We start from the raw sequence: 72,089 nt of genomic DNA, 5'->3' as shown, positions 1-72,089 counted from the left end.
TGCTATTCCACTGTATGCAACTCCATTATACATCACTCCACTGTATGCTATTCCTCTCTACCCCAATCCAGTCAACACCACTCCAGTGTAAGTCACTCCGCTGTACACTACTCCACTGTACACTCCTCCACTCTATGCTATTCCACTCCATGACACTCCACTGTGCACCACTCTGCTCAACGACACTCCACTGTATGCAATTCCACTCTACTCCACCTCACTGTATGCCACTCCAGTCAATACCATTCCACTATACGCCACTGTACTGCCTCTTCACTGTACGTTATTCTACTCTATTATATTCGCCATGCCACTATACTCTATTCCACTGTATGCGATTCCACTGTGAGCTACTTCAGTCTACCCCCTCCACGTTATGCCTGTCCACTCTAAACCACTTCACTATACCCCATTCCACTGTATTCTATTCCACTGTATGAACCTACACTTACCACCTCAATATATGCTGTTCCACTCTACCTCACTCCAGTGTATACAACTCCATTCTAAACCAATCCACTATACCCACTGCACTGTTAGCTCCCCCACCATACACCAATCTCCTCTATGCTATTTCATTCTGCCCCACTCTACTGTCCATCACGCCATTGTACGCCATTGAATGCCACTGCAAACTATGCCATTTGACTGTATGTGACTTCATTCTACACTATTCCACTATATGCTGCCACACTGTATGCCACTCCAATCTATGCTGTTCCACTGCATGCCACTCCACTCTATCGCACTCTATTGTACATCATTACAGTGTATGCCTCTACAATCTACGCCACTCCACTGTAAGATACTCCACTCTATGCTATTCTACTATACACCACTGCACTATATGCCACTCCCATCTATGCTCTTCCACTGCATGCCCTTCCACTCTACCTCACTCTACTGTGCATCACTCCAGTGTATGTGTTGAGTAAATATCAACAAATAGAAGTTGTAGAAATGAGTTTAATGGTACAAATGAAGCACTCCCTGCATACAGCTCCAGTCTCAGAGAAGATCGCCAGTAACTGACACAATACAGTTAGGGCATACAGTACAATAGCAAACAACTGGAGATGGTCTCGAGTGATGCACAATTAAACAATAATAACACTCGAGGCCAAACTGAATAAAAACAATAGCACGAGTCGGCGCGAGTCCATGTGGTTAATGCACGAGGGGAAACCTCGCACCAAGCATGTACTCGCGCTGACTCGCGCACAACACAACACACCTTCCCCCCTTATGAGGAAAGAGGAGAAGAAAAAAAAACAGTAAATTACAATTTTTTGGTAATAAAAGCAACAAAATCAGACAACCACTTCGGTTTCTTAGTGACTCTTTTAGGTAAGGAAGAAACACCATACTGGACAGTAACATCTTGATTGATGACACTGCTATCTGGACAGGAAATAACAGTGGAGGCAGAATCCTGGTTGGTTAGACAATTACTAGAACAGCATGGTAAAACATCTGCAGTACAGGAACCCTCATCCAAAAAAGAAAAATCAGGATGTTCAGGAATAACTTCTTTACAGTAAACATCCTTGTCAGCCTTGAGGACAGCAATTCTGCCCAGATTCCAAACCTTATTATTGGATAATCTCACAGAGTTTTTCAAGACTTCTGAAACTTCAAAAGGACCCATAAAAGAACTTTCTCCTTTATTGACCTTCCATGGTTTCTTGACTTTCACCATCATGCCCACTTCCACCTTGGGATCTTTTTTTGAACCACATTTCTCATCAAAGTATTTTTTGTTTGAACAATGAGTGCGAATAAGGTTCTCCTTGACCACACTCAAATCCACATTGGAAGGAGTGGATTTTACCAACCACGAAGGATTCACCTTTGTCCTAGGAACTCTTCCTCTCATGATCTCAAAAGGAGAATACCCAGTCATAGAGTTCGTGGTTGTCCTGTACATCCATACCTTCCTAAAAATCTCTACTTCCCATGTTTTGTCATCACTACTAGTGATTTGTATGGCCCCTTTAAGAACCCTATTGAATCTCTCTATAACCCCATTCCCACTAGGATTATATAAAGAAGTGGTAGAGTGAACGATGCCAAGTCTTGAGAAATAATCATTAGCTTTCTTGGAGATAAATTGTACTCCATTATCTGATATTATCTTAACAGGTAACCCTTCTTCAATAAAAACTTTATCTAGGAAACACAAGACCGAATCAGTATCTATCTTCTGGACAATTTTGATGATGGGCCATTTTGAGAAAATGTCAATAGCCGCTATAACATACTTGGATTCCCTGCCAATGGGACCCATAATGTCTATGGCAATGGTTTCCCAGGGATTATCAGGAATATTGTGTGTACCCATATTGGGTTTCAAGGTAACTAAGGACTTATCAGAATTGGCACATACCACACAATTTCCAACCAACCTTTCAATAAACATGTCCATCCCTGGCCACCAAAATAAATGTTTAACTTGTTGCTTGGTTCTAACCATGCCACTATGACCTTCATGACCCTGTAAAACTATAATTTTCCTTACACCCACCGGTGGTACAATGCGTTCACCTCTTTTAATGATGTTCCCGCAACATGAAAGTTCTGACCTTACTTCCCAGAAGCTTCTCAAATCTGCACTCAAACACTTCTTTTCAGGCCAAGTACCAACGATATAACTGGCAACATTTCTTAAAATGTCATCACCCTCAAATTTCTCCTTCCACAAGGTCTGATCAATAGAAATGGGACCCTCATCATGTATCATGGCAATCTGGAAATTGTCCCATTCATTATGTAAATCCTCTTGAATAGGTAAGGGCATCCTAGACAAAAAATCTGCAGAAACATTCTCTCTTCCTGGTAAATATTGTATATTATAAATGAAATCCTGCAAACGCATGGACATGCGTGCAATACGGGCTGAAGCTCTTAACATGCCTTCTGTAGTAAGTAGCCGTACTAACGGTTTATGATCACTTCTAAGAGTGCATTCCTTACCCCAAACAAACACTCTGAAATGTTCCAAAGCCCAAATTCACGCTAAAGTCTCCCTTTCTATTGTGGAATACTTTTCCTCAGCAGGAGTAAGTGCCCTTGAAGCATGCGCAATGATAACCTCTTTTCCCTCTTTATTCTTTTGCGAAAATACAGCACCTAGGCCTTTTGCGCTAGCATCGGTAGTAATAATATTTTCCAGAGAAGGATCAAAGCAGGATAAAGCACTTGCAGAGCAGATTGCATTCTTCACATCACTGAACTCTTTCTCACACTCACTAGTCCATTCAAAGACAACTCTATTTTTAATTAACTGTCTGATATTATATGTTCTGCACGAGAAATCAGGTACATACCTTGCATAGAACTCAACTAACCCTAAAAAGGACCTTACATCATCTTTAGATAAAGGGTGAGGAGCTGATTTAATCGCTTCTAAAAGTGGAGATTTAGGCTTGATACCCTCTGCACATAATTCATGGCCTAAGTAATTTACAGAATGTACACCAAATTTGCATTTCTCATGCTTAATGGTAAGGCCATGTACATTAAGTGCATTCAAAACTTCCTCTAAAGCCATAATATGTTTGTCTTTGTCATCACTGAACACCAAAATGTCGTCTTGAAAACAGATGGCATTTTTACAATCTTTCAGAATATCTTGCATGACCCTCTGGAAGATTGCAGCTGCGGACGCCAGTCCAAAAGGCATCCTGTTGAATCTGAAACACCCAAATGGTGTAATAAATGCCGTCAAATCCTTACTCTTTTCATTTAACTCTATCTGGTGATACGCAGCAGATAGGTCAATTGTAGAAAAAATATTAGACCCCCCAACCACAGACAACATTTCAGAGATGCGGGGAAGGGGAAATTGATCTACAACAATATTATTGTTAAGGTGGCGAAGGTCAATGCATAATCTCACCTTGCCATTAGCTCGCCTAGCGACCACTATGGGCGAAACCCATTCAGAGGACTCTATTCTATCTATTATGCCTCCTTCCACTAAAGCATTTAATTCACTCCTAACCTCCTCTCTGACAGCAAAGGGAATATTACGAGCCTTATGTATTTTAGGACAAGCATTGTCCTTTAACCGGATTTCATGTTTAAAGCTGGTTAACTTCCCAATGTCTTTGGAAAAAACATTTGGAAATTTACTTAACATCAAAGAAGAGATACCATTTTGCTCATCAATCAACATCACTGGAGTAGGACTATTAGGGTCTAATACAATGTCAAGTTTGCCAAAGTCAAACCAGCTAAGGACTGAGGGACCCTTCTTTGAAACATACAATTTTGCAATACATTTTCTATTCTTAAATCTGAAAACTAACGTTCTGAAACCTAAGATATCTATCCTTCCACCAGAATATCCTTCAGGATTAATATCACTCTCTTCTAAGTGACTGCCAAGTCTAGGTTCAAACAATTTTTTCCAGACAGATTCACACACTATAGAATAAGGTGATCCAGAATCTGCATACATGTTAATCTTTACACCTCCAATAACCATGTCGCACAATGGCTTTTTCTTAATGGAATGATCATTTACATTTAAAACAATGGAATCTTTTATGTTCAAAACAAATAAACAGTCATTGGAGTCATCTGTAACATCATCTTCATCACTATTCTCATTCAACTCAATGCACTTGACCTTTTGGTTAACATTACCTCTTCTGCAAGCAGAAGTGAAATGTCCTTTTAACCCACAATTAGAACACTTTTGCCTCAAACCTGGGCAAGTTTTATCATTTGCTAAATGCGATTTGCTGTTACATCTAAAACATTTCAAATTACTCTTTGCAACTTCAGAATTAGCTTTAGAAGAAAACATTTGCTTCTTTTTTAGAACATCCCTATTTTTGCTGTCATATTTTTGATTAATTTTTGCAACAACATCTTTACTGACAGAACTTTCCTTCCCTTTAACTTGTAGTGCGCTTCTACAGGAAAGTTCAGCCTTTCTGACAATGGATAACACAAAATCTAAATTCTCATCACCATTAATCCAAAGTCTCTCCTGTATAGTTTCATTTTTAGAGTGCATGACTACCTGATCTCTAATAAGATCTTCTTGTAGGTTACCAAATTTACAATCTAATGCTAATGTTTTTAGAGAAGAGACAAAGTTGTCTACAGTCTCCTCAGCTAATTGCCTTCTTTGAAAAAACTTAAACCTCGAAATTCCTATGCATACTGTGGGAGAACAGTACTTATCAAAATCGAATACTGCCTTATCAAATACATTCATGTCACCACTTGCTTGTGAGGTAGGAAGTTGATTGAAGGCTTTAAGTCCTTCAGGTCCCAAAGAGTGTAAAAAAATACCTTTTTTTTCTGGGGCTTTCATTTTGCCATTTGCATCTAGAGTCTCAATATAATTTAAGAAATAAGCTTTCCATTCAATCCAAGGCATACAAGGAGAACTACCAGCTGACCAATAGCTTTGTGGAGGTGAAAGTGTATAGCCTTGAGCACACATGGTAACAGAAACAGGTAGATAAATAAGATACTTAAGACTGAATACTAATAGCAAACAGAATATCAGAGAAAGAAAAAAAATAGTCTCAGTAAAAATAAAGCAATATTTAGGTGTTGCAGAGAAAACAAAACAGTCAGAAAGTGTTCATTTATCACCATCCATTTTTGGGTAAACACGATCCATTTCTCTGCCCTTCAAGTTTTCAAACACCATAACTTTCTCTGTTCTTGAGGTTATTTCTTCGTTATTTGAATAAATCTCTCAGTTTTCCAGTAGAGGGAGAGAAAAAACGAAGTCACCTTGTCAGTTTCACTCAAAACGGGCAAACCAATGGAGAGCGGCGTCACTGATTTTCAACGAAAAAGTAGCAATAGGTTTCGTGTAATCCAATCAGCTAAAGTGCACCAAATGCAAGCGTTTGCTCCGCCCAAACGACAGCCAATGCGTGTACTGGAGAGATTAACCAGCGCGATCAAGGAATGAAGACGCGCACCTTCACACGCGAGTGAAATGAAGTCGGCTTTTAAGCTGAAGACGCGCACTTCCACACGCGAGTGAAATGAAGTCGGCTTTTAAGCTGGAAATCCAACTCCTCAAATCGCCAGGAAACTCAGCTCTTCAGAAACGCTGAGCACAGTTTTTCATGTAAGTTGGAGCGTAATTGAAAGCGTTTTAATGCTTTAATAATTTTTTTAAAATCATGAAAAATGCGAAAAAGAGTATTAAAATGGACAGGAAGTGCTTCCTTCTAGAACAGGTTCAGTGCTCCGTCCCTCGTCGCCAAGTTTGTTGAGTAAATATCAACAAATAGAAGTTGTAGAAATGAGTTTAATGGTACAAATGAAGCACTCCCTGCATACAGCTCCGGTCTCAGAGAAGATCGCCAGTAACTGACACAATACAGTTAGGGCATACAGTACAATAGCAAACAACTGGAGATGGTCTCGAGTGATGCACAATTAAACAATAATAACACTCGAGACCAAACTGAATAAAAACAATAGCACGAGTCGGCGCGAGTCCATGTGGTTAATGCACGAGGGGAAACCTCGCACCAAGCATGTACTCGCGCTGACTCGCGCACAACACAACAGTATGCCACTACAATCTACGCCATTCCACTGTATGCTACTTCACTCTACGATATTCCAATTTATGCTATTTCACTGAATGCCACTCCAATGTACGCTATTTAACTGTATGGCATTTCACAGTACTCTAGTCCACTGTACTGCAGTCCACTGCTCGCTGCTCCATCCTACACCATTCCACTCTTCGCCACTCCCATCTAGGACACTCCACTATACGCCACTCTACTATATGCTACTCCTCTCCATGCTAGTCCACTCAGATGTGTGCGACTTATAGTACATTGAAGGTTGTGAATGAATTATAAATTTAGGTTGTAACTGGTGATACGTCAATTACAAATATAAGTTGTAACTATAACAGCAGAATTTCTAATGTTAGTGTATTTTAAGCTTGTTTATCTAGAAAAAATAAATAAAGTTTTCCTAACTGTAACCTAAGTTTAAACTTTAGACGTCAACTGGAGTGTGGTACAGTATAGTGGGCAGGACTGTCATAAAATGTACAATAAAAGAGTATGGTGTCATAGAGAGAAGTAGAGTGGAGTAGAGTGTAATGTGGTACAGTGGAGTGACGTACAGTGGAATAGCATACAGGGTACAGTCGAGTGGTGTAGAATGGAGTGCCGTAGAGCGGAATGGTGTACAGTGCAATGCGGTACATTGGAGTGCCATATAGTGGATTGGCATAGAGTGGAATGGTGTATTGTATAATAGAGTGCAGTGGAGTAACGAATGGTGGAGTGGCATTGATTGTAGTGTGGTAGAGTGTAGTGGTGTACATGTGTATGTGCAGTTCTCGCAATACGTAAGTCCGACGTAGGTGTTTGCAGGAGAGAGATGGCGAGGTGGAGGAGGGCAGCCCAGAGACCCCACAGTAAAGGTAAGTGTGTTTTTTTCTTAACTAATTCTTTTTAAAATATTTTTTATTGGGGGTGGAATCAGGAAGCGGAGCAGAGTTCCACTGAGTTTTCTCCCAACTCCGTGGAACTCCGCGTAGTGACATTACGCCAGCTCCGCCTGAGGTTAATAGAGTTGAGTTGCATAGAGTGGAGTAGTGTACAGTTGTGTGCTCGAGAGCTTGCTAGTGTAGAGTGTAATGATGTGGAGTGCAGTTGCATGCAGTGGAATTGCATAGAATGGAGTGGCATACACTGGAGTGGAATACAGTGGAATATTGTACACTGGAGTGGAGTGGCGTAGAGTGGAGTCTTGTAGAGTAGAATACTGTGTAGTGGAGTGTTGTAGACTGGAGTAAGTTAGTGTGGAGTGGGGTAGACTGTGGTGGCGTACAGTTTAATAGAGTACTGTGGAGTGCTGTAGAGTGGAATGTTTTACAGTAAAGTGGCAAACAGTGGAATAGCTTACAAAGGGGTGGCATACAGTGAAGCATCATATAGTGCATTGGTGTACAGTAGAACAACGTTGAGTGTTACTGGCTTACAATGTAGTGATGTATAGTGGAGTGGCATAAATTGGAATAGCATACAGTAGAGTGGCGTAGAATGGAGTGTTGTACAGTGGAATAAGATAGAGTGTAGTAGGGTAGAGTGAACTGGCGTGGAGTGGCATAGGATGGAGTGATGTACAGGGTAATAGCATACAGTAAATTGTCAATTAGTGGAGAAGCATAAAATGGAGTGGCATACAGTGCAGTGGCGCAGACTGGAGTGGCATATATTTGAGTGGCATTGAGTGTAGTAGCACAGAGTGGAGTTGCGTGAAGTAGGGTAGAGTAGAAAGGCTGTATATTAAGTCTAGGCGTTACGCAGAGCTTGTGGAGTTCCCAATAACTCTGCGCCGCGTAACAGAGTTTTTTCCTATGCTCGTGTTCATTAACGTCAAGTTCACGAGCAAGGAAAATCCACGTCTCGTCGAGATTTTTCCTAGTTCGCGATCCTCAACATCAAGTTGGTGACCGCGAGTGTGGAAAATCAACCGCCCGGCGAGATTTCTCAAGGTAGGCAGTAAGATTTCTCATTGCGAGTGGACGCTTATGCATGACTGCTCGCATTGAGAAACTGTCTGCTTGCGTTGAGAAAGCTGCCACTCTAATTAAAATCTACTTGTGTGGCAGAAAGGAAGCAGCGCCCACTTGCGCTGTCCATGGTGCCTTTCACGATGATTGCACAGTGCAGACAAGCACCTTGCACTGAAAATCACAGCGAACAGCATTTATCCAACGCACTCCGCCGCCTGCGGAGCTCCATAAAGCACAGCAGAATTTTTTGCACTTTCCGTATTTCCGCATAACCGAACTCTGCTCAGGCTTAGCTAACATGCCTCTGATTGCCTGCACTTGCAGCCACCCTGCTACAAATGTCCTTTGGCTCAGTGCAGCATATTTGTACCCATTTTATTCAATAGGAAATCTTTTTTCACATATTTTGACTTTTTAAAAAAAAATTGTGGCTATTTGCAATTTTAAGTAAATTCACAATTTTTGTCACAAACAAATGCCTTGTTTGCGGCTCGCAAAATGGTGACTATAAGATCGCACATTTCATTGAACATGTGATTTTATTACATCAAACCATGGTTTTGGGTGGATTTGGTCATGTTTTACCTCTACGTGTGCCAAGCACCTTTCAATTCCATGGAGACCCCTGCTCCCACGGCAGTGAAAATCTTTTCTTTAAACATTTTTGGGCCATGCTGTGTAGTTAACTGCACGCATGGCATTGAAGGCTGTGTTTTAATATCACCAAACCAGCTAGGCTGAATCAGTCTAGAACCAAGTTCAGGAACAGCTCTACATTAAGGCCATGGAGGCAGGTGTCTTACCACACCAATCAATACAAGAGGGCGAAAAACTGTACCATTTTGCAACACATGGACTTGCTGGGAAAATATAATTTTGCCACGGGCTTTAAAATACTGCCATTGGAGATTTTTTTTTTTTTTTTAGTATTTTATTGAACAAAAGCAGAGACAGTGATCAGCAGGTATTCCCATTGGAGATTTTTAGCACAGAAATGCCCTTCTCTCTTTTTTTTCTTTGAAATGACTCTCTATTACTTTCCATCTCTGCATTCTTCCTCTCTCTCTGAACACAGCCTCCTCTGTCTTATCTGTGTTTGTCTTCATCACTATTAAAGAATTTCTAAAAATTACACACACATGGTTCGAAAGTTCACGATGAACTCATTTACAGCTCATTTATTAATTCCACCAACCATTTGCATGAACACATTTCCCCCATACCACTGATCATACCAATTCCTACTAATTTAGTCCACCACCACAAAGGATATGAAGTAAATGCATGCACTTATTTCCTTGAGCTCAGAAGATTAATCTCAATAAACACTGGACTGACCACTAAACTTGTGCTCCCAGAGCAGCTTGCTGCCCGGCGTAAAGGGCTTCAATGCTTCATCAGGGGTAGTAAACGCTATATAAATGCAATTACAATACAAGTCATAGTAAAAAGATTAGAGATAATACTTGAGAGTATGAATCCACAAAATTTAGTAGAGCGGCAACATTATTGACACTCTTCTAGTTCATCAGGAGATCTGGCGCAAAAGCAGACTACATTACTGTATCCCACAAGAATTTTAACGACATATACATGCAGCCCAACAGTGATTCAGAGCTCTGGACTTAGTTTCTTGAAAATGTAACAATTATAATTAGTTTGGCCAATGGCCAGTAAGATGTGGTTACATGCCCAAGAGAACACAGTGGGTGGGCAGACAGTACTCACATGCTACAGCTACAGCTTCCAAACACCGGTATTGGCTCAGACCTTAAGCTCAGCTTATGAAAATATTGCTCTACCACAGTGAATGTATGAGCTGCAATTCTCATTAGGCTAATTTGAAATACTATAAAAAAAACCTATACTTTGTAGAATAAAATTTGTCTTAGAAAGGAATAATATCAGCACAAATGATGTTTGTGGATTTAGAATAAATAAAGGTTATGGGGATTAGAGACATTATGACTAAACCCCTTCAGTATATACATTAGTATGAGTTATTGACCAGTAGCGGCTGGTGTCAGGGCATAGTGGGGTGGGGGGAAGGGAGGGATGACGGATGGACGACGATGATAATGCAATACAATTTTAATAAAGGACCTGACACTCTTCTGATCACCTCTGGCTTCTGCCCACTGCAAGATAGGCTGCATGCTCCCATGGAGCCAATCCAGATGCTGCACAGGATTGTCCTGAGCAGCCTGGATTTGAGAAGGGGGGTCTGTGCCTGCAGTCTCCAACCCAGCAACTCAGCTCAGATTGGAGGCCTCTCAGTGCACATGTCAGTTTGGCCGTTCTAAGACAGCAGGCCAAACCGACATGCGAACTGACAGCAGTGTGCACCACTCCTCCTGCAGCATGCCACTGATTAGGTCCCGCACCAAGAATCTGCCCTGGCAAGTAAAATAAAATGATCATAAACCCGTTTTATATTTCTAAGTTTTGAGGCTGCAGCCTGGGTTGGTAGCAGAGGAGCCGCCACAGGTATTGACAGTGAATTTATTATTGTTCACTCATAGCAATATTTGTTATCTCACTTAATCAGCCCAGCATCATAATTTGAGGTTGGACGAAATATGCAGATGATTTCCTGCCAGGAAATGTGGATGCCTCAAAGTGAATACTATGCAAAGATTAATCACATAAAACAATTTCTAGCTGCAAAAAGAGTTTTTTTTAATCATATGTTCTATGTCTGTCTCACAGAAGCAAAGCAACCTTCCTCTGTATGTTTGTTGGATTTTTATTGCATTGTGCATTCAATCTAAAATATTTAGACTAGGTGCAGAAATGTCAGAAATTAAGTATGTGAAGGATTCATTTACAGCAATAGCCCGTGTCATGGTTGTGTCTTTCTGACAGGCGTAAGTGAAGGCATTTTTTCTCCATAAACGGATGTTTAGTACTAAAAATGATTTTTGTGAATCAAGCCCCTAATCTGCAAACGTGATGGCAGTACGGTGAAAATGAAAAGCAAAGTGTGTACTGGGGTTGCTGACTATGACTCTTGTTAAGTAGTATTAGTTCATAACTTTGTAGCCCTAGCATTTTCCTGATAACCAAGGATGTACCACACGTTTCACATGTTCAACCATCTGCTTTATAATTTGCAGATGGTGAAAATCTTTCTAGTTTACAGGTGAAAATCTTCCTAGCTACAACAGATTAAAATCTACTAAATAAAAACAAAGCACACAAAATGTAAAGCAGTGGTAGATACTGTGAAAATTAACTAATCTCTTTACTCTCAGTTGCTGATTGCTGTAATCGGGAGCTAAACATATACTAATCAGGTGAAATTTATAGTAAAAACGTATTAATGCACAAACTGCTTTTGTCAGTACCACGAAAAAATCCATACATCTTTAAAATGTAATTTCAACAGGATGGAAATATTGTTTTTTTTCTTTGTCATGAAAATGTTTTGTTTCATTATTTGTGCAAATTCATGTCAATACATCTATTTCAAGGGGGTGCAAATCCTTCAGAAAAATACTAACTAACCTTACTTCTATTTTGAAGGTATAATGACTTGAATCTTACAGTGCCTCTTGACGAGACATTTATATAATATAATATAATGTGCAATACTATTCAGTAGAGCTCTTTCTTGTTAGGAAGAGGCACTCCTAAAAACCCACAGTGTGAACACGGGGTGATCCATAAACTGAAGACAAGTTTCAACACATAGGCCCCCATTAGGATGGCGGGCGGACTTTGCCCGCCCGCCATCCCATCGTGGAAAGAGACCGCCCGCCATAAGGGCGAGGGTCCCGCGGGGAAAATTAGGATGCGCCCGCAACAGTGGTGGGCGCATCCTGTATTTTTAACATTGTGGGAGGGGTGCTGAAAGCACCGCCCTCCGCAATGGTAAAAATACCTGTTGTGCATTTTTAAAGCACAAAGTGACAGGCACTGCGTGGTGCCTGCCACGTTGTTTTTTTAAATGCTGGGGGGTACCATAGGTACCCCCATGTGCACCCCCCACACCCCCGGAGTCCCTGGGGGCCCCCAAAGCAGCCTCCGCATGCCTTTCTGTGGCGGCAATGCCGCCACGGAAAGGCATTGGAAAATGCCCATTGTAATATGGGTGGCAGTGTCTGAAGACACTGCCACCTTAGAGAACCCTTTTCCACCCAATCGCAAGGCGACCGGGGCGGAAAGCGGGGGACGGTCTTTCCGTTCGCTGCGGACCCCCCAGCCGTACTAATATGGCAGGGGGTCATTCTGGCACAGATGGCGGGCGGATCGCCCCGCCACCGCCGGCCTGGCGGGACGATCCGCCCGCCTTCCTAATGGGGGCCATAACTATGATAGCAGAATAAAAGATATTATTTTCAAAGACCAAGGGAGACCCAAAGGAATATCACTAGGGACCTTGGGCAGTTACGTATTTCAAAAGACAGTGGTCCCTAGTAGTTCAGGGATTAGGCAGAATTGATGGACATACACTCAATAGTCAGTATGACCTTTGTCCAGCAGGACAGGTTTTTATTTTAAGAGATATGGAAAACATAAAAGGATTTTTTACAAGGTGGGTACAACCAGTAACCAAGACAAAACAGGGGGGTAAACTTGACGCAACAAAGGCGGTCTGTGCTAGTATCTCAGTGAACAGACAATGGTAAAGTACAAAGCATCATTGTGAACAATTTTCTATTTGTAGGGTACATATGATGCTACTATGTCGACGGCGTTTCGATGCCTACACACAGATACATGGCATCATCTTCAGGACAAAGAATTAATTTGTTTGTCTTGAAAGCATAACAGTTTTTTGTGGCCTATAAGCATGCATACAGTTATATTGGGGAAACAAAAAAAGGGAGACAAAACATAAACATTGGTCAATAACAAAAAGACTAGGCATGTATATAAATCTGACCAGTGATCATCTGTGGCATTGTGAACTGTTTGTGGCAGTTATTCATCTTTTAGGAATAGTAATTTTGTGAATTGTAACGTGGTGGCGTGACAGGCTTTTGTTTCCATGCAACCTATTGTGAATTGTTTATGATAGTGGGGACAACACTTAAAATCCGACGCAGTGACGGAACTGTGGGGGGCGACGCATGAGATTAAAAAACATTCAATGAGCTCAGAGTTGGACCATGCAAAGTTTAAAAACGGGTGGCGAGCGGTGTAAGCGGCGAAGTGTTGGTAACCGGCGCTTACGTGTAAAGAGTTTTACATGCGGTTCAGAGGCGAAAGGAGTTTGTGAATTATCGTTTAGCTCTACGTGATCAATTTTAAAAGGAAAGTAGCGCGAGCATACAGATCGTGATTTACCAATATTGTGGTCCACAAAGTAATCTGTTAAGCAGTACCTATGCTTTTGGAATCAAAGCAAGTAGGGAAAATGAAGGGTTTAGGAGCACAATAGTATCCTGCCAAAAAAGCGGGAAAATAAAAGAGTGAGTATAAACATATTGATGGACTGGTGAGAAGGTGATGAAAAGCTCATAAAATAAAATAATTACCAAACCAGGGCAAGGGAGCCTCTAAATACGAGACCGGACCAATCGTGTCTCACTGAGAAGGAAGAAAGTAGATTTATATGAGTTATGGTCCTCGTGGGGTATGGAAATGCCGATTAGAGCATTCTGCAGGTACTTACTTCCTGGTTTGGCTGCTCCTTGTCTATGCAGGATACAGAATGGCGGGAATCGCTGTCGTCGTCGTGCCTGAGGGCTAGATACAGGGGAATTCGGAAATGAAAGAGGGACTAGTCGTGGTGAGTACGGCGGCCATGCTGGAAAGGTGTGGGAGTGTTTAGAGATAGGTAAAGGACTAATCGCAGTGAAACTGGCGGCCATGCTGGAATGGTGTGGGAGTGAGGAGAAGGGGTTATATATAAAACCATGTGCAATAAACATTTACATATTTACATGAATTGTTTAAGAAACATCGCGAAACCTAGGAGGAAGTCAGGTATGTATTACAGGGTGACTGATCACAGGAGAGATGTCCAATCTTCGAGACGATTGAGGCCTGTATGGATACTGTTGGTGCGCAGTATCCAGTGAAGTTCCTCCTTGTTCAGTAACTGAGTTACGTCCGCTCCTCTGGGTGGTGGTTTTACCATGGTGATGATTGTCCATGTCAGATCATTTTCAGTGTGTCCTTTTTCTTTGAAATGTTCGACAAGAGGGGCATTTGGAGTATGGCACCGGATCCTACTACGGTGTTGTCCGATGCGTAGCTTGACCTTCTGGCTGGTTTGTCCAACATATATCATTTTGCAGGGGCAAAAAATGGCATACACCACATTGATGGAGTTACAATTAGTGAAGTGTTTTCTTTCAAAGGAAATAGTGCCAAAAGTAAATGTTTTTCCCTCAATAGTGAAGTCACACACTATGCAACTGCCACATTTTGCATGACCCGTTAGGGCAGGTAAACCCCATGCATCATTGATGGTTGTTTTCAAATTAGGCTGAGGTAGGGAAGCTCTTACCAAATGATCTTTTACATTTTTTGCTCTCTTGAATGCAAAGATAGGGTGCTCAAGATTCAGTAGTCCGGCATTTAATACAGGCCAGTGTTTCAAGATGCTTTTCTTTATGGCATTAGAGGCTGGGGTAAAAGTGGTCCCCTACTGCACGCCGCCATCAAGCCTAGATGCACTGTACTGGTCCGGTCCTTTAGATAGTTGTTAAACCAGTCCAGGGCCTTCCCCTGAACCCTCATCTCCCAGAGCCGATGTATTAAGATGTCATGGGAGATGGTGTCCAAAGCGGCCGACAGGTTTAAAAGAACCACAATGGCTGACTCCTTTTTATCTAAGGCATACCTGATGTTGTCTACCATTTCAACTACCGCCGTTTCGGTACTGTGTGTCGCTCGGAACCCAGATTGAGAAGAGTCAAGAAGTTTGTGACTTTCTAGATGGCTGGTGAGTTGTTTATTTACCAGGACTTTCCCGAAATAAGGCAGCAGTGAAATGGGATGGTTGTTACCTGGTTCACTAGCATCTAGGGTGGGCTTCTTAAAAATGGGCCTGACTTGCACTTTCTTCAGCTGTCTGGTATAACTGCTTGGTCCAAAAAGAGATTAAACATCTCTGTTAGAGGGGTTAGAGGGCGTGGCTAGCAGCCAACGAGAATGGCCGCTGCCTGACGGAGCTCTCGTTCCCCACAGTCCAATCCTGCCCGATCCGACGCCATCCATTACTAAAATCCAGCTAACAAGCAAAGTTATTCCATCCTTACCTCACCCCACGGAGGAAATCGGCTGATTCACTGGTTTTGTAATGCTGTCCGGAGCGGTAATGGCGGCACCCTGAGTACTGGTGGAGGAGGTGTGGCCTGGGAGATGCGGACGTGCCTAGAGCCGGTGAAGATCACCTAGAACCCAGGGGAGCCCCATACAAGGAAGCGTACAGGTGCCTGGAAGTGTACAGAGGCGCTGCCCACTGAGCAGCCGCCCGTGCAGTGTAGTGCTGTGGTGGGGCAGCAGCCGTGGAGACCTCAGAAGACGGCTCAGGCTTTCCGTAGTGCGGTACTGCTGGGGATATCCTAGCGGGCGCAGGGGAGTGAGAGCCCAACTGCCAGTGGTTCCGGGAGGGAAATAAGGCTCAGCTTATGGGCCTGGCCGACCCGGCAGCAGGCCAAGCACGGGAAGGAGGGGCGCAGAGGCCAAACAATTGCGGTAGGTGGCACCTCGCCGCAAATTGAGGCCCCGGCTTTGCGGCCTATTGTGGCTCTCGGACTGGGGGGAGCACCCGGCAGCGTGAGAGCAGCAAGTGAGGGAGCACCTTGGACATTGTGCATGGAGCATCCAGGCTGCTATAGTGGCCCAGAGTAATGCCTCACAGCTACAATGAGCACCGCTGAACGCTACTAGAGGGACACGACCTTTGCCCTGGGTGCCGGCATTGTGGAGCTACCAGGCCTGCACAGTGGCATGAGAAGGGACCTGCCCGAGAGCGGAGACAAGGGGTGCTTGAGATTAGAGGTACACAGCCCTCACAGCTCCCTATACCTGAATCGCGCTGATGACGGGAATCACTGCTGCCTCCTCAGAGGCGACAGCTCCAGTACTGCCTCTATGACACCACTGCTGCCTGAGTAGGCGTTTCCTACGTTGTCAAAGGCAGGTGGATACTATGGAGACAGCAACTGGGGCTCGGGGGCGCTACGTACCCGGGCTACGTGGACGAGACAAAGGTACTGTAGGCTCCGGCCCTGTGGGGAGTTCTGCAATAGAGTGCCAAGCAGGGAGTGCAGAAACGCTTCCTAAGGACAACTGGTGCTAGTAAGTATGAGATAAGGTTAAACGCTGCGACGAGCGCAGGAGCTCAGCCTGTGTGGTTTGTTTGCTGGGGTTAAGGACGCCGGACGGAGACTCCAAGAGTGACACCCACAATCAAAACCCCTCTCGCCAGTGATATACGTCTCGTCCGCGGACGCGGTCCAGTGTTCCCACCTAGCTGGTCATCTAAGAATACTCAGCCATGGCATCAGTAGGAAAAGGACCTAAAGCAATTGCCCAAAAGCAACTGGCTAAATTCGCATGGTCCAGAACGGGTGAAAAAGGTGAATCGCCGCAACCGGACAAGGATGGAGGGGCAGCAGTATCTAAGCAAGGAACAGAGCCAACTTTGCATGATGTAATGGCGGCTATTAATGGAGTGCGTGCTTCCGTGGACTCGGTTACAGTGGAGGTCTCTCTCATCAGGGCGGACTCCCGGAAGATGGACGAGAAGGTCAAAGATCTCAAGATAGTCACTAGTGCCCTACAGTCGGACACCTCGGATCGTCAGGCTCAGATGCGTGATATGCAGAAGAAGCAAGAGAGGATGGCGCAGCAGCTCAATGACTACGAAGGCCGGGCCGCCGTAACAACATCTGCATCTTAGGAGTTCCGGAGAAAACGGAGGGGCCGGCAGCAGACTTATATGTAGAAGATCTCATCCTGAATCACCTAAAGCCTAAGACTCTGTCCAAATACTTTTCAATCAAGAGGGCCCACAGAGTACAGGGAGGGAGGCCAAAGCCAGGAGTGCCCCCAAGGCCCCTAATTGCTTGAGTGTTCAACTATCGGGACAGAAACATTATCCTCCAGACGGTGAGATCCGCTCCCCGCGCTGAAGATAGACAACTATGAGGTGATCTTCTTTCCTGACTTCACGGCCAAGGTCCAGGCCCAGCGTCGTAGCTTTCAGGCAGTGAAAAAGGTGCTCCGGGACCGAGAAGTTGAATACGCGATGCGCTTTCCTGCAAGGCTCCGAGTGGAATCTGATGGTAAAATATGGTTCTGTGACTCAGGCTGTATGGGACTGGATGGACGGTTGGTCTACAGTGGGAAGCCAAAGACGAGAACGCTCTGACAGGCCTGGCCAGCATTGAGGTGGCCGTGCGGACGCTGTAAAGACTGGTCTGGGGGAGCAAGAGGGTCGACGCCCTAGCCAACTTTAAGAACAGGACGGAGGTATTGGGCGATGGGACATGGATAGCCCGCGATGGGACGATTGAGAAAGGGCAAGTAGTGGGGCCAGGGGGATGGGGGTAATATTCATTATTGTGTGATTGGTTTATGTGGGGCTCCCAAAGTTATGATACGAGCTGATTGATCTTTGGAATGTGTTTTTGGGGGGGGGACTCTAGTGATTAAAAAGTGGATGGCTATATTTCCAGTTCTTATGATATGACTCAATGGGAAGGGGAGATGCTCTACCCCGTGTATCTTTAGCATCTTAGGGAGGGAGAGAAGCACTATGCCAAGTTTGGGGTTGGGTAGTTTCGGATCCACGGGCAGGGGGGCAGGGAGGGGGTAGGAGGTTGGGGAGGGGGGTGAGGAGGGTTGTTTCAAAGTTACTAGGTTTATTGATGATATGATTGACTTACTGAAACGTTCAAGTGAATTAGAGGAAGAAGAGCTGAATATTCTGCTACCAGTTTTTACGCATCCAAAATGTAAAAGGGTTGTATTGACTGTTGGGCGACAATTCCTAAATGTACAGGTTTATGCATTCTCCTACACAGACATGATCCAAAAGTGGGAACAAGGGGTGACAAGCAGCTATGGGGCAGGACAGTAAACGTTCTCTGACTGTACTGACCTGGAACGTGACTGGGATGGGAGACAAGATTAAGAGGGGCATAGTACAACAATACTTGAAGAGACATTCACCGGATGTGGTTTTGCTGCAAGAAACCTGTTGTATCCTACTGTCGTATCCTACCCTTGCCACCCCCTGCACCCATGCGCTTGGTACCTTCCTGTCCCCTGCGCGTGACCCTCTCCAGCTGCTCCCCTTCCCATTGGTTCCCCGCATTCCATTGCTTGCGCCAGCTGACTCCGTTGACACCAACTGTCACTATTGATGTTCCGTTCACCCACGCATGACCACTGTGTGGGGCTGTATTAATAAACCCATCTTCACCTGATTTCTGCCTGCTGTCTACTTCCTAACAATAGTGACAGTTGGTGTCAACGGAGTCAGCTGGCGCAAGCAATGGAATGCGGGGAACCAATGGGAAGGGGAGCAGCTGGAGAGGGTCACGCGCAGGGGACAGGAAGGTACCAAGCGCATGGGTGCAGGGGGTGGCAAGGGTAGGATACGACAGTAGGATACAACACATCTTCCTCTCTATAGAGATTTGGCAACAGCGCCTAGAGGAGCAGTAACGGGTAAACAGGGGGTGCATAACTGTAGGGTAATTAGTCACATTCATAATCATCCAGACGCTTGGGTCTGCGAATGGTCCTACCAAACCTACCAGAGGTCGCAGGTGCGTGTGGTGCACATTCGGTGTCTGAATGAGAGTCAATGTCAGATCTGCCGAACCTACCACTGAGACTGTGACCATCAGACACCACTTCAGAATCCGAATGAGGGTCATCCTGACAACTCCGATTACAAGTCGAAGTGCTGGGATGGGCACCTGCAGACCGATCTGTAAAATGGCCGTCATCAGAGTCCGAGTCGGGTTGGAGGTCACGTGTGCTGTTGTTTCTAGACCTATTAAACACTTCAGTATTGGATTTATCAACATCTACCCACAAGTCATTGTTGACAGTAACATGCTGCTGGTGACACTGGGCCTTGTCACTGGGATGATAGTTCGCCAGTCTGCTCATGTGCCAGACTTTCCCATCACTGAGTCTTGCCGCATTGTTAAACAGTTCATCAATGTGAAGTGGGGCGGTAAATCTGCTTTCTCCCTTCTTTACTTTTTTTTCCAAACGAACTTTAACAAGATCGCCAACTTTGAATGAATGATCTTTTGCACCGTGTCTAGAATCATACCAATCTTTGTAGTACTTCTGTGCTTTGATGATGTTTTTCCTTATGTTTTCGGGAGACCATTCGATTTGCTTAGATTCAGACATCCATCCTAGATCAACGCTCATGGGCTGCCTGCTTCTCATGAGAATGAATGGAGCAGTGCGAGTGCTTGCACAGGGAGCAATTCTGAATGCCCAGATGAGTTTGTATATTTCCTCTTCCCAATTCAAGTTTGCATTTCTAGATAGTTGAATGTGTCCTTTCAAGACACGGTTAAAGCGTTCAGTGAGGCCATTACCTTCAGGGTGATAAACTGAAGTGGTGTGATGGGTGATGCAGTTCCTAGCCAGGAACGATTTGAATGCCTCGGAACAGAATTGCCGGCCGTTGTCGGTGAGGACGGATTTTGGTAAGCCTTCACTGAGGAAGAGCTTGTCCAAGAACTCAATGCATTTAGAACTGTCAATTTCTTCTACAATCTTAATTTCCGGCCACTTGGAGAAGTGATCTATCGCCACCAAGATGTACTTGATCTCTCCCCCATGACCTTCAACAGGCCCCACAATGTCCAGACCCAACTTCTCCCAGGCCATTTGCGGGGGTTGAATCGGAGAGAGACTGATTTTTGACGTCTTGAGTGTTTTGTCTGAGTCACAGCATTCCAAGCAGTTCCTGACCAGGACTTCTATTTGCTTGTCTATACCCGGCCACCAATAACTTGCTCTGACACGCTGCTTGGTTTTGGTGATGCCTAAGTGGCCAACATGACACAAACTTAGGATTTTGTCTCTGAGCGTGGCAGGGGCTATGGCTTTCCCCATTCTGTACAACACACCGTTTTCCAAACTGAGTTCATTTCTGGTTTCCCAAAACACTTTGACAACGTCTTGTAGGTTGCGCTTGTCGGGCCATGCGGAGTTGATGAATTGGCATACCATTTGCAGAGTGGAGTCGCGCGACATGTGTTGATCCCATTCTTCTGCTGATATTCCATCCAGGTCCGTGTTGAAAAGTAGAGCAACCTTCTCCTCCTCTTCTTGAGCGACTATGCTTTCCGTGTGAGGCAGGGGTAACCTGCTGAGGAAGTCCGCGATTTTGTTTTTCACTCCTGGCCAATATTCTGCAGTGTAGTTGTAATCCAGCAGCTTGATCGACATTTTGCTGAGTCTTGGTGAAGCATTTTGTAGGCCTGAGGCTGTCAGAATCTTAACCAACGGTTTGTGGTCTGTGCGGAGATGGATTTTGTACCCCCACACATAAGCTCTGAAGTAGTTGAGCGCCCACGAACAAGCTAACATTTCGCGTTCTATGACGGAATACTTTTCCTCCGCAGAGGTGAGCGACCTGGAGGCAAATGCTACCACCCACTCTTGATTGGATGAGTCCTTCTGTGCTAACACAGCTCCAATGCCTTTGTTGCTTGCATCTGTAGTGAGGTAGATGTCTGCTTTGGGGTCAAAACCCTTAAGAAAAGGTGCTTCACTGATTTCTTTTTTGATGGTAACAAAGGTGTTCTGACAGTCCGATGACCAGACAAATTTGGTTTTGTTTTTCAATAGTTGCCTTATGCTGTAGGTTTTTTCAGAGAAGTTCCTTATAAATTTTGAGTAATACTCCGTCAAGCCGAGAAAAGCTCGAACATCCTCTTTGCTTGAGGGACATGGGGCATTGAGGATGGCATCCACTAGACCCTGTTTGGGTTTGATCCCATCACGGCTGATAGTGTGCCCGAGGTAAACCACTTTGTCCTGTGAAATTTTACATTTGTCCAATTCCACTGTCAAACCATGCATTTTAAGTTTGCTAAACACTAGCCTAAGGCGTGTGTCGTGTTCCGATTGGTTGCTGCCCATGACCAGGATATCATCCTGGAAAAACCTGATGCCATCAACACCCTCCAGAATGGATGTCATGACCCTCTGGAAGAGTGCAGCGGCAGAGGCTAATCCGAAAGGTACCCTGGTAAAACGAAAGCAACCAAAGGGTGAGATAAAGGTGGTGAATTTTTTACTATCTGCATGCAGTGGAATTTGGTGGTATGCAGATTTTAAGTCAATTATGGAAAATACACTCATATCATTGGTAGCACTGAACATTTCACAAATGCGTGGTAGGGGATATTGGTCAACAATAATGTTCTTATTGAGGTCCCTGAGGTCGATGCAGAGTCTGATTTTCCCGTTGGGGCGTTTGACAACAACCAAGGGGGAAACCCACTCCGCAGATTCCACTGCTTCTATGATGCCACTCTTGACAAGCTTGTCGAGTTCTGCTTGTACATCACTTCTCACCGATACTGGTAGATGTCTTACCTTGTGAATGCAAGGAATAGCTGAGTCCTTTAATTCAATTTTGTGTTCGAAACTGTTAAGCAGACCAACTTTTCCTGAGAACACTTCGGGAAATTCTTTTTGGATGGCCAGTTTACAGGAGTCATTAATGGACAAGACAGGATCTTCACTATTGGGGTCGAGCATGATACCCAGATCAGCTTGGTCACTCCAGCCAAGGACAGAGGGGCCTTTTTTTGCAACATACAGTCGGCATAGTGCTCTTCGATTTTTAAATTCAAATTCTAGGTCACGTGTTCCTAGGAATTCGATGTTGTCTCCTGTGTAGCTTCTAGCAACAACTCTAGGTTTTTCCAGATTTGACCCTATTTTATCCGTGAATTGCTTCCAAACGTTTTCGTTGATGATCGTGAAGGGCGATCCAGAGTCTGCCATCAAGTTGACTGTCACCCCTCCCAAACTAACATCACACATGGGTTTTTTTTTCTTTGTGGGCGTGACATCTAACACGTCGTATTCAATTGAGAACACATAGCTGACACTGTCGGAGTCAGAGTACTCCGAGTCCTCTTCGGTGGAATCGCTCTCTTCCTGTATTTGCCGTACTTGTCGGTGTTGTCTGTACATTTTCTTGTTGCAGACCTTAGCAATGTGTCCAGTCATGCCGCAAGACAAGCACTTCTGATGTAGAGCTGGGCATTTTTTTGAGTCAGCAAGATGAGTTGGAGACCCACAGCGATAGCATTTGAGATCAGGAAAATCATTGTCTCTAGTATTCATGCGTCTATCACTGCTATATCTCGGTCTGGTAGACTCAGACCTCTTGTGATGATCATGAACCGTTTCTTTTCTGCTTGCTCTCTGTTTGTGTTTGGAGGATCTGATAGCTTTTATTTCAGCTGGTTCATCAATCACCGCTTTGGCACACCTGCCAGTCAGTTCAGCCTTCTTGACAAGAGCAACAACCTCCTTCAAGGAAGCTTCGCCATTGACCCAGAGTTTATCTTGGATGTTAGGGTTGCTTGCGTGCATTATAATTTGATCTCGCACAAACTCCTCTTGCAGCGCCCCGAATCTGCAGGTCAGGGCCAGGTTATTCAGAGCAGCCACATAATCCTCCACACTCTCATCTTTTCCCTGCTTCCTTCTAGAGAACTTGTATCGATCAACAGCGACACACACAATGGGCGTGAAGTGATCGTTGAGATCATCAAGGGCATGTTGGTAAACGTCATCACCTGCTCTCACTTTCTTCTCAATGTTATTGTAAGTCTTAAGTCCCCCAGGACCCAAACAGTATAAAAGCACCTTTTTCTTCTTTTCCGCAGTGAAATCCTCATCCTCAACAGTCTCTATGTAATTGACAAAATACTCTTTCCACTCTTTCCAAGGCATGCACGGTGCACCTTTAAGAGGTAGAAATGCTTGAGGTTGTGAAAGATTCAAGGAACTGAGAGCACACATGACGGTTGATTGAGTAGGCCAAAGATGTACCCAGCAGGAATTTCAATGCTTTGAACACAGTCCTTGAGACAGGTGAGCCTTCAGTCAACAGATAGGGTTAAATGACGTGCTGCTTGCAATGTGTGACACTTATTTATTTAAATGCATGGATGCGAGCATGACCCGTTGTTTGCAACACTCTTGAGACTTTGGTGTAACAGACACGATAACACAAAGGTTGGGCTAGGCTCGAACACCAGCCTGAAGAAAACGAGAGTTCATTGTTTTCAAAATGGCACCCTGCGCTGCGTTTCAGTGACGTCACGCGTCACCAGGCATGCGCAGATGCGATGAGTCAGAGGCGCGAAAACAGCTGACTGAATAGCTGAAATTCCTGCTGGGTACATCTTTGGCCTACTCAATCAACCGTCATGTGTGCTCTCAGTTCCTTGAATCTTTCACAACCTCAAGCATTTCTACCTCTTAAAGGTGCACCGTGCATGCCTTGGAAAGAGTGGAAAGAGTATTTTGTCAATTACATAGAGACTGTTGAGGATGAGGATTTCACTGCGGAAAAGAAGAAAAAGGTGCTTTTATACTGTTTGGGTCCTGGGGGACTTAAGACTTACAATAACATTGAGAAGAAAGTGAGAGCAGGTGATGACGTTTACCAACATGCCCTTGATGATCTCAACGATCACTTCACGCCCATTGTGTGTGTCGCTGTTGATCGATACAAGTTCTCTAGAAGGAAGCAGGGAAAAGATGAGAGTGTGGAGGATTATGTGGCTGCTCTGAATAACCTGGCCCTGACCTGCAGATTCGGGGCGCTGCAAGAGGAGTTTGTGCGAGATCAAATTATAATGCACGCAAGCAACCCTAACATCCAAGATAAACTCTGGGTCAATGGCGAAGCTTCCTTGAAGGAGGTTGTTGCTCTTGTCAAGAAGGCTGAACTGACTGGCAGGTGTGCCAAAGCGGTGATTGATGAACCAGCTGAAATAAAAGCTATCAGATCCTCCAAACACAAACAGAGAGCAAGCAGAAAAGAAACGGTTCATGATCATCACAAGAGGTCTGAGTCTACCAGACCGAGATATAGCAGTGATAGACGCATGAATACTAGAGACAATGATTTTCCTGATCTCAAATGCTATCGCTGTGGGTCTCCAACTCATCTTGCTGACTCAAAAAAAAATGCCCAGCTCTACATCAGAAGTGCTTGTCTTGCGGCATGACTGGACACATTGCTAAGGTCTGCAACAAGAAAATGTACAGACAACACCGACAAGTACGGCAAATACAGGAAGAGAGCGATTCCACCGAAGAGGACTCGGAGTACTCTGACTCCGACAGTGTCAGCTATGTGTTCTCAATTGAATACGACGTGTTAGATGTCACGCCCACAAAGAAAAAAAAACCCATGTGTGATGTTAGTTTGGGAGGGGTGACAGTCAACTTGATGGCAGACTCTGGATCGCCCTTCACGATCATCAACGAAAACGTTTGGAAGCAATTCACGGATAAAATAGGGTCAAATCTGGAAAAACCTAGAGTTGTTGCTAGAAGCTACACAGGAGACAACATCGAATTCCTAGGAACACGTGACCTAGAATTTGAATTTAAAAATCGAAGAGCACTATGCCGACTGTATGTTGCAAAAAAAGGCCCCTCTGTCCTTGGCTGGAGTGACCAAGCTGATCTGGGTATCATGCTCGACCCCAATAGTGAAGATCCTGTCTTGTCCATTAATGACTCCTGTAAACTGGCCATCCAAAAAGAATTTCCCGAAGTGTTCTCAGGAAAAGTTGGTCTGCTTAACAGTTTCGAACACAAAATTGAATTAAAGGACTCAGCTATTCCTTGCATTCACAAGGTAAGACATCTACCAGTATCGGTGAGAAGTGATGTACAAGCAGAACTCGACAAGCTTGTCAAGAGTGGCATCATAGAAGCAGTGGAATCTGCGGAGTGGGTTTCCCCCTTGGTTGTTGTCAAACGCCCCAACGGGAAAATCAGACTCTGCATCGACCTCAGGGACCTCAATAAGAACATTATTGTTGACCAATATCCCCTACCACGCATTTGTGAAATGTTCAGTGCTACCAATGATATGAGTGTATTTTCCATAATTGACTTAAAATCTGCATACCACCAAATTCCACTGCATGCAGATAGTAAAAAATTCACCACCTTTATCTCACCCTTTGGTTGCTTTCGTTTTACCAGGGTACCTTTCGGATTAGCCTCTGCCGCTGCACTCTTCCAGAGGGTCATGACATCCATTCTGGAGGGTGTTGATGGCATCAGGTTTTTCCAGGATGATATCCTGGTCATGGGCAGCAACCAATCGGAACACGACACACGCCTTAGGCTAGTGTTTAGCAAACTTAAAATGCATGGTTTGACAGTGGAATTGGACAAATGTAAAATTTCACAGGACAAAGTGGTTTACCTCGGGCACACTATCAGCCGTGATGGGATCAAACCCAAACAGGGTCTAGTGGATGCCATCCTCAATGCCCCATGTCCCTCAAGCAAAGAGGATGTTCGAGCTTTTCTCGGCTTGACGGAGTATTACTCAAAATTTATAAGGAACTTCTCTGAAAAAACCTACAGCATAAGGCAACTATTGAAAAACAAAACCAAATTTGTCTGGTCATCGGACTGTCAGAACACCTTTGTTACCATCAAAAAAGAAATCAGTGAAGCACCTTTTCTTAAGGGTTTTGACCCCAAAGCAGACATCTACCTCACTACAGATGCAAGCAACAAAGGCATTGGAGCTGTGTTAGCACAGAAGGACTCATCCAATCAAGAGTGGGTGGTAGCATTTGCCTCCAGGTCGCTCACCTCTGCGGAGGAAAAGTATTCCGTCATAGAACGCGAAATGTTAGCTTGTTCGTGGGCGCTCAACTACTTCAGAGCTTATGTGTGGGGGTACAAAATCCATCTCCGCACAGACCACAAACCGTTGGTTAAGATTCTGACAGCCTCAGGCCTACAAAATGCTTCACCAAGACTCAGCAAAATGTCGATCAAGCTGCTGGATTACAACTACACTGCAGAATATTGGCCAGGAGTGAAAAACAAAATCGCGGACTTCCTCAGCAGGTTACCCCTGCCTCACACGGAAAGCATAGTCGCTCAAGAAGAGGAGGAGAAGGTTGCTCTACTTTTCAACACGGACCTGGATGGAATATCAGCAGAAGAATGGGATCAACACATGTCGCGCGACTCCACTCTGCAAATGGTATGCCAATTCATCAACTCCGCATGGCCCGACAAGCGCAACCTACAAGACGTTGTCAAAGTGTTTTGGGAAACCAGAAATGAACTCAGTTTGGAAAACGGTGTGTTGTACAGAATGGGGAAAGCCATAGCCCCTGCCACGCTCAGAGACAAAATCCTAAGTTTGTGTCATGTTGGCCACTTAGGCATCACCAAAACCAAGCAGCGTGTCAGAGCAAGTTATTGGTGGCCGGGTATAGACAAGCAAATAGAAGTCCTGGTCAGGAACTGCTTGGAATGCTGTGACTCAGACAAAACACTCAAGACGTCAAAAATCAGTCTCTCTCCGATTCAACCCCCGCAAATGGCCTGGGAGAAGTTGGGTCTGGACATTGTGGGGCCTGTTGAAGGTCATGGGGGAGAGATCAAGTACATCTTGGTGGCGATAGATCACTTCTCCAAGTGGCCGGAAATTAAGATTGTAGAAGAAATTGACAGTTCTAAATGCATTGAGTTCTTGGACAAGCTCTTCCTCAGTGAAGGCTTACCAAAATCCGTCCTCACCGACAACGGCCGGCAATTCTGTTCCGAGGCATTCAAATCGTTCCTGGCTAGGAACTGCATCACCCATCACACCACTTCAGTTTATCACCCTGAAGGTAATGGCCTCACTGAACGCTTTAACCGTGTCTTGAAAGGACACATTCAACTATCTAGAAATGCAAACTTGAATTGGGAAGAGGAAATATACAAACTCATCTGGGCATTCAGAATTGCTCCCTGTGCAAGCACTCGCACTGCTCCATTCATTCTCATGAGAAGCAGGCAGCCCATGAGCGTTGATCTAGGATGGATGTCTGAATCTAAGCAAATCGAATGGTCTCCCGAAAACATAAGGAAAAACATCATCAAAGCACAGAAGTACTACAAAGATTGGTATGATTCTAGACACGGTGCAAAAGATCATTCATTCAAAGTTGGCGATCTTGTTAAAGTTCGTTTGGAAAAAAAAGTAAAGAAGGGAGAAAGCAGATTTACCGCCCCACTTCACATTGATGAACTGTTTAACAATGCGGCAAGACTCAGTGATGGGAAAGTCTGGCACATGAGCAGACTGGCGAACTATCATCCCAGTGACAAGGCCCAGTGTCACCAGCAGCATGTTACTGTCAACAATGACTTGTGGGTAGATGTTGATAAATCCAATACTGAAGTGTTTAATAGGTCTAGAAACAACAGCACACGTGACCTCCAACCCGACTCGGACTCTGATGACGGCCATTTTACAGATCGGTCTGCAGGTGCCCATCCCAGCACTTCGACTTGTAATCGGAGTTGTCAGGATGACCCTCATTCGGATTCTGAAGTGGTGTCTGATGGTCACAGTCTCAGTGGTAGGTTCGGCAGATCTGACATTGACTCTCATTCAGACACCGAATGTGCACCACACGCACCTGCGACCTCTGGTAGGTTTGGTAGGACCATTCGCAGACCCAAGCGTCTGGATGATTATGAATGTGACTAATTACCCTACAGTTATGCACCCCCTGTTTACCCGTTACTGCTCCTCTAGGCGCTGTTGCCAAATCTCTATAGAGAGGAAGATGTGTTGTATCCTACTGTCGTATCCTACCCTTGCCACCCCCTGCACCCATGCGCTTGGTACCTTCCTGTCCCCTGCGCGTGACCCTCTCCAGCTGCTCCCCTTCCCATTGGTTCCCCGCATTCCATTGCTTGCGCCAGCTGACTCCGTTGACACCAACTGTCACTATTGATGTTCCGTTCACCCACGCATGACCACTGTGTGGGGCTGTATTAATAAACCCATCTTCACCTGATTTCTGCCTGCTGTCTACTTCCTAACAAAACCCATCTGGTGGGACAGAAATCCAAGGCCCTCACTAGGTGGGGGTACAAATTTTTGGCACATGCAGACTATACCATGGGCTCCAGGGGTACGCTGTATTAGTGAAAAAGACCACACCCCATGTTGTACAGAAGACCTGGACAGACACGGCAGGTTGCTTTGCGGGGTGCAGGCCCAGTGCGATGGGAAGGATATTAATCTACTCTCGGTTTATCTGCCGCCTGATCTAGGCAAAGCGGCATTAGAGGACCTAGGCAATACATTGATGGGACTTCGGGAGGGTGTGCTGCTCATGGGAGGGGATTACAATATGACCTTAAATTACACTGTTTACCGTCACCCACCTAAGCCCCAAGACAAGGTTAACAACCTATTGCCTCACTTCGTATGAGTGCTGGGTCTCGCAGACATAGTTCAAATACTCCATCCCACCGAAAAACTGTTTACCTTCTTCTCCAGTGCCCACTGTAGTCTGTCACGTATTGATTGCTTCCTTACACATCTGTCCTCTGTAGGTAACTTTACCCAATATAGAGTCCTGCCTAGAGGGATCTCAGATCACTCTCCGGTTTGGACGGAATATATGCAGTGGGAACGTCAACCACCTGCCACATTAGTGATTAACCCATTACTTCTACACATCCCAGACATTAGAGACAAACTCCGTACGCAAACAGGGAACTATGTTACAGAAAACGTGGGTTCTGTTGATTCCGCGCTAACAGTCTGGGAGGCCTTCAAAGTGGTAATCAAGGGCTTAGCCCGGTCGTTAAAGACGGGCTACATCGCCAAAAAATGAGAACTGACTAAAGTGGAAACTGAACTCCTTGAGCGGCGCGTGAACATTCGCAGGATCCCTCCTGAAACAAAATGAGTTTCGGATCAAAACTAGGGAGCAGGCAGTGGCCAGACACCGTGCGATGCAACATAGACTATACGAGCTTGGGGACAGGGCAGGCAGGACACTGGCTTGGCTGGAGAGGTGGGAGCAAGGCTCAGATGGGTACATAAGCTGACGACTTCGGATGGGGATACGGTAACACACCAAAAGGAAATAGCGGAACAATTTGCCGACTATTTTAAGAGGGTATATTACCCTTCTAAAAACTATACAGCTGACGACTCCTGTCAGCTCCTCATGGACAGCAATGTTCCATGCCTCTCTGAGACGGATAGGGACGTTATGGAGGCAGACCTAACAACAGAGGAAATAAGCAAAGCTCTGGGACAGCTTAAATGGGGAAGGCAATGGGGCCCAATGGAGTCCCGGTGGAGTTTCTGAAGGCTACAGCCTCTTTGACGGTACCACATTAGAAAGCCATGTATGAAGAGAGCTTGAAAGGGGGTCAGCTACCCCTAGATCAGCGTCTAGTCACTATTATAATTATCTATAAACAAGGTAAAATAGAGGACAATTGCAGCTCCTATAGGTCGATCTCACTAATAAATGTGGAGACGAAGGTATTAGTCTTGGCAAATAGATTGGTGACAGTTATTACCTCATTGGTCCATCCGGACCAGTCTGGCTTTATGCCAGGGCGAATCACGGCCCTTAATTTACGTCGTGTAGACAACATCATGGCTAGAAGTCCTTACATAGAAGAAGATGCGGTGATACTGTCTCTTGACGCCTCCATGGCGTTCGACTCTATAGAATGGCCATACCTATTCAAAGTGCTACAAAGGGCAGGGCTAGGCCCCAAATGTGTGGCCTGGGAGAGACTTCTATATACTGGAGTATTGGGACAGGTGAGGGTTAATGGCTTTACTTCCCGGCCGTTCGAACTTCGCAGGGGCATGAGGCAGGGATGCCCACTGTCCCCGCTGATCTTTGCCCTCATCCTTGAGCCACTCGCAGCCTGGATACAAAGGGATGTGATGGTACGTGGTATGCACTGGGTGATTGATGTGGAAGACCGCATATCACTCTACACAGACGATATTCTACTTCATTTGGTGTCCCCATATAAATTGATTAGTGTGGTGTCAGACATATTCACAAACTTTGGTAAATATTCGGGGTATGCAATTAACTGGCGCAAATCAGTCTTGCTCATGCTGAAAGGAGAGGTGCCGCGTCTCGCATCACAGTGTGTGATAACGATAGCAGCTGACGGATTTCGATACTTGGGGATCTTTGTTACCTCGGACCCAGCCTGTTTTTACGACTCAAATTTTGCCCCACATCTGGCCAGACTGCGTGCAGATGTAAAGCATTGGAGGACCCTGCCCTTAATGCTGGTGGGGAGGGGGGCACTCTTCAAGATGCTGGCCCTTCCTCGCTTTCTATATGTTCTGCATAACTGTCCGTACAAAGTCCCAGATTCGTACTGTAGAGCTGTTGAGGGTGAAATTAATACGTTACTATGGGATGGAAAGGTCCCTAGAATTGCTAGGCAGAAATTGACAAAAAGTTGGTACGATGGGGGCATAACCCTCCCAGACCTGCAACGATACTATTGGGCGGCACAGCTGGTGATGGTTAATCAGTGAATGTATCAACCTCAAGAGGACCCAACGTATGCGCTCGATAGATACCAGACTGGATGCTCGGGTTATCTGAGGGCACTATACACCACTGATAGGAAAAACAAGGGGAAGTTCTTCGGACCGACTAAACAGACACTGGACATTTGGCGTATAGTCACATCTAGACTAGGCTGGACAGGCAATCTCTCGCTGGCCAAGCCACTGTGGTTTGCTCCGAAACTAGGAAGACTAGGGTATCAGCCCGGATTTGACAAATGGGGCATAATCGGGTTGTCCACAGTGGGAGATCTGGTCAAAAAGGGGGCGATATTGACCTTTGGTGAGCTCCAGGAAAGATATCAGTTGGCGCAGGGAGAACTATACAGATACTTACATATTAGACATGCACTATAGGCAGCTTTTCCCTCTCTCGCGGACATACCGGAGTCGTCACCTCTGGAAGATCGCCTGCTCGATGGTCCTCTCAGGTCAAAGGCAATATCCTTAACCTATAAGAAAGTGAGTAACAATCTTCTAGATACCTTCCCGAAGGTCAGGGAGCGCTGGCAAAATGATATGGGCCCCATAGAGGACGACGACTGGCAATCGGCACTAATGTCCCCACGTGAGGCGGTTATCACTCAGAGATTCTGCCTGATCCAACTAAGAATACTCCACAGATCGTATATTACAGGGGTAGTCTTGGCCAAAATAGGGTCCAAACCCGATGACAGGTGTGTGAGCGATTGTGACCAGCAGACCAGATTTTACCATACTCTGTGGTCCTGCCTCAAGTTACCCTCCCTCTGGGAGGGAGCCACGACTTACATATCCACTGCCGTAGGGAAAGAACTAACACTAACCCCACAACTCGGATTATTGAACATCTGGGAGGTCTCTGACTTAACGGAACTCAAACAACAGTTCACAACCCTGGGCTTCACACTGGTAAAAAGAGAAGTGGCTAGAGGTTGGGGGGACAAACACCCGTCTAGTGTCACCATATGGGTCAAAGAGATGGACAGGTGTATGCTGGCGGAGACGGAGGTCTATAAGGCAAGGGGATGCCCTAAGAAATGGGACAAAAAGTGGTCACAATGAAATAAACAAAGGGAAGACTTATGTGTATCCCCCACGATCGAAATGGACATGCGCAGACAAGAGAGTCTGGTAGGAGATATGTACTGAATAATCTTGATTGAAGTTGAGCTGGAATTTGATAGTAACATGCATATGGTGTTCAATCATGTAATGTACTACTGTGATTTCAATCAATAAACATAAATTAAAAAAAAAAATCTCTGTTAACCTTGGTATCATCTGGGTAGCTAATTTCCCAAAGGTCCAAGGAGGAAGGGAGTCTGAAGGGGAGCCGGATTTAATCTTGATAATAACTTCTGACACCTATCACAAGTTACTGATTGAAATTTAGTCAATGGAGAAATCAATGGTTGGCTATTCCTAACTAACTGCACATCAGTCTCTTTATCTTGCGAAAAAGAACTATAAATAGCTTTTATTTTATCAGCGAATAAAAGAGATATTTTTGTCAACCCAGACTTGTGTAGGGACAACGGAGGATTAAATAGCTTCAGAGGTAGTAAACTCTTTCAAGATTTTATATAGCTCTTTACTGGAGTTGGCTGCATTCTCGATCCTCCCTGTTAAATGCATCTTTTTTGCCTTTTTGATATTATTTAAATATGAGCAATGGCTTTCTTTGTATTTAACTCACTGGCTGTTTTTGTTTTTCTCCAGAGACGTCCAGCCACTCTGTTAGACAGTTTCTCCTTGTTAAGTGCTGTAGTAAACCAGGGAGAGGGTTTTCTCTTGATTTGAACTCTTGAAAAAGGCGCTATTGTATTCAGGGTCGATGTTATGTCCTGTTGAAACTCCATGAACGCTTCCTCAATGCTGTTTGTGTTCAATGCCTCTGAAGTGGTCAGAAAAAGAGGCGGGAGTAACTTAGCGCCAAGGTCTAATAACTGCGCTTTCTTTATCACGACTGGTTATGGGATCATTTATACGGAAACTGAAATGTATTCAATAATGATCCGTCCAAAGAAGCAGTAAGGGTTGTCCGACTACCAGATTGGTAGAGTTTGTGAACAAGAGGTCAAGAGTGTGACCGGCCTGATGTGGTTTCCCAATTACCAATTGCTCTATCCCTAGTGATTGCATGGATGTAATCAGTTGGTCGGTTTCAGGGTCAAGTGCTAGATCGGCATGATAATTAAAATCCCCAATAAGAATGAAATTATCTGCACTCAAGACACAGGGCGCAATAAATTCTACTAGCCATTTTACAAAATTAGCTTTGTATCCAGGAGGTCTATAAATTAAGGCTCCTGTCCATATTTTAGAAGATTTCAACATAAGTTTGAAAATCAGAATTTCTGCTTTGTCTGAGGGCAAAGAATCCACAATGGTGGTCTCTAATATGCCTGCTGTGGCAATTGCTAAGCCCCCTCCCCTCCCCTCCCAACTGCTCTATCCAACCTTACTAGATTATATGATGGTGGAAAGGCAATGGCTCTATCAGGATATGCCTGTTCATGAAGCCACATTTCAGTTATGAAACGGACATCTGGTTTCTCTGGATCTAGGAAAGTCCATATTTCCAACACATATTTTGGAATTGACTGTGCATTAAAGTACATAGCGTTGAGATATTTAAAGGCAGCAACTGGGGTCTTCGCCCTTGTGGGGGTCAGGAGAGATGCTTCAAATGAGGGCTGCCCTTGAGAGGAAATGGGCTTGATCCAGCGCTGCAACTAAAATTCTTTATAAATGATGTCACAATCCACTATCACACTTACCAATCAATACCAGGCCCATAAGAAACATAGAGCAGCTGAATCATGAGGCGAATGAATCTAATATGTTTGTTTAAGACATTCACAATAAACAAGACCAGCTTGTCATTTTAAAAGTTTTATTCAAACATATTCAGGAAAACTTAGGTTTGGAACTTTATTAAGCAAGCATTAGAAAAAGTCATAAGAAAGTTTTATTCAGCATTTATAAAGAGAGCTTAATTCAAGATAATATTATTCATTAGCAGAAATAAGTGAAAAAGAGCATTTCCTAAACCTAACCAACTCTCTGTCTCTACCCTCATCGCCTGGAAACAAAGTCTTTAAAAGTTACCTTTCCGGGGGCGTGGCCAAGATGGCGGCTTGGTAGGACGTGACCCGCGGAGGCTCCTCAGGCCCGATCCCCCACCAGGGATATTAGCGGACCTTAGCCCTGACCGAGCCGGCCAAAGCAATCGGACGGACACCAGGTAGTCCTCAGTGGCCGGGGAGCTGCTGGCGAGGCCTCAGAACGGAGGGAGGCACCGAGGAGCGGTGATACACGGCCGCCGCCGGAAGGCGCGAACAGCCCCGACCCGGACCCGGGCGCCTGGAGGCCCAGCGAAGCCGCACTGTAGCAAAGCAGGCACGGGGGAGGATCAACCGTGACCCCCGGTGACACCCGCGGGGGCCGGGAAGCGCCGCACCAGGCAGGGAGCCCGGCGGACAGACGGGGAGTGAGCAGCACCGGACCCGCCGACCCCTCAGATCTACGCAAGGCCCCGGCGTGGGCCTAGTTGCGGAGGGCGCGGCCGGAGCGCACGCCTGGCCGGCTGCAGCGGGGAGCGAGGCCCGGGAGAACGGTGGGCAGCCCGGGGGTGGCGGTGGTGCGGCTGGGGGCCCCCCCACCCTCCCCTCCCCCCAGCGAGAACAGCGTCACAGAGCAGGAGCGGAGGCACAGGCCGACAGCGGACCCGCATGTGGTGGGGGCCAGAGCCCGGAGACTCTAGAGACCCCGAACCTGAGCGCGACTGAGCCCCCGGGACAACTGGTGGAGGCGTAGGGCCACGAGTGGTGGAGGCTCGGGCGGTAAAAAGAGGGCCCTGAGACCGACCGCGTGTGTAGTGGCCTACGCGGGGCGCGCCGATTCAAGGGGACAAGCGCAGCTGCCGAGAGGCGAGACGAGACCCCACGCAGCACAAGGCAGGAGCCGGTGAAGAACCCGGCAGTGTCTGTGGGGGCCGAGGAGCGCAATCCAGCAGCACCCGACTGCGACCCTACGGACAGCGAGGTGCCGGGCCCACCGGCCCTCGTGCTGAGAGAGGCCCCGGCGTGGGCCCGGTGGAAGGTGCGCGGCGCTGCTGTGCCGCGGGCCGGTGAGGCCAGTCGGCATCCACAGGAAGGAGGTGAGCGGTGTTCAGGGGGAAGGCCAGGGAGCGACGGGGGACGCGGCTGGGGCCCCCCCTCCTCCCCCTCCTACTAGCGAGCCACAGAGACACATGCGGGGCGGCGGCGCAACTGCGCCTTTGGGACGGCCCGTGGAGGCGGCAGGCCCTAGGAGGTGGAGATCCAAGCAGGCGGACTGAGGACCATAGTTACCTAGCGGGCATCAGGCCCTTCACAGCGAACTGGAAGAAGCAGCAGTATAGAGGACTTTGGGATAGGCCCTGGGGACAAGATATCGGCCCTCCTGACCTACGGCCGGAGCACACAGGGACCCCCTGCAGAAGTACCTGGAGCGTCGGCCGGGCTGAGGCCTGCGGTTGGGTCCACCATGTCCAACCGCAAGGGGAACCGCAACATCTCGGAGATGCTGGTCAAGGGACCCCCCAAGCCTGACAAAAGCCCGGATAAGCCGGCGCCAATGCCCCCCCCCAAGGGGAAAGATCTCCCAGAAGGCGAGACACCAGCCACCAAGGCGTTTATGGAAACCCTCTTCGCCTCCCTGAAAGAAGATATCCAAACCTTCCGGCAGGAAATGACAGGGGAGTACAAGGAACTCAGGCGAGACGTAGACGAACTGGGGGAGAGAGTAGCGGCCAACGAGCTCTCGGGCCAGGCCAGAAGTGAGGAAATAGAGCTCCTTCGGCGGGAGATCGTCCCCCTTCACGACCAGCAACTGGACCTTCAGACCCATACGGAAGACCTGGAGAACCGCTCCAGGCAGAATAACATTCGAGTCCGGAATGTGCCACTCAAGGCGGAAGGAGATGATATGGCTGGATACCTACAAGCGCTCTTCCGAATGGTGCTGGGGGAAGGACCTGACTTTGTGGTTCGTATCGACAGAGCCCACCGAGTGGGCCCGGCCCGCCGGACCCAGGGCCCCCCACCGGACATCCTGGCCTTTCTGCCGAACTACCCCTTGAAGGAGCGCATCTTGAGGGAGGCTCGTCACAAGCAGCCCCTCCGCTTCCAGGACCACAATGTGGAACTCTTTCAGGACTTGGCTGCGACCACCCTACAAAAGCGGAGGGCATTCAGGGTTGCCACAACCTTTCTGCGTAAGGAGGAGGTACCGTATTCCTGGGGTCACCCATTTCGCCTGGTCTTTAAGTGGAATGGCGCCCTCCACCAGTTGCGTTCCCTGCGAGATACGTGTACGGTGCTGGGCATCCCCCACGAGGACACGCCCCAGGACGACATGGCGGGTGGCTCCCCTGGGAAGTCGAGGGACGGTTGGCAGACGGTGCGTCGAGACCGGCAGCGGAAGAAGCCTCTCAAGCCCGACCCGGACACGGTGGCCCTAGAACAGGCCGCGGCAATCCAAGAAGTATCAAAAGACACCGGCGCAGCCTCCTGAGCAGGTTCTAGAGAAGGTCGTCATCAGCTGAGTTTTGGCTCCTGGACGGGGGAGGAGGTCGGGGGGGCCATGAGCCGCCACTGCCACGCACCCACTCATTGTCTCATCTACCACAGAACTAGACTGTCTCATGATTGGCCTGGGACTATGTTCACCAGTTGGGGGGGGGGAGGGTAGGGGGGGTTGTTGGGGGGGGTTGTTGGGGCGTGGGAAGGGGATGGGGGGGTGCTCGGTGTGTTCACTCTGTATTAGCATCTGGTTCCTGGGGTCGGGCTGGCTGGGGGTTGTTGTCATGCTGACGGGATGCGCGCACACTCATGGCTGCTGACAGTATAAGTATCCTCTCCCTTAATGTTAAGGGACTCAACAATCCCATCAAACGAAGGGCAGTCATCTCCTTCCTTGAGCGCTCTGTGGCCGAAATATGTCTGTTGCAGGAAACGCATCTGTTGGCGAAAGACTGGCACCGCATGAAAGCGAGGGTCTTCCCCCACCAATTCTACTCCACGACCACCGAGAAGAAGGCAGGCGTAGCTATACTAATGGCCAGACACTTCAAAGGACGGGTGGGGAGTAAGGTGGCAGAAATCAGGGGCAGGCTCCTAGCGCACACGATACATGTAGGTACTTCTTCCTTCACGGTAGGCTCCATTTATGCACCCAACACCAAACAGGAGGACTTCTTGAAAGGGGCGTTGTCTGAAGCACTCTTGGGCGATATGAGGCTGGTAATGGTGGGAGGGGACTTGAACCTGGTCATGGGCAACGAGAAGGATAGGTCTGGGAAAAGATTTGGGGACGCAGGGGCGCTGTCGGCGGCCGGGAAGCAGTGGCTGGCGGACAGGGGGCTGACTGACATTTGGCGGGACAAACATCTTACTGCCCCGGGATACACCTTTTACTCTCATGTGCACCACACATATGCTAGAATAGACCACTTCCTGGGTTCGGCGGACTAACCCCCTTGGTACAGGACATTGACATCACACCTGCGGCACTCTCAGACCACGACGCAGTGGTCCTCCGACTGACTGTCCCGTGTACTCCTCCACTTAGGGGTAAATGGCGCCTGAGGGAAAGTTTACTATCCCGCGAAGGAGTGGTGCAGCAACTGTCCCAAAGCGTTACCGCCAATTTGGATCACAACGACACGGGCGAGGTGACCCAGGCGACATTGTGGGGGGCACTCAAGGCGGTCGTTAGGGGCGGAATCATGGCAATCGCCGCTGCAGAAAATAAAGAGCGGAAAGATCGGAGGCGGGACCTGGAGACGCAAGTGCTAGAACTAGAATGGGTTCACAGCCGTACGGGAGCCCCCCGGATTTGGCGCAAGCTGAAAGCGGTCAGGGCACAACTGGCGAGCTTAGACCTCGACAGGGCGGAATACGCGGCGCTCCGTCTCCGCCATACGTACTACGTGGGGGGAGACAAAACAGGCCGCTTGCTGGCTAGCAAACTCAAGGCCAAGACCGTCCGCTCCCAGATCCCGGTGATACGCGGACACGATGGCGGCGAGGTCCGGGAGGACGGCCACATAGCGGAGCCATTCCGAACCTTTTACGAACAGCTGTATGCTGCCGATCGGACGGTAGGGGAGGAAGCAGGTAGGACCTACTTGGAGACTATGGAGGTCACTGCTCTTAACGACGTGAATTCCGCAGCGTTAGACGCCCCTTTCCGCCTGGAGGAGGTCATAGCGGCCATCGCCCGCCTCAAACCCTTGAAAGCTCCGGGCCCGGACGGCTTCTCCGCGGGTTTTTACAAAACCTTTTGCCCCCTCCTGGCACCGGTCCTCACAAAATTGTTCAACTCGTTCGAGGGCCAGGGCTCCATCCCAAGGGAGATGTTGGAGGCGGAAGTCGTAGTCCTTCCAAAACCGGGGAAAGACCCCTCGCGCTGCGCTGCGTACAGGCCGATCTCGCTCCTCAACGTGGACCTTAAGCTCTTCACGGGCATTCTGGCATCCCGACTGGGCCCATGTCTTCCCGGCATTATCGACCCTGACCAGGCGGGTTTCGTTCCCTCCCGGCAATGCGCAGACAACACAAAGCGCAATATGCATGTCATAGAAAAAGCTCACGCAAATGCCTCAGACGCAGCACTGCTATCGGTGGACGCCGAGAAGGCGTTCGATAAGGTAGACTGGAAGTTCCTGGAACAGACGCTGGTTAAGTTCGGCGTGGGCCCACGCTTCCGCTCATGGGTGGCGGGATGCTATACATCCCCGAAAGCGACCATCAAGGTCAACGGGGTTAGCTCCAAGCCGTTCGACATCCAGAGAGGCACGCGACAGGGTTGCCCCCTCTCGCCGCTACTCTTCGCCCTCTACATCGAACCGTTTGCCCAGCGTGTTCGGGACAATAAAACCATAACCGGGATTAAGTTCGGGGGCGTGGAGCAAACCATCAGCCTCTACGCAGACAACATTCTGGTGGCGGTGGATAACCCACGGGTCTCTTTGCCGGCCTTCCTGTCGGAAATGACCGCGTTCGGAGCTGTGTCGGGCTTCAAAATGAACGTCCAGAAATCCGTCGTCCTGCCACTGGGTAGCAACACTCGACCGGCTAATAGGGCATCGCTGCACATAGGGGGGCTTGAGGTCAACATCACCGTGCAGTACCTGGGGATAGACTTGACACCGGCGACTGTCCAAACGGTCGACCTTAATTACACCAGGCTGCTGTCGCGCGTTCAGGGAGACATCGCGAGGTGGAGGCAACAGCCACTTTCGTGGCTCGGTTGCGTGGCGGCCATTAAAATGTCCCTGCTCCCCAAGATCCTCTACGTGTTCCAGACCATACCGGTCACCCCCCCACTGGGGATGCTGAAGAAGCTGCAGGACGCCCTGCACCACTATGTTTGGGCGAATAAAAGGTCCAGGCTGCGGCGCGACCTGGCCACGAGGACTACAGCGGAGGGGGGTTTGGGGGTTCCGGACCTGAGGCGTTACTTCCAGGCGGCTCAACTTCGATTCCTCTTGGAGTGGTCCCGGCCGACTTCGGAGAAGCACTGGTTGTTCCAGGACAGGGCCATGGCGGGCTTGCCCCTCTGGAAGGTTCCCTTCCTGGCGCGTCCGGACAGACCGCCGTACCTCAAGAGATCCCCTATCACCAGGACTCTTCTGCAAGTGTGGGATGCAACCGCAGTCCCGAGAGGCCTGACGACCTTCCCCTCCCCCATGACACCTCTGCTGGACAATCCGGCGTTCCCTCCCGGCAGATCCCCGAGCTCATTCCCTCAATGGCGACAATCGGAATGCCGCTCTGCAGGCCACCTATTCGACACGGAGGGCTTCATGACCTGGGACGTAGTGACAGCGAACTACACACTGGATAAGCCACACCGCTATCAGTACTTTCAGCTTAGGCACTGGTTGCTGCACGCTGACGTGGCGCCTTTGGCGGGCCGCCCCCTTATCCCATATGAGCGATGGATCATGACCAAAACGTCGGACACGAGGTCCATCACTGAATTATATCAGATGCTATCCCAGCCCCTCCCTACGGAGAAATCTGCTGGACAGAAGCGTTGGGAGCGGGAACTGGGGCGCACTCTTTCTGCAAAAGAATGGCGGGAAGTATACTACCGAGCTCACCACACGGCCAGGAATACCGCCAGCAAGGAGGCAGCAGTCAAGATTGCCTACTACTGGCACCTGACCCCGGAACGCCTACACCAGGGGAACCCGAGCAGAGACCCTAAATGTTGGAGAGGGTGCGGGCACACGGGGACCATGCTACACATTCTATGGGACTGCACCGCGGTACGGGACTATTGGGAGGCAGTACTCAAGGACATAGACACTCACTTCGACACCGACATTCCAAGATTCCCGGCCTATGCCGTCCTTGGACTGCCGAACAGCCTGACGTTCCCACTCAAGTCACTGCGGGGAAAACAGATGGGATTGGCGATGGGGGCAGCCACTCAGCATATCCTGTCCCTATGGGGGTCCACTAGGCAGCCCACACACGCGGGATGGTTACACAGGTTATGGTACATCATGGGGATGGAGCGGATATAGGGCTCACTAACTCAGTCATCCGACGCCTTCAGAGAAACTTGGCAGCCACTCATCTCTCTCCTTTCCCAAGAATTTACGGAGCTTACATGCCCGAAGTATCTCAGGGTCCTGAGACTGGCGGAGGGGTTCAGGGATAATACGGCCAGAGCGGAACACAAAGTCTAGCCTGTACCCCGAACAACCACCTTTAAGAGCTACTAGGAACACACCGGGCGGGAGGGAGGAGGTTGGGGGGATGGGGGGTGGACGAGGGGGGGTAGGGCACAGTTGGGGTCGGTTGGGGGGGTGGGTCTTCTTGGGGGGTTGGTAGTATGTTTTTTGGAAAAGAGTTCAAGTGACCATCGGGGGCGCACCCCCACTAAGCGAACATACTTGGGCACCCGGACTCACCTCACTTACCGGAAGCATAGTGGGGTAATCAGCAGGGTCGGGGAAAGGTGCCTCACCGTAGCCTTTTGTTTCTCCATCTGCTGTATGTACGTTATTGCTTTGTGGAACTCAATAAAAATATATTTGATCAAAAAAAAAAAAAGTTACCTTTCCTAACGTGTATTCATCGGACAGCAGAACGTCCCTCTGGAATCAAGAAGCGTAAGCCAAAAAATCTGCAGCTAAAGCCTATTCTTATACCCTAAATTAAGCTGAGCTAACTATTTTCCACATTCCATTAGCTGAATTCTGGCTCTCCATTGGCTAAACCACCTCACGCCACAGTAAACTGTGACATCTTCCACCACGAGACCAGGTTTTACACAGAGCCATTGTTCATGCACAGAATCCTGGCGACAGTTCCTTAGTCTGCTACATTTTGTAGCAAAGATGTTCAAGCAATACAAAATCTGTCACGTCTCTTCCTTTCAACCTTGAGCCTGTCCATTCTGAGCTTTCCGTGGCACAAACAGAACCACTCCACAGAGTCGTCTTTAGCAGTTCCTTTTTTAAAGCTTTCACAATAAAAGTTTGTAGGCTTGTCATCTTTTTTCAAAATAAACTTTCTCCTGTGGCTTAGCATCAGCAGGCCTCTTTTAGAAGGCGTCAATTTTCTGCGCCACTTTTTGCTTGCGTCACTGCACCACTTTCAGCTTGCGTCACTTTTTCAGAAAACTATTATTTAAACAAACACAAAATAATAATTAATTCAGGTAAAACAAACCCTTCTGTACCACCCAGCCCTTGCTAATTATTAATTAACCCATTAATAAAAGACATTTAGCAAAAGCAAACAAATAAAGCAACACATAAAATAACTACCATTCTTCATGTAATCCAGCTTTATGTTTCTGAAAGAGTAAAAAGATGATTAAATGATACACAGACAGACAAACACAACATAGGACAAACATGTAAGCACATATAAAAGCACATGCCATGAATGATCAGCCGCATATTAATAGTGACAAAGACAATAGGACAGGCATAGCAAACAAGACAATATTAATCATGTGTTACAAAACAGACTTGCAAATGCAACAGGACCACATGTAATTAGTTTCCAGCGTGTTCATGTGTGGTGCAAACTTAATCTAGGTTGAGTTAATTAAACAAATCATGCAAACACTCATTAATATATTATTTCAAGTTATTAGAGTATGACATCACAAGCTATAATAAAATATTTTCTAAAGCTCGCTCCATCAACTCCCTCATCTGGTGATTTCAAAATCACCAAACAGCACCCAAAAATTTTAATTAAAAATTGTATCTATTGAACATGTTTCAGGCTTACTCTGGATTAGTATTTAAGCTCTAATTTCATCTATCTCATAATTAGTATTGAGTCTTACATCTTACTAATTCTATATCCTTTACCCTTTCTTTATTCAGCTAAGTTGGATCCTTTCCACCTTTGAATCCCCAACCCCCAATGAATTTAGGTAACTAAGTTTTAAATTGCATAACTACATTTTGAATTGCACCAACAAACAAATATCAATCTGAGTATTATAAAACAAAACAAAAAACAAAACGTACATTTTTGAAATTTTTTGAAAAATTAGTACATAGTATATACCCCCTCTTTTTTTTTTTTATTTAAATTCTAAAACATGTTTTCTTCGACCTTGGGTCTTACATAAAAGTGTTTCCAGCTAACACAATTTCTTCGACCTTGTGTCACCCTAACATAATTTCTTCAGCCTTATGCCAAAAATAAACCTCAACTTAAAGAAAACTAAACCTAGTCATTGTCACCATTTTCTTTCAAGACCACCTGACTGCTACTGCGCTCCTCAACTATTGGAGGGATAGTTATGTAGACCCATTCTTAAGACTTGTATTTTATATTTGGTCTCAATGGTCTTTTGCTCTTCTTGGTAATCACTTCAATTTTCTTTTCAGCGTGCTCTTTTTTGTCTGAATCACTCTTCTGACTTGACACTTCGTATTTGAACTTTAAATCTTTAGGCCAGACATCACCTTTTCTCAAGGGTTTCTTCACAGGCTTGACTTCATTACATACAGCTTTCCAAGCCCTTTTTCCAAATGTTCTTATCTCAGACTCTTTATCACTCCCATCTGTATCATTTTCTGAGACTTCAAATCTGAACCAAGGAACTTCTTTACTCGGCAGCTTCACTCCATTAGGAACATCATCCTTACAGCTGGTACTTGGTAATTCTTCCTCTTCTTCAGGGATCACCTTCAGCTTCCCAGTTTCAGGATTCTTGTTCCTGCACACAGAGCTACTCCTTTGCCTTTCAATCTCCTGGATTAGATTTTCGTCTTGCTCAGAGTCTTCTGCTTCTGAATCTTCTTCTTTTTTTTCTTGACATTCTTTTTCTATCAGATTTTCATCATTTTCTGAATCTAGAATCACAATCTCTAGATCTTCTTCATTCAATGTTTCATTCACATTGACATCATCATCCAGATGTCGACCATCTTGTCGAAATATTTTCTAAAGCTCGCTCCATCAGGCTTGTTGCCAAGTGCTATATGCAAGGGCTCATCCATGAGAGGGGACTTATTTAAAGCTACAAGCTCTGCTCTAGAATAATATATTTTAGACATAGTAAAAGAATTGAAATCCTGGCGTCCGGCGGCGGTCTGGCGCGGACTGGCACAGAAGGGCTTGCCTTTGGCGACCCTGCGCACGTCCGCACCCCGAACGAGGTTTAAATACATGCGGGGGCGAGCAGCTAGACCGCCGACCATCCTCTACACGCCTGTGCAACCGGAAGTGAGGAGAGTGAATGCCCAGAAAGTCTCTCCGCTACAAACGGCACAAGCCACGGGGGAACGGGGATAGAGAGCAGAAAGGCGAGTCAAGAAAGGATATGTATTTAAAAACCCTGACGGCGAAGCAAGCAATGTTTGGCAAATGTCATTTAAACAACAGTGGTACAGATAAAAGTAAAGCGTGCCTAACGCACGCATAAAATAAAAACAAGCAAAGTGTCAAGTGAGCTTTTAGATCAGCCCACCAATAACAGTGTCCAAATAAGAAACTGACCCCTAGAGGGTAACAAGTGGTCGAGGATCTTTCATGTAATCAGAACACCAGAAAGTTTTTTTCGATAACCACATTATGTATTGTTGGCAAGTGGGCATGCGCCTTGCTTGGCCCAGGGCGGTGTTTAAAAGCAAACATCAAAGTTGACGTTCTTCGTTTTTTCATACTTATTGATATTTCCTTTAAAATATTGTGTAAAACCCTGTCATTTTTAAACATTATATTTATTTTGTTGCAGTATCGCATACAACAAATATGGAGATGATTAAATACTCATTACAGTAGATATAAGATTTGCTCATTCACAGTAGAAACAAACGCTGGCAAAGTCAATAAGTCTGATGTTAGCTGCCAGCCGTTTTACTTTGTCACTGCTTGCTGTAGTATGGTTTTCTTAAATGTTATTGTTTATTGTCACCATTATGAAAGTCAATGCTAAAAGCAAAATTATGTTTTAGTCTTCTAAGCCCACACTGTCATGGTAGTCCCTAGAACTGAAGAAAACTACTCTGTGCCCAATGTGCTGTTTGTGAAAGAGAAGGATGCATTCAATCATAGTGTAGGTAATCAGTGGCTGAAGTAAGCTGACCCATCTACCCATTCTGCATGGTTTAATGGGTTGAAGAAAAATGTGAATGACAGAAAAACAAACCAATTTAAGAAGAGTGATAGCTACTAAAAGATATTATAAATATAATTGTACTAAAATCAAAAGGTCATGGCTAGTGGCCCTGTGTGCCTTTTATCCCTGTTAATAAGCGTTCCTGCTCTCCAGGTCTGTGTCCTTTTAAGGAGATTGTATTTCATGCCTCTCATGGTCTGTGCCCTCCTTCTTTCATTGTTATCTGGAAATTGTGACTTATCACTAAGAATGTCTTCATGGGAGACACCATCTTGGGAGTTTTCAAGAATTCATGTGGGCATCAGTTATGAAATGCTTTTCCCTGAGAAGGAAGCTGTGGGTTTTTTGATGGAACTGAGAGATGCATCTTTGTTGCAAGTACTCCACAGCTTGATTGTCAGAAGTTTCTGCTTGCCTTGCCTTCTAACTGGTGTTGTGGAGATGTTGCTGTACAGTGCTAAATATATGGATATACTGACTATTTCACAATGCTGGCAGCATGTAAGGGGCACCCCACGATCCAGAAGGTGGTTTAATTGGTGATCCCCACTGCACTTAATTCTGGGCATGATGAACTCAAAGGTAAGACACAGTTCCAGTAAATCTCAATAAATTCAGGTGGAATTGGCAGAGGAATTACAATGTAAATTCCACAAAAGGGATTAAGGCCCAGATTGACCAAGCTTTTGCATTGCCCTGGAGGTCGTGCATGGTGACCCAGGGCAATGAAAAGGATTATTTGTGATTGACATATCCACACAAGGCCTGATTGCTCTGTGTTGCATTATATTTCTTCGTGGTAGGTGCTCCATTGGTGGACGATTCCCATGCATCGATATGAACTTCACTCCATTCCAGACATACTAAGGTTTGTAAAGCTGGAATTGCGTGAATTCGGTACACATATCAAAGAGTGGCGTAACAAGGAGAAGTATATTTATTTCTCCTTTAATATTATCTTTTCGATTATTTTTGTACAGGAGCTTATCCCTTTCTGCACAATAACAATCCTGCCAAAGAAAAATTTGCTAAATTGAAGGCACTGGAGCAGGAGATCCTAGATGTTGAAGCCCACATGATCGCAGAGACCAATGAGTCGGCGCAAAATAGCCTGACTTTGAAACGGAGGGAGTTTAAAGACGTGGCATATGAAGCAGCCAAGGCCTAGTATTGTGCAATGCAGCGCCACCTCTATGCCGTTTGAGATAGAGTGGGTAATATGTTAGCATGGCTAGATAGACGAGATGCAATGTTGAAATGGGTGTTCGAGGTAAAGGGACCAGAAGATACTCGAATGAGGGATAGACAGGATATAGCAGCGGCAGTCGTGGAAAACTATGAATGAATTATGCTCCATCCTCGACAGCCACCATTGAGCAGCCGAGGGAAATGTGTTCTGACATTAGGATGCCAAGTCTCACAGCTGAGGACAGGGACCTCCTTGACCAAGAACTCTCGGACTCCTCTATTTTGATCCACTAGCCCAAGTGACAGTATATGGGGCCATGTCAAAGATTTTCCCACTGCGTCAAGGAGCGAGACAGGGGTGTCTTCTCTCCCCATTGATCTTTGCGCTAGTGTGGGAACCACTGTTGATATGGATAAGGGGAGATCCACTGATTATAGGGTTGCGCTAGACTATGAAGTGAGAAGACAGGATCTCCCTGTACCCGGATGATATTCTATTGTACGTAGCGAGCCCGAGTGCGGCACTCCATGGACTTTTTATATTGTCACCCTGTATCGTAAATATTCCAGATATCCCATTAATTGAGAGAAATCATTAATATATATACTCTGGGATGACCCACGCGTCTTTCCAGGGACTGTGCCATAAGAGTGGTTTCAGAAGGTTTCCGTTACTTAGGGATCTATACATCTAAAGACCCCAAAATCTTCTATGATCATAACTTAAAACGTGAGCGCTTGAGAAGTGATGTTCAACATTGGAGAACCTTGCAGCTGTCCCTATTGGGCAGGGCATTTCCCTTTAAGGTTATGGCTCTTTCCCGCCTCTTTCATGTCCTTCAGAACACCCTGCATCCAGTACCAAACATGTATTTTCGATCGGTGGGCTCCGTGGTTTGTTCACTCCTCTGGGAGGGGGGATTTCACAGGATTTCTATCCTGAAGTTGACTAGAAGCTGGTATGATGGTGGGATAGTACTTCCAGCAATCCTGAAATACTATTGGGCGGCCCAGCTCAGGGTGATTAACCACTGGGTCCAATTACCTCCTAATGAACCGGCGTACAGAATGGATTGCCGCAAAATGCAACCGAGAGGTTACCTCGGAGCGATTTATGGAGGTGGTAAGAGCAACTTGCTACCCAGCCCAATACGAGCGACTCTGGTGTGGGACTCTGCAGAATTGGGTCCCTTAACAAAGCAGCAGGGATTCGATAAGTGGGACATGGTTGGCATCTCAAGGGTGAGAAACCTCTGGGTGAGGAGGAAGGTAATTCCCTGTGCCAACCTCCAGAGGGACCACCAACTGCCACGCTCTGAAGTGAGAATACCAAGGGCTTGTAGTCAAAAGAAAAGGTGCACTGCCTGACAATCAACACACTGGATATATAGTAAATTTGTATCTGGTGGTGCAAACGGTGAGTGGAGAGCCCTAAAACCACTCAAAGTGAGTAGTGAAACTACCAACTGCAGAAATAATGGGGTTACCCAATGCACTCAAAACAGTAATACATTTGTTAAGTAACAAATAACGATTCTGTACAAAAAACAGAGCAACAGAAAGTGTCTAGAATCTCCAGAGGGAGAGTTGTCCATTGGAGTCCTTTATTGTGTAAAACGGCCAGCCGACACGTGTTTCATCGCTATTGCGAATCCTCAGGGCTCATAGGGCTGTACAAACACTGGTAGGTCGCACAGCTGGTGATAATTCCAACCCAGCCGGGCCCGTGACCATCAATAAGGTAAATTAAGGAACTGGTCTCCACAAACCCGATATGTGTTGAGCGTGAGCGGAGACTTCTAATATCTTTAAAATGTTAGCCGTCTGAGTGTTACTTAACAAATGTATTACTGTTTTGAGTGCATTAGGTAACCCCGTTATTGCCACACTCTGAGGCCTTTGATTATCTCTAACTCAGCCAAGCACTGAAGAGAGCACTGCTGAAAGGGGAGGAGCTACCAAAAACGTCTCTCCTGGAGGCAGATTGCTAGACGATTATATGGCAGAAAAAGTGATGTCCCTCATATACCACACTTCCCTAATACCTCCCCAGAAGTCCTATCCACACTTAAAAGGCATTTGGAGAATGACCTGGGAACCCTAGAGGGTGAGGAATGCCAGGAGGCTATGGCCTCCCCTAGGGAGGTGGCCGTTAGACCCTGCTTTAAATTAATACAGCTTAAAATTCTCCACAGAACATACTTTACCTGTCCTACACTGGTCAAAATGGAGGGGCTTGACTCAGCGTCAGACCCCAGGGGATGCGGGCAGGAGGGTATCTTTCTTCACATGTTGTGGGAATGCCAGAAGATTCAGGAGTAGGGAAAGGGCGATGTTCTGTGTCAGGAACGTTTGCAACATCGCCATGCCCAAATTGCCTATGTGGTGTCTCCTGAACGTGTGGGATGAGACAGATCTTAACAGCAAGGACCATCTCTAGGTGACATTAGGATTTATGATTGCTAAAAGAAATATAGCCAAGCAGTGAGGGGCAGTATTGAACTGAGTGAATGAGAAAGGGATATGGATTGGTATATGTTGGCAGAGAGGACGTATATGATCGTCGTGGTTGTCCTCATAAGTGGACCCAAGTGTGGAGGAAATGCAATGCATATTGAGTAATGATCTGCACGCCAGTAGGGCGCGGGGGCTCTGCGGGACACATCAGAGGGGCCCGCCTTGAGGAAAATGACCTGTAGGTAAACGGGAGAGACCAAGATGTATGGTGAATGTAACTATTGTCTTGATTTACCCCGAATCAGATTAGGAATCCAATGTTATGTCATGTTGCTGATTGTCACTGCACTGCTATGTTGTATGTTTTGAAATAAAAAGATTTTTAAAAATTCTACCATAAAGCAGTCACCCTTGCACCCTGGAGGAAGGGTGCCAAATTAGCGCTAGGCAGTCACAAGTGCGTCAGCACCAGGAGGGAGCTGAAGAGTGCTATATATTAGTAGATATGGAGCTATCAGCTCTCTCCTGTTCACGCAACACAGCGCAGCAACTTTCCTTGCTTCCCTGGGTTATGTGAACTTTTGATAAATATGTTCCTAAAAGTCAGAGTACTACTTCATCAAATCATCCCGTATGACTGTTCATTTAGAGCTACACATCATAAAATAACATTTTAATTTTGCTATATAACAAAAGGAATGTACAATCAAAGCCAAGCACCGTCAGGAAAACATTTGAACGCAATTTGGCAACCATAGTTGTTTGACTGTGATAATTTCTGAGACCTCCTGAGTCTAACCTCAATATCATTCATTGGAGACATTAATAGGTAGGGAACATAGAAAGAGGAAAAAAACAAGGAGAAATTAATACATTTCTCCTCGTTGCACCTCCTTACACCTCACCTAGGGAGGCGTAGCATTCAGACTCATTTCCAGATTTACGATTTCTTGTAAATCTGGAAATGTGTCTGATCCATGGTTTTGCGTGGGATCACCCACAGCACCACCCATGGAATGCCCCTTTCACGCAAAGTGCTGCGTGTAAAGGGGCCATATTTAGAAGGACAGGAAAATCCATGCAGGGTGGCTTTTCCTGTCCTTGTAAATATGGGGCAGAAAAATGTGCTGGCTGTGCATCACAAAAAGTGATGCACTGGCAGTGCAAGGGGCTTGAAAATCTGCCCCAGAGAGACTAAGGCAAGAGAACTTGTACCTGTCACTCGTAGTGAATTTAATTACACTAATATGGTGCTCTGATCAGGAAGACCAGTATTTTAATCTTCCTTACAGGGATATTATTGCTCTCATTAAGTATGCTTGGTGGTCTTTTGTCTGAACCTTGATATCAGTTTAAGGATCGTGGTGAACATTTTTTGTTTTATGTGCTTTTTCTGTTTCATGAAGTCATCACTTTTGTACCTAAACAGTTTGGTTCCTGGAAACGTCTCATCTCTGGCATTCTCACCTGTGCTGTGGATGTAATGTAGAATTGACAGTGGGAGGCATTTTGATATATATTGTTTTTGTGTGATTGATTCTAATAGTGTCTTGTAAAAGTGAGCATAAATAAGTAGTTATGTTTTTCACTATAGGGTTTACCACTATGCTTAGGATTTTTGGGGCATATCTACAAGGCAAGGCGGTAGAATTATTGCCGCTTTAGTGTCCATTTTTGGACGAAAAGCAGTGATAATTCTAATGCCCTATCAGCTCAGTTAAAGCTAAAGTGTGAACCCATGTCTTTGTGTCCATTTTCTGAGCGCCTCGCCTCACATCGCTAATGAGATGTGAGGTAGGCATTCCCGACTGAAATTCAGCAGGAATAATCGCTAAGATGGCTACTCTCTATTAACTAGTTAATTGCTAACACGTCTAGCAACATTAAAAGTAGCGCTAACCGGGTATTTTGCCGGTTCCTTATGCCTGATAATTTCACCACTTAGCAATATGTTGAATGGGAGGTGGATCATAATGCTAGATCCACCTCTCCCTATTTACAAGGTTTTCTCTGACTGTTTGTTATATCGCTGGTATTCCTGGGATATTTTATGCCTATCACCACTTTTGCCGGGATTTCTATTGCCTCGGCGATGCGCGTTGTAAATATTGCGTTGACTGGGCAATATAACCCGGCGTTAGGCAGCATTAGGATTTTACACCCTATACGCGGCCAGCAATAATTATCGCTGCCGCTTGCTAATATGTCCCTTTGTGAGGGTTTGATCGAAAGTATGAATTTTCTCAATGTGTATGTAGAGATACTAGTGACAGGCTTTAGGTAGTATGTTATGGGCCTGTGTAGGAAATCTGGGTCCTGGATGGAGTGGTTTCTCTGGTGTGCTGTTTACTGGGCCACTTATAAGGCCTGTATGCAAATCGAACTCTGTATTCATGGGTGTGAGGGTTATTGAATCCAAAGTCTCATTTGAAGTTTTTTGTCTGAGTAGATCAAAATGCCTGGTACCAAATATTGTATGACTGGCTGTTGGTTTTAAGGATAAATCTACCCTTTTATTACCTGCAAAATGTATGCATGTTGTGATCATTGCTATTATGCTCCTAACAACCACTGGGTATGTTGGACATGTGCACAACATACATAAATCACCCCAAAGTCATGACAAACTCATTTGCACGAAGGGGCCGAAACAGAAACCAAACAATGAGGTATCTGACTTCTCATATGAACAGAGTCTGGGACACTGTTGGGTCTGCAAACGAGTGAAAAACTGAGAAAACACACACACTACATGAGCAGATTGTATTTAAGGGGCCAGTGCAGAACAGCAGAAGACGTTAACAAGACGTTCACTGATGAGTGAGCATCCAGATGGTGTGACTGGAGCATTCAAGGATTACTAAGCTCCATGCTAAGCCCTATGCTATTTACCATCAATATGCGCCCCCTTGCAGAAGTCATAGACAAACACAATGTCACCATGGTGTTTTATGCCGATGAAACACAATTGATTATCACTCTTGCCCCAGATGAAGGAGAGTTTGCAATCTGTTTCAAATCTTGCATGGTAGAACTGGCCTAGTGGATGAGCTTTAGCCGCTTACAACTTAACGCCAATAAAACTGAGGTTCTCATAGTTGGGAAACAACCCTCAGGATGGTCCTCTGCGTGGTGGTCGAGGATGCTAGGCTCGTTCCCCAGCCCCAAACTTAAAGTAAAAAATCTCAGAATATGGTTTGATGCTCACCTTTCCTTTGAAGAGCAAATTTCTTTGCTGGCTGGAAAATGTTTTTCCATACCGAAAGTGATTGCCAAGATCGTCGATCTGCTTCCCCTGACTGCGAAGAAGGCAGGAGTACAGGCTCTTCTCATCTCAAGACTGGATTATTGCTCCAGCTTGTACACCAGAGTGTGTAAAAATAGAATCCAGAAGCTGCAAAGAGTGCAAAATGCAGCGGCCTAACTTCTTTTAAAGGTCATAAGACGAGCACACATGTCCCCGACCTTGGCCGAACTTCATTTTCTCCCTCTGTAAAAGCGTATCAGCTTTAAGGCTATGTGCTTATGTCGCAAAATTTTCAACAACAGAGGGCCTCCCTACTTGCTCAACTTGGCAAAACCCTATTCACCTGGCCATTGGCACAAATATTGGGCTACTGCAGTCACAGTGAGTCCTAGGGTTAGGAAAGCACAAATGGGTGGCTGCTCTTTTGGCATTTGTGACTCCAGGTTATGGAATAATCTCACTTTGCATTTGAGAGTAGAACCTGTTGAGGGTACTTTCAGGAAAAGTCTTAAAACCTGACCGTTTAGACATAGCTAATCCTCCTAGTGCCATTTCGCGAGCTTTCACCAGGTCCTCGCTCCATTCGCCCCTCTTTTTGTGGCTTTTTCGCCTTCTGCGCCGCCTCTTAATTCTTCGGTTACTGTTAGGACAGCAATCCTAGTGCCGGGAGGCTCCAGCTGGAATAATCTGTGCACTCTATGAAACTTTATAACATAACAATCTTTATAGAAATATCTATGTGGGTGGTTAGACTGATTCATTCTACTCCTATGTCTACACTAGCTTTAGTTTACAAATAATGGTTCACTAGACGTTGCTTAAGTTGGCCCCTCAACAGTTCCTAAATACATGCAATTTTAGCATAATCATTAAATTTACCTCTGAGGCCCTCATTATGAGTGCTGTTGGAGTCACCAAGCCTTCTGGAATTTTGTGTTTTGGTGTCTTACAGAGAGATTTGCCAGATGAAAGCGGTTAAAATATCCATTTGAAAATCCGGCCAACATATGCAGGACTTGGAACAAAATCCTTTGTGTTATTCCCCAAAGAACATTTAAAGTCCATTACTTCCTAGCTCCTCAATTACTTGCCTCCGGTAACTTTTATTTCAGGTCTGTGAAAGAAGGAGGGTTTTAATGGGCCAACTCTAAAGAGGGGCTAAGGGGTGATCCTACCAAATAGGATGAAGACAATCCTCACTCTGTGAGCTTCATTTTTGTATGATACAATGGAACATTAAAGGGACAAGTCACCCTGATAAAGGCAATTTTTTAATCTTATATGGAAACACGTTAACAAAATACACAGGGTGATAACGTCCTGTAATTGATGTGAAAAGACATTTTAAGTTTCCAAAAAGTTGTTGCATTAATTGACTAAGGTTTTGGGGTGGTTGCAAGGTATCCCTATTGCCTTCCCTGCCCATGAGTCCAGGGTGGGTGGGCAGTGCTTAATTTGTAAAAGAAAGAGTGCCAGTCCCCGCAGCTCTGCTCAGGTGCAGTTAAACATGGCGTGCCAAATCCCAAATCTGGTAGCCTTAAATCCTCATCAGGCATCTTTACTCTAACTGACACTCCCTGCGCCTTTATCTCACTCTGGCAGGTTACAGCTTTCTCTCCTTCTGCCTGTTTTTCCCATACTTCCTTCCGATCTCTGGGGCAGATTTACAAGGCCCTCATGACACTTTTGTGCTGTCGTTGTGCCACTTTTGTGATGCAGAGGGGGCTGAAAAAATGCGCCCAATTTACAACGTGACACATGTAGGGAGATGCGTCACGTAAACTCTGCGTCAGGTATAATGTATGCAGGATGGGCATCCCCACGCAAAAAGCGATGTAGAACTGACGCAGTGAAATTTACTTATTATACAGATCAACGAGAGAGAGAGGACTAGGTAAGCTAGCCCGTATCCCCAAAGTTATATATATAAATCAATGTGGACTAGCTAGTTTAAGGGGGAGATATTTTAAATGACTCAGGTACGTCAGCCAATAATAGATAAGGAAAAAGCACTGTTTTCCTTATAAAGCCCTCACCCACCGACCTAGTCGGTGGCATGCTTCATCATCGGGCCCACCACAGTGGCACCGAATGTGCCCCGGGTGTGCTACAACGCCAGGTGACTGCGGAGCTGGTATATTGCTGAGTGTGCAGTGAAGGGGTGAGATAAGTGAAGATTAAAATGCTATACAGGAGGTCCCAGCACCCGAGGGTTAACAATATTTAATAAACTGGGCCTCTGTTAGCAGGTTAAAAAGGCAAGAGGACGTTAAAGGAGTGTTATGATGACCTCCGGCGTCCAGTGTGGTCTACATGTTTCAGCCAGTGCCTTTTAATTCTAAGCTGGCTTTCCTCAGGACCAAAGAGAAATGTGATAAGGTGCAAAATTATAATAAACTTAACTTAAGTGTGTGTCTGATTTTGACTATGTATTGCGCACGCTAAGGCGCTATAACTGTTAGAGGGGGATTCCCTCAAGCTTTTTCTGTTATTTCTCAGTAAAAAGCCTCATGGGTCGCCTGGCAGAGAAAGAGACCGAGTAGTTCGGTCTGGTTCCTCCTTGGACCTATTCGTCCTTCCGCGGCGCCCGATATACCTAGCAGTGAAATTTACAACCTTTCAATTTGTCACTCTATGCCTTCACTGCGTCAAAATCTTTATGCCTGCTCAGACCAGGCGTAAGGAACAACGCAGGGCTTTTTGAATGGGACTCACCCATCTGTTTTGGCGCATTGCTGGAGTTGCATTACTTTCATGAGAAACTCCAACAATGCGTCACTTTTGCACCAACAGATGCGTCAGAATTTCTGAAGCATTTGTTTATCCTTGTGGTATGGAGCACTGGATTGTAAATACAGCGCCTCCATAGTAGCGCAAGGACATTCCGCGCTGACGCAAGGAAACTGACGCATCTATGCAGATGTGTCAGTTCCTTGTAAATGTGCCCCTCTGTGTTTTTGCCCCTACTGCGGAAAAATAAGTACTTGACCGGAAATATAAGTTCTGTGGCCCCTACCGGCAACCACAAGCAGAAACTGAGCACTGTAGGTAGGTACACTGACAAAAAATGTAACCTAATTGATTGTGTATTTTGTTTTGCTGTTTTGAAGAACAATAGGAACACCACAAAAGCAATCTTCACAGTCTTCGGTCGGCCTCGTCGCGCGAGAGCATCAGACCTTTACATTCCCTACACTGGCTCCCTATTCGCAAGCGGATTGTTTTTAAAACACTTACGCTGGCGCATAAGGCTCTCCATGCTGTGGGAGCTGAATATATTCAGAAACGCCTTGCTTTTTACACACCAGCTAGATCCCTTAGATCTGAATCTCTTGGTCTGGCCACGGTTCCTTCTGTTAGGAAAGCAAGGGTGGGGGGGGCGTTCTTTTAAACACTTGTCTCCCAAGCTCTGGAGTGCCCTCCTTTTGTCGCTTCGCGGTACCTCGAACCTGTTAGCCTTTAGAAAAGCCCTGAAGACGTGGCTCTATGGACAGTGATCTGCTGTTTCTTTTATGTTCTTCCCTCTGCCTTCTGTTAGTCTGCTGTGGGTTTGAAAGCGCCGGGACACTCCTTGGAGTAGTCGAGCGCTATATAAGACACCCATAACATTAACATTAACAATCATCTAAAAATATGAATGCTTTCATTCTAATTAGAGAGAAATTGTATTTGCTGTGATTATTGTCCTAATTGAACATGTACATGTAGGAGGCATTTGCCATTGACTAACATCTATGTTGTGATGTGATTTTGAGTCATGGAACATTTTCCGTTTCTGGCAGCAGGAATGGAAAATTACTAATGTCTGTTTTCTGTTGAAGTGATGAAAAAGAACAATGTGTTTTTTCCTTCTGTAATTTTAGGTATGCACCCGTCTCGTCAAAGATTTATAAAGTATATCCCCTTTCAAACCTCGTTCCTTTAAGAATGTCCCATAGCCATTACTCTACCCAAATATGTCACCAGCCTGCAACATAACAAAATTCCCCAAGCATGTAACTCGTGCCCCCTAAATCTCCGGTACAGTTACGTGGGTCAGGGCCCATTTGGCTTAGGGCATTGGTGCAGGAAGTGAGGCTGGAGTTGAGAGTTCATATCCACCACGGAAGCACACAAAACACCTACCATACTTTGAAGGACCATTTGGCAGCCACATTATTTGTCCCTTTGTCATGCTGCCTCTGCTGATGTATAATGCAATTCATCATAGCTTGCACAAGTGCTGCAGAGAAGCAGCCTAGTGGTTGTATAGGTACTTCTCTCACAAAAAACAAGAGATACCCAAATGTCCTTGTGAACTGGGTAGTGCTAATTCAGCAGAAACAGTGTTCACAAGGAACTCATTTTTCAATTAAGTGATAACTTATCACAGCAATTAATGTATCCTGTTCGAATTAAACAAAATTGGTGAACAATAATAGAATAAAGCCCTAGTTCAATTAGGCATATCGATTTTTAAGCAGTTTTTACCTTACAACCCACTGGATAATAATGTTTTGCCTCCTCACTTTAGCCAAAGTGTGTTATATAATATTGCATAATAATTTTTATAAATTGTGGGCACAGAAAAGAGCATAAGAAACAAAAATTATGACAGTGTATTTACATTATATACGTTTACGTATTTGAAGGTGAATAATGAGCTCCAGTGAAATAACCATACCCATACCAGTGTGGTATAAACAGTGCAGTAGAAAGATGTGTAAAGGTGGTTATTGGTACATAAAAGAGGAGCCAATTTGGAAATATAGTACAATTTGGCAAACACTTAAATGTATATAATGTAAATACACTGACAGATTTTTTTTTCTTATGCTCTTTTCTGTGTAAACATTTATAAAAATGACTATGCAATAATAACTAACACTAACTTTGGCTAAAGTGAGGAGGAAAGCCATTATTCTCCTGTGCAGAGGTGTAGCTAGTGCTTGTGGCGCGCAGGGCTATCCCTCAGATTGCCGCCCCTGGGGGCGAGGGGTACTGTGTAAAAAGGATGGCGAACACTTGAAAGAGGTCCGGCAGACACATAGTATCGCCTTTAATAGTTCCTTATCATACGCACTGTCGGGCTCTCATATCACCATTGATCAGTGAAATCTCAGGCTGTGCAACTCCTTTAAACCACTCATGGCTTTAAGCAGAGCAGCTCCTAAAACTGACTTTGTAATGGATCACTAATGGGCACTATAATCAGCTCCTAAAATTTCAAGGCAAAAACATGGATCAATATCTCAATAATGTTCAAAGTGTGAACGAAAATGTATACTCCTTTCTCAATAATGGCCATAAAAAAAACCCTAAAGATAATCGGTCAGCAATGCAGTTCCTGTTTACAGCACAGAACACTGGGTCAACGCCCAGATGTTTACAGTTCATCTTCATTACATCGTTCATTTCATGAGAGTATTTACTATTTTTCGATTTATGAGCTATATCATTCCTACACAACAAATTAACTTCTATTCAAATAAGAAGCATCCTGTACATTTCTTCTGACTAATGGAATTGAGTCTACACAAATTTGTTTTAAAATAATATTGAAGTAGAAGATAAATAAGTCCCACAGGACTATTGATGGAATATAATACAATTACCCTGCTTCTCGTTGGCATATAGGGTTCTCCATGTCCTGTTCACACGGAAACAGAATAGGGGCAGCTCTGGGAGTATAAAGTTGCATACTGCTTTTACATGAGATCTCTATCATTGTGTATATGTGGAAGAATACAACTGGAAAAGCTGAGACACTCCTGCCTGCTACTGTACTGGGTGAAAGATAAGGCAAACAGAATGGGGTCAGCACTAGGGAGGACTGTGTGTGCATGCTACTTATGAAGCATGTTCTACATGAGATCTCTCAAAACAAGGGTACCATTTAGTGTGTATGGAAAAATGCTACTGGCTAAGCTCTGAGACACTCCTGCCTGCTGCTGCCCTTGGAGAAAGAAGGTTCACACAGAATGGGAGTATGCCTCTAAATAAGAGTGTCAAGGTAGAGGTACCATCTAGTATGTATGGGATAATTATAATGGCAAGGCTGAGAGATATCCCTAACTATTACTACCCTGAGATAAAGAAGATGAAAAAAGAATGGGACATCACAGGGGAGTCATGTGTGTGTGTGTGTGTGTACAGCATATGGTGCACGCCTCTACATGAGTGCTCTCACACCAGAGGTACCATCTAGTATGTATGGAATCTCATCCATTTTTGTGCTTTATGCATCATCATGCATTCATTGGAAATGACAGTGCATTTCCAACACCCTACCCTTTGTCAGACACATTCCCACCTTCTTTGCATGTGCTGCCCCACCACACTAAGGGGCCCACTAGGATGGCGGGCGGATTCCCCCCGTTGGCAGGGGCAATCCACCCGCCATCCGCACCTAAATTCCCCCGGCCATATTAGGATGGCGGGGAGACCACGGCGGACGGAAAGACCGTCTGCCTCATTCCGCCCCGGTCGCAAGGCGACCGGGGCGGAAAAGGTTTAATATGGTGCTGGTGTCTGTTAGACACCGCCAGCCATATTATGATGGGCCTGGTGAGATGCCTTTCCGCGTCGGCGATGCCGCCACGGAAAGGCATGCGGTCTTCACTCTGGGGGCCCCGTGCGGGCCCCCAGAGTGAAGGAGAGGTGGGGGGTGCACACGTGGGGTACCTGTGGTACACCCCTGAATTTGCATAAACAAAGCGGCAGGCACCGCTGGGTTCCTGCTGCTTTGTCTATGCAAATGCATTAATGCATTTTTAGCATTGTGGTGGGCGGTGTAGAGAGCACCGCCCGCCACAATGCTAAAAATGCAGAATGTGCCTGCCACTGTGGCGGGCACATCCTAATACCCCCCCGGGACCCCTGCCCTTATGGCGGGCGGTCCCTTTTTCCGATGGGATGCGGGCGGACAAAGTCCGCCCGTCATCCTAATGGGGGCCTTAGTCTCAACAAACATAGTGCCTCGAAAGCAGATCAGAATTGAAGGCGGTATGACATAGAGTGCCCAATAGGGAATGTTGTGTGAAACATACCTCATCAGTAACAAACATCTTATCTAACATCCAGAATGCCCAAAGGCTTGAATGCTTGCTTTACAACTGCAGATGTTACAGTCCGCATTTAAAAAGGACTCCATTAATCCCTCTTCCTAAAGCAAACCTTTTCACATGATCAAAATCACACATCCAGACACAATGAATCATACGTTTGTGAATTGGTGCATAGAAAATGTTACATAAGGCAAAGAAGACCAAAAGGTGTAAGATTCATATGCGACCCATGCTGGTAGGCACTTTTTAAGAGTGCTTGGTCTGGAGAAGGGCAGACTCAGAACATAACACAGTGTTTAGGATCGACTTTAATAAAAAAATTATTTCTACCCAAACAAACGTTTTTTAGCAACATCAAAATAGAAAGACTGGGAAAAAACACATCACTTTCTAACGTGTACCATGCAGCTCTTAGATAGCTATTCATAGCACACTGTTCTAGATTACGAATGTAACTTATGAACTACACAATAACAACAGAATCTCTGTGACAAAAGCAGTAACCCACTGAGCTGTGCCCATAAAATATTATTCTTTGATATGCATGACACAGGTCCTTTGCAGCAGGCATATTACAGTCTTCCCAAGTACCACACATCAGGGGTTGGACTAAGGCATTTTAGTACTGCATCACTGCACTAAAATGTGTTAGTCACACATACTATAGCTCCTGGAAGAATCACAAAACGTCGCTTCATATTATAATAAAAGCAGCCACTGCCAGCACCTGCTGCGCTACTGGTTGTCCAGCGCCGCAATTAGGAGCTTATAACCGACTACGCTTGGGCTGTTAGGGAGTAGCGTTGTGATCTATAGTGTCAAAACTACTCTAAAACATTGCAATAGGCCCGGCCCTCCACCTGGTCATCTGGTGTCACTGCAGAACATAAACACAGCCAGGATCCAGCACTTCTGTACCATCAACAGAAAGCCTGCAACAATAATCCCAGCCAGTGGCTGAATTTTGGTTTGTTTTCGTGTTACCATGCTCACCACGCAAAAAGCATCGTGAGAATCTCACAGCGTGCTCTCTGTGATTGAGGTAGTGGCAGGCAGCTGGCACTGGAACAGAGTGGGGAATTTTTCTGCTGTGAACAGCCCGATGCTGCCCTATGGACAGTTTGCCTTAAGATATCAAGCAACTTAGCCATCACCAGCGCCTGGCCTTCGATCACGAAGGGGTCTCTGTAGACCGTCCAATGGGCAGTTGAATCTCACAACGATCCGCAGCACAAGGAGAGTCGAAAGTAAAAGTATTACTCTCAAACGGCCTGCCCCCATCCAGACGCCCGTGGTCGAACTGGGAGCCGGTTCGGGTCAACAACTTGTGTTGGCCTGTTGAAGTAGTTACACACTGGATACAGTCATGCACATCACCACGTGCGTTGGTGCGCACAGCGCGCTAAATAACAGGACAGCTAGCTTTACAATTCTGCCATGGGCGGGTTCTGCTGCTTGGATGAAATGCAGCAAACCTGTCGACCACATCCTTTTGATTTACTCTTTGCGATGGTTTTACTTAACTAAGCAAATAAATGGCCTGTATTTAGTTTCCATTCTTCATTTTTTATTTCTAGCATTCCAAGCTGACCGTCACGGTACATCTAGACGCAACTCTGCATGATAAATGTTTGCAGGGCCGTCATTGGTTGCGCTTTCGCACGCTACCAGATCGATGTCCACGGGACACAAACAGGAAGGCACACTTTTAAATAATCACCGTGCGGTGCAGTTGCACTTTCACACACTGGCCAATCAAGACTAAGTCACGCTGCGCAGTGCACTTCAAGTCCAATCACTACTCAGGGCTGGCTGCCAATGATGATTTAGTGTTGTGATGATTCCGATACTGCTGAGGCGCTGCCCCAACTTGTAAAAATGCGCATAACGGGCCAATAAACGCACAAAGAGTAGCTGCCCGCAATTTGAGTTTTTTCCCGCACAAATAGGAATAATGTCGGCCATTTGTGTGGGGAAATAGCCCAATCTGGCAAGACTGGTTGCGACGGCCTTTATAATTTATTTGGGGACACTGACACTACTGTGACTGACAGTAGTGTCAGTGAGTGTCCCCAAATAGATTATAAAGGCCGCCGCAACGAGCCACGAGTGCCGTGCGGTCCCCCGCAAAATAGAGCCACCTGGGGCGGACCGCCCCAACTGTCCCCCCCCCCTAGATACACCACTGCTCCTGTGGGTTGTAACGTGAAAACTGCTTAAATATTGATATGCCGTACTGAACAAGGGCCTTATTCTATTATTGTTCACCAATTTAGTTTTAAGTCAAGCAGGATACATTAATTGCTGCGATAAGTTATCCCTCAATTGAAAAATTGTTGTATCGGTAGCCTGGCCCAGCAGGCTACACATTAAAATATTCTGCTTCCTGTGGCTCTGTAGAGGTGGGCCTCAGCCAGGCCTACCAGTGCTAGGGGTTCGCCCTTCTCTGCACGCAAGTCCTCAGACAGGTAAATAGAAGTTGGCACAGAAACTGAAAGGATAAAAGAAATGTTTATTAAACCTCATGAGGTGGAACTACATTCACACAGCACCCTTCAGAAGTTTATGAAGTAGCACAAGTAGTAGAAGAGCCATGGGTCTTTTATACCCATACAGGAGCTCAACAGAAGGTGGTACAAACACACATAGGAGAGTTACATACATAAATGATCATACAGAAATGCACAGTCATCAGTAAGGGAGGAGCTAGCAGTTGCTGACTTCGGCAAAATCAACCTGACAGTTACAGACTAAAGTATATGTATGAACAGTAGAAATTAACAAAGGAGGGAGGTAGAGTAAAGAGGTAGGATTCTTACTCCACAGGCATAGATACATAAACAAGGGGAATCCTACTTACAGTGACTGGGAGGAGTGTTACCGACAAGGGTGTGGGAGCACTTAGTGTTTTGTAAAATACCCCTCACACACCAAAAGGCCCCTTGGTGTCATGCTTCATCATAGGGGTCTTCGCACCCCTCTAACGGGATGCGGCGTGCTGCGACCTACGACTACGCGGGAGCGCTGATAGTAATGACTATGTGTGGTGCGTGTGGTGTAAGTGACAGGGATATTTATGTGAGTGGTGGGATTTAGTGAAGGGTTAAAAAGTACCTGGCTCGTGGGTGTATAGGAAAAACTTTATTCACAACCCCCATCCAGCGGAGCAGCATGTGGGGCAGTACGGAGGACAACTCATCCCGAGTTTATTGCACAAATAGCAATCCACCCCCAGACGTTCTAGAGTCCTCATGAAGCAAGCAAGCTACATCCAATGAGTCATGCAAATGCATGTATCCTGAGCCAAAAAAACGCTGTAGGCACACTATAGCCTATAATTTTTAAAACACTTAAAATAATTTTTCACTTTTTGTTATTTACACAAAACAAAGTAGTGAAACGTGAGTAAGGTGGGGAAGTTGGGCCCCCGTCCTGAAAAAGGAGCACATGCTCTGAAACCTGTCGACGCACACATGAGGTACTGTCCATGAACACGACAGATAATAACCTCACACTTCACTTCTTTTAGTAGTACCAGCCCAGGGTTGTGAATAAAGTTTTTTCCTATACACCCATGAGCCAGGTACTTTTTAACCCTTCACTAAATCCCACCACTCACATAAAAATCCCTGTCACTTACACCACACTCACCACACATAGTCATTACTATCAGTGCTCCCGCTTAGTCGTAGGTCGCAGCACGCTGCATCCCGTTAGAGGGGTGCGAAGACCCCTATGATGAAGCATGACACCAAGGGGCCTTTTGGTGTGTGAGGGGTATTTTACAAAACACTAAGTGCTCCCACAACCTTGTGGGTAACACTCCTCCCAGTCACTGTAAGAAGGATTCCCCTTGTTTATGTATGTATGAACAGTTACAGATTCCTCTGTGCATGTGCAGAGTGGCAGAGTCTATGTATAGCTAGTCCTCTAAGCAGAGCACAAGGGTAAACGACAGTGAAGAAGGAAAGAGCACATGGTGAGCACATGGCAGACAAAATGGCTGCCAAAAACAATATGGCTTCAGCTGAATGCGAACACTGATCGCTGCCAATTTTCTACAGCTCACTGGTTCCTCTGTAACCTCATAGTTTTGCTGTCACAGGAAAGTGAGAGCACAGGACCATTCAGCATTCAGACTGGGCAAGTCCATGGAAGTGCTGTGGAAGAATGGCTGTTTTTGAGACCTGGATTTGAATGGCGAATCAAGTCCTAGAAGCAGCCGCCCTAAACTCAGCCTAACGAAGGATCCCCCATTTTCTCTTCAGAACAAACGAAGGTGATGCCACATACTTTCCTGGATATCCTTTGGTAGAGTCTGGATGTGACCCCCCTTATCAAAAAGCGAAACACTGGTCTAAAATTATTGGCTGCTATTGACAGGCATATTTAGCATATTTTATTTTATTACCTTTGCTATGTTTATTTTGTTGCATGAAATATTTCCAAATTTACTGCGTTTTTCTTGATTTAGATCTAGGACTTTTATGTACTGTTACTGATAATATGCATAGCATGATGTTGAGGGCCTAATTTATGGGGTTTGGCATAGGGCAAGCCAGCAAGTTACCTTGCTGCCCTGTTCTACTTCAATGCACTGTATTTATCTAGTACTGTACATTCCTGTCCTTTACTCCAGCGCTGGTGCCATTTCGGCAGCCTAGCGCCAATGCAGGCACCCTTGCACCATGCTGCAAGGGTGCCCATGTTGTCGGAAGGTTTGTTTTTGCTCAGGAAGAAATACCATCCTGCACAAAAACAGACTCGGGAGGCTTTTTCCTCTTTCTATGTGTGCTGCAGAATACAGCACAAATGGAAAGAGAAAAGCAACTTAGAGAAATAAAGGTATTTCTCCTCGTGGTGCCTCCTTTGAGGAGGTGTAATATTTTGTCACATCTCCAAGTACACATGGTTTTGTAAATCTGGGGAAGCATCATAATCAATGGGTATGGTAATGCCCATGTAACCCCTAACTAATGCAGAGTTGGGCAATGCAGCGATTTGCACTGCCTTACTACATATGTATGAGGCAATTCAAGGCCTTGCAAAGTGGCTTTGCTTGACCTCATCAATATGATTTTGGTATTTGGGCCATAGGGGCGTACAAAGAGTGAACGCAAGGCTGCCCAAGAGGCTTATAAATATGACCCTGATTGTGTGTGGGCTGTTTTTACTTAGTGGTTCGCAGGTGTTTCTAGTCCTTAGGGTCTTCAGCTGAGAGTTGACAGATATTGCAAGCTTGACACTAGTTGGGGCATGACATAACGTGGGTGGCATGGGCATTGGCCTTCCCTAATGACTGTGTGTTGTTAGAGCGAGAGCCCATTCTGTGGAGGCTTAGCTGTGTTTACTTGAAGCAAGTTCATGGTGTTGTGTCTGATCCTTCGAGAAGCTCTGGGGGTAAAAAATTGTTTTCCAGCTCTAGGTCTTGGAAGTTGATTTCTGCAAACCGTAAACTTGGATCTTTGGCTAAATGTTGACATGCGAAAATGATGATTGTTTTAATTTTTTGCAGCAAAACAAAGGGGCATATTACCAAGCAATAGCGATAATTATCGCTATTGCTTGGTTAGAGACAAAAATTTACCGCTGAGCTGCGGCGATTTTTATCGCAGATAAACCTTGGTATTACCAAGGTTTATCGCAAATGCGATAAAAATCGGCCGCAATGCATGAATATCGCTGAAAAGTCAGCGATATTCATGCATTACCGAGCTAATGCTCTTAGCCATGTTATCCACCTCCCATTGGATAACATGGCTAAGAACTGCTCAGGGCAGGTGTTAGCTTTTGGAGATATTCACGCTTAGCGCGAATATCTCCAAAGGTTGGTAATAGGAGATAGCGATGTTAGCGACTGTTTCCAGCCGCTAACATCTTGGCATGCCCACTTTGCATGTCATTAGTGATAAATATCACTGACATGCAAAGTGGGGCCCAAGATGGTCGCTATCTCCTACTAGCTGTCGCTAACTGGTGTTAGCGACAGCTAGGTAATAGGGAGATAATTTTATCTCCGCTTTCTTGGCTTTCAAATCCAAAAAAGCAGAGATAAACCCCCTTGATAATATGCCCCATTGTTATTTGATTAAATTGTTTTCACCATGTTGTCTTGTTATTTATAGGATTTTGTTCATTGAATGTAGTTGGGTTATTGCTGGTAGCTTACCTGATGGAGTGAGATTTGCCTATGAGGCTCATCAGAGGCTTGGTATAACACATGAATGCCATCACCCCCACGTTGTTGAATTCCAAAGATGCAAAATTCCGGGTGAACTGTCTACTGACACACATAAAAAAGCACAATACCCCCAACTTGGTGCTTTCAGGGTATTTTATCCTTCATCTACTAGGTTCCTCATATAATGAAGAGATATGAGTCCAGTCCACAGCATGAAACATTCTGGAACAAAATAACATGCCAAAATGCAAATTAAGCCTGGTAGCCAAACGTCTGCTGGAAGATCTGGAGCACATCAACCTACGGGCACTCAATGGCAGATTTCCTGATGACTCGCCACCCGCAGCTTCTTTTTACTCCAAAAAGGCATCATCAACCTTGGACTTTACTTTGATTTCCATCTCATTTTTCAATAGTATAGTCACTTTTCGACTTAGCGACAAGGCAGATAGCGACCACCAACTACAGGAAATCACTCTCCTGGCTCCACTACCAATACTTGAGCCCCTACCTGGGAAACCCCTTTCTAACCATACAATCAATCTTGAAAGAATTAAATCCTCTCTAGTAAATACTGGGGAGGTGGTTCAGGTCGCAAAAGCCCTACTACAAAACCAAAAAGATGATTCAACCAGTACCATAAGCAAATGGGAAATACTTACCTCAAATCTATCAAGCACTTTCTCAACAGCAGCCAAATACAGACCCCCAAATGACAAAACGGAAATAGGCTAGCTCTCTGGAGCCCAACGAAGGCAGCTAAAGGAAATAAAAAAAGGAATAAATAAAACACTGAGATAGTTGAGGTGCAAACCGAAAGATTCCAATTAATCATCTTCTATACAACAACAGAGGTAAACCCTCAAGGAACTAATATGGGAACACAAAAGATCCAGGGAAATGAGTTCTGGGCGAAACTCTTACAAGACTCCAAAGTCCAAAGTAGCGCACACTTCTGGGCCTCAGTAAATACAATTATGCGTCCATTACATGGAGGCATAACGTCACACATTACAGAAGAGACATGGTCAGAGATTCTGACAAATCACTTCAACCATCAGGGCGAGATCAGGCTGTGCAATGCAATACGGGTCACTAATATTAAAGAAGGCACTCAGACAAATGCCACTATCAAAACAACATCTTCTACAACAAAACAAATGTGCCGCCTGACATTGCAATAGTTAAACGCCAGATTGCCAAAGGCAGGAGAGAAAGAGCTCAGGGGCCAAATGGGATTCCTCCCGCCCTTTTTAAGCAGGACCCGGACTATTGGACTGCGGCCTTGTACTCACTATTCCGGGAAGGCAGACATCTGTATCAAAAGCTGGCGGGCTGGAAAATCCCGCAAGCACTGCTGGGCGCGCTAAAAACCCTGCATACAGACACCAGGGTACAGGTTAAATTGGGTGACGGCACATGCTTGTCAAGGCATATTCCAACCACCAATGGGCTCAAACAGTGCTGTGTACTTGCCCCAACTCTGTTTAACCTGTTACATGGCCGACCTGACACAGACCCTCGACTTATGCAATGCACATGCCCCAAGGATAGGCGGTAAGGCCCTATCTTTACGCCGACAATGTAGTGCCGAGCAGCCACACGCATGTGGGAATGCAACGCCTTTTAAATACTCTCCATAAATTTGCAAAAGTTAACTTCCTGGAAGTGAACTTAGAAAAAACCAAGACAATGTCCATAAAAAGACACAGGAAAAACCTTGAGGCAAATAAAATCCCAGCTCACGGGCCCGAGGCGCTCTCCTCTTATCCAGATTGCACAAGCCAATATCTTGCCTGCAATTACATACGGCAGTGAAGCTTTAAGAGGTAGGGATGCACAAATCCTGGACAGCACCCTAATCAGGGCCTTCAGAATTATGTTCAACATCTCTACATATACATCCACAGCTCAGATCCGGCTGGAATTTGGCCTCACAAAACAACAGCTAGCAAGGCGGGAGCATATATAACCTATTGGCACAAAATCAAGAATGCCCCCTAAACAGCTTAAACCATCTACTCTGGCTGGACCTTGTGTAGAGTCAGCGCTCTAAGTTATGCACGTCGCGTGACGACGCGACGTGCCTGCGGCCATCTTGGGATTTGCGCGCATCCCATTACAGAAGGCGCAAGTGCCGGAGCCCGGGAAGTCACCGGCTCGGCGCTCTCTGATAGCGATAATCTAAATAAACGCCGTTCTCCCTCATAGCGTGTCCTGTCATTATTGGGGGACCACCCACACCTTTACAATGGCGACGAGGTCGGGATAAAAAAAAAAATGACTCCACAAAGACAATAAAAACGAAATTTGAGGGAACAAGCCAGAAGCCTCAAACCAGCAGGAACTACAATCAATCGATACAACAGCCTGCAAGTAGGTAAACAACCATCCAGAGGCAGAGGGACAGCAGAGAGCGCGGCAGAGCCCATAGCCCCACAGAGGAGCCACACTGAGCACTGGGAAGGAAGTAAAAGGGCACGCAGAGGGGTAGACAGCTAAAGGCACCCCATAGCACAGCACAACCACGGGCAGGAGCACTGGCGACCTCAGGGAAGAGCGAAGGGGCAGAGACAGTAGGCCCCCAGCTGCAAACTGAGAAACAAGAGGGACACGGTGCACCGGGCAGCCCCAGGAGCCACAGCAGGACCCCACCCACGGGAAGGCGCAAAAATATGTGCGCACAGGCATCGTCTGCGACGGCCCCCCGTACAGTTCCTACCCAGGCCAGGGGAACCACTCATGAGGTGGGAGGACTGGAGAGACTACATTGACAACTTCATTGAAGTACTTGAGGATGAAAATGAGGAAAGATTTACCAGCACGAGAAAGAGGCGGATACTGCTACATAATCTAGGCCCGGAGGGGCTCAGGATCTTCAAAAACCTAGTACCCAAACAACGAGGGAGTACAGATGACGACGTGTATGCTCATGCAATCGAAGAATTGAATGAACACTACAGACCCACGGTTTGTGTCTCGATTGACAGATACAACTTCCAACAAAGGAAGCAGCACCCGGGGGAGCCAGTGGAAGAGTACGTGGCGGCGTTTAGGAAGTTGGCGTCCACATGCAGGTATGACACATTCCAAGATGAATTCATCAAGGATCAAATCGTAATGCACACAACAAGTACAGCCATACAAGACAAACTGTGGGCCAGTGGGGACGCCACGTTGAAGGAAGTAATGGTAATAGTCAAGAAAGCGGAACTGGCGCGACGATGCGCAGAAACGGCCAAGAAAGAGGCAGTAACCAGTCAGATGGTGAACAGGATAGAAGATGAGGAGCCCCGGAAGGACAGTAGAAGCAAAGGGCCCACACCGAAGGGACCGAACAGGTGGCAAGGAAATCCAGGACCACAGGGAAAACAGATGGGGAACAATAAGAAGGCCTGCTATCGATGCAGAAGTTGGACACACAAAGCCTACGACAGGAAGTGTCCGGCGTTTCGCGCCAAATGCATGCACTGTGCGATCGTAGGGCACTACGAGAAAGTGTGCCGCAGGAAGTCAGCCAGGAGTATGGTTAGATACATTGACCAAGGACAAGAGGATGCGGAGGAGAATAACCAAGAAGAGGATGACACCACACTCTGCATCTACGACCAAGTGTGAAGCTTAGACAATAAAAGATCGACCAAGCCAGTGCTGGATATGACAATAGGTGGAGTGCCGATAAGTATAGTGGCAGACACAGGATCGCCCTATACTATAGTCCAGATGGCGGTGTGAAATGAAACCTTTAAACCACACTTGGGCCCAGAACTGGAGCAACTGGACATAAGGCCAGTCAAGTACAATGGAGACCGCATACCAATGGTAGGGTTCAGGCCGTTAAAATTCGAATTCAGAGGACGAAGCGCCAACTGCAAACTGTACATATCTGAAAAAGGACCATCAGTGCTGGGATGGCTTGACCAGGGCGACCTGGGCATCAAACTGGACCCGGGAGGTAAAGTCCAAATATTACTCACTGAACCGGATGGTTGGCCAGACCTGGACAAGTGGAAGAGAGAGTACCCCAAGGTATTTGGAGGCACGGTGGGGAGACTCGAGAAGTTTGCTCACAAAATCGTACTCAAGGAAGGAGCAGTACCAGTGTCGCACAAAGTGAGAAACGTACCCCTTGCGGTTAGAGAGGCGGTGCAGGAAGAACTGCAAGAGTTGGAGAGAAGAGGCATTATTGAACCGATCACGTGTGCTGAATGGTTGGCGCCATTGGTAGTGGTCATGAAACCCAGTGAAAAGGTCAGGCTATGCGTGGACCTATGCGAACTGAATAAAAACATTGTGGTGGAGAAGTTCCCCTTACCGAGGATTGAAGAGATGTTGGCCAAAACAAGAGGAATTAAGTGGTACTCTACTATTGACTTGACCTCAGCATATCATTAGATTGCATTGCACCCGGAGAGCAGGAGGTTGACGTCATTCATTACCCCCTTCGGGTGCTACCAGTTCCGTCGCATGCCGTTCAGACTGGCATCGGCGGCAGCGGTGTTTCAGAAATTGATGCACCAACTGTTCAAGAATATGGACAGCATCCAGTACTTCCAGGATGACATCCTAGTGAATGGGTGAGATAGATTGGACCACGATGCAAAATTGACCAAAGTGCTGAGAGTACTGGAAGGAAAAGGCTTAACGGCAGAGTGGGAAAAGTGCCGCCTGGGTTTGGCATCAGTGACCTACCTCGGGCATGAAATTGGAGTACGAGGAATTACACCCAAGACCGAGAATGTAAAGGCGATTTGTGATGCACCACCACCTGCCAACAAAGAAGATGTCAGGTCCTTTTTAGGAATGGCAGAATATTATAGCAAATTCGTGCAGCATTTCGCAACTAAAACGCACCACATGAGACAACTAACAAGAGAGAAGTCAGTGTTCTGCTGGACGGAGGAAGCACAAGGAGAGTTTGAAAGTATAAAGAAAGACGTTGTGGGAGCCATACCCCTGCAAGGGTACGATCCCCAAGGAAAGATTGTGCTCACGACAGACGCGAGCGATAAAGGACTGGGTGCCGTGTTAATGCAGGACCGAGGACAAGGAGTGGTGGAGACACTGAGTTTCGCATCTCGCACACTGAGTGACACAGAAAGAAAATTCAGCGTCATTGAAAAAGAGATGTTGGCTGTAGTGTGGGCAATGGCAAGGTTCCGACAATTTCTGTAGGGCACACGGTTTCAGTTGAAGAAGGATCATAAACCATTGGTGAAGGTACTAACCTCCAGTGGGCACACCAGTGCCACCCCCAGGATTTCGAAAATGACTTTGAAGCTTCTGGAATTCAGATATGATGTTGAATATATTCCGGGCAGCCGGAACAAAGTGGCAGACTATTTAAGTAGGGCGGCAGCCATGGAACCTGGAGAAGAGGACCAAGCAGACGGGGAAGAAATGGTAGCCCTGATGGATGACCAGGAGAAAGTCATCAGCAACCAGGAGTGGAATGAAGCCTACAGAGAAGATCAGGCCATGCAGGAGGTGGAATGCATAGTAAAGGGCTGGCCAGAAAAGAAACTCTAAAGAAGTACTACGAGGTCAGAGAAGAGTTGTCAATGGACGATCAAGGTCATTCCCCCAGCGGGCATAGTTCCAAATCTGTTGGCGATACTCCATGAAGGTCATTTGGGGATAGGAAAGACGAAGTTGCGGACCAAGCAAGGATGCTGGTGGCCAGGCATGGACCAGCAAGTTGAACGGTATGTCAGGGAATGCAGACAGTGCCAAGAAGCAGACAAGAAGCTCCTACCACTACGACCGGAGCTGGGAAGATTCGACCCCCCGATGAACCCTTGGGAAGAATTATCCATTGATATCTTGGGCCCGATCTTGGACAGACAAGGAACTCAAAAGTATGTGTGCGTCCTCATTGATAGGTACTCGAAATGGCCTGAAGTGAAGGTGGAAGAAATAATGGACACAGAGACAATCCTAAAGTTCCTGAGCGACACGTTTGTGAGAGAGGGCATACCCAAAGCCATCCTGAGCGACAATGGCCCTCAGTTCACCTCTGACAAATAGACCAGATTCATGGAGAGAAATAGCATCCTCTCCAAACACACCTCAATCTATCACCCGGCAGGAAATAGACTAGTAGAACGTTTCAATCGGGTGGTGATGGGGTCCGTGCAAGCTGCGATAACAAACGACAAGGACTGGGAGAAAGAAATATGGCACATGATATGGGCATACAGAATCACCCCCACAGGAACAGGATATAGCCCCTTCAAAATCTTGAGGGGCCAGGACCCCTTCACGAAGGACAATCGAGCATGGAAGGAGAAAACAATAACTAGCAAATGATCCCCTGCAGTGGTTCAGGCGAACTTGGAGAAAGCACAGGCTGTCTACGCAAAATACTACAACATGCGAAGGAATGTGACAGACACTGGACTAGAAGAAGGTGAATGGGTGTGAGTTAAATTGGCGGTGATGCAGAGGAAGTGGGACAGCAAATACAGTAAACCCCTGCAAGTCGAGGAGGTGTATGACCGAGCTGCCTTGTTGAGTGACGGCAACGTATGGTCTCAGGACCGTATGGCGAGGTGCAATAAGGTACTACAGTGGAGCCAAGGCGAGCGAGAACCGAAAGGTGCGGGGGAGCCCGATTCAGGAAATGGACAATTCGAGTTGGAGATGGACATGGGAAGAGGAGAAGTCAACGAGGAGCAAAGCAGCAGAGGTAGCCCCGGGACGGAGAAGGAGATGAATACAAGGAGGTCAATGGAGAGCCGCACTGCACGATAGGGAAGGTGGCACAGAGACTCACGAGAGAGAAGCCACGTCTACCCCGGTAAGACAGACTCGCAGGGGTGTGACCATCCAGATTCCAAGACTTTGATATGAGTAGCGGACTGTAAGTTTTATGTTGTTCCATTGTTGGGAAAAAAGGGAAAAAAGGGAGATATGTAGAGTCAGCGCTCTAGGTTATGCACGTCGCGTGATGCGCGACGTGCCTGCGGCCATCTTGGGATGCGCGCGCATCCCATTACAGAAGGCGCGAGTGCCAGAGCCCGGGAGGTCATCGGCTCGGCGCTCTCTGATAGCGATAATCTAAATAAATGCCGTTCTCCCTCATAGCGTGTCCTGTCATTATTGGGGGACCACCCACCCCTTTACACCTTGAGCAAAGAATAGCAGCACTGGCAAGAAAACTCCTATATCACTGTCTCACAAATACCGGCCTCAGCAAGGCTTGGGAG

This window comes from Lissotriton vulgaris, chromosome 6 (genome assembly GCF_964263255.1).
Source record: "Lissotriton vulgaris chromosome 6, aLisVul1.2, whole genome shotgun sequence".
NCBI lineage: Eukaryota > Metazoa > Chordata > Amphibia > Caudata > Salamandridae > Lissotriton > Lissotriton vulgaris.
This window is presented reverse-complemented; position numbering follows the sequence as displayed.